Source organism: Manihot esculenta, chromosome 7 (genome assembly GCF_001659605.2).
Source record: "Manihot esculenta cultivar AM560-2 chromosome 7, M.esculenta_v8, whole genome shotgun sequence".
In the NCBI taxonomy this organism is placed as follows: domain Eukaryota; kingdom Viridiplantae; phylum Streptophyta; class Magnoliopsida; order Malpighiales; family Euphorbiaceae; genus Manihot; species Manihot esculenta.
Genome location: NC_035167.2, coordinates 24,351,172 through 24,423,260, shown reverse-complemented (window position 1 = coordinate 24,423,260; position 72,089 = coordinate 24,351,172). Strand labels below are relative to the sequence as shown.

Genomic DNA, 72,089 nt, shown 5'->3' with positions numbered 1-72,089 from the left:
GGGCCTTAGGCATCAAAACAATTGTTAATTGCATGAAGAGATAGAGAGATCCAATCCTAACTACTCAAACGCATGACATGTCGTTAGATCAAACAATTTCCTTAGTTTTTACACCAAGTGTTCTTATATTTGAATAATCCAAGCAATTACAGACTTAAATCATCCAAACTAACATATTATTACTTTGCAATCAAGAATCAACGTAGATCTAAATAACAAAGCAATATTGAAATCAAGCATGAAATTGCATAAATATTGAACAACCAAAAGTTAAACAATGTTTGATCAAGTCTCCCAATCCATAAAACAACTAAAGTATCTCCTAATCTTCAACTACAATAAAATATTTCAGCCTCTCATGCCTGAAACAAAATAAAAAAATAAAAGAAAAGAAGAAAGGTAGAAGAAGAGATGTGAATTTCGTAGGTGCCTCCCAAGGGGGGCTTAAAGGTTGTGTGGAGGCTCCTTAAGTGTCTTTTTATAGTTGAAAGTTCTGCCCTAGGTCCTTACATGCTGCCCTTGCTTCCTAATCAGTGAAGAGGCTGCCCAAGACGCTGCCTATATGCAACTTGCTGCCCAAGTTGTTGCAAAATAGGAAAGAATCGCGTTGCAAGCTCACCGGATAGAAGAAGGTGCGCGGCTTGTGTTCAGAAGAGGAAAGAATCGTGCATTAATGCTTTCAGAAGAGGAAGGAGATGTGGCTGGAGCTTCAGAAGGAAAGAGACACGTTTCGAGGCTTTCAGAAGAGGAAGGACGCGTGCCTTGGCCTTCAGAAGGCAGGTGGCGTGCGCATGGACTGCAGAAGAGGAAGTGGAGCGCAGTCATTAATGTGCAGAAGTGGAAAGATATCTATCCAGTCTTTCCTTTTTAGGTGGAGCCTTCATTTGAATTTTGAATGTTGAACGCAGAAGAGGCAAGTGCGTCTTCATGAGATCTTGCTGCCTAAATAGGAAGATATGACTACTGCAGTGTGTGCACATCTTTGAATAAGGAAAGAAAGATCTGCGATTTGAATTTCAAATAATCTTCTGACTGAGCTTTCCTTATTTGCTTTTGCTTCTGCACTTTCCTTATCAGAAAACTTTCCTTATTTAGCACTTTCCATATTTGAAAACTTTCCTTTTTTGACACTTTCCATATTTGGCACTTTTTGGCAGTTTTGAGAGCATTTTCTCTTGATTGTCTCTTTACACCTAATATCTGCAAAACATGATTAAACCACAAAATTAGGTAGAAAAGGTTCAAATAAACATCAATAAGATCATGATAATATGGACTAAAATATGCTCTATCAATCCCCTCCGACCGTCCAATGTGAATTCCATTCGTGTTGAGACTATGTCCCGGGGCTTTCACTGAAAACCGCTAGAAGGTGAGGTTTTTGCTGCCGAGGACACTGAAGTGGAGCTGCTTGCTATCAATGGAAGTTACGTCCTCAACTATGCTATTGGTGACGAAGTCAAACCTTAGGTTCTGGTATAGTTTTGATACAGCAATTACGCAAAGAAAACATTATTAGTACTGCCATGAACGGGTCTATGAATGGCTGTTGTTTTGTAAAGTAGCATTCGATTTTGCTTACAATTGGAAGTGGTGTCTTGCATCTATCGCCACAGTGCGCTTGCTCCCAAGCAATTTCTCCTTGTCCGTCGAAGGCCCCGCCACCGGATACCGTTAATCGGTCCAGGTATCTCAATGTAACCCAGCTATTCTTGCGATGTTGGCTAGCTTTTGCTGGTGCCACCAACATTCCTTCCACTTGAAGATGCATGGCACCCTTACAAGGGCCTATCAAATCCACCACGCCTAAAAAGTACTTCCCTTTTGGTACCACTGGAACCCGCTACTGCATATCCCTCTTTCCACGCACTCAATAAAGCCTAAAAACGAAAACGGGAATGAAAAACCTGGCCGAAATAATCTAGGAAATACCGTCGCGATATCGAGAATCGAATTTACTTCCATACCTTAGTGATATCCGATCCTGCCTTGGCACCATATTTTGTGACATCAAAGGTATTGGGTCGAGCTTCGTTGGTAAATAACAACAGGTATACTGTGCATACATGTGCCTTGGAACCCATGTCTCTCTTTCAAAGGCGCTTCCTCTCTTTCGATATCTATAGCTTATATTGTTTTGTAAATGTTTGTGAATTTTCCCTCCTCCGAAAGGCCGTTTATATGTCAAGTGGCTCGTTTAATTTACTCAAGGTTTATTACAGGCTGTAGCATTTTCACGCATTTTGTTTTCTCTTTTTCCTTCTTTTTGTTGCTTTAATTGTTTTAGGCGAAAAAAGGCTACGTGCGCTAGCCTGCAACTAACAACTACAACTTGCGCACTTCTCTCCAAACATATTGTTTTATACTGGAACCCTATATAACTTGCGCAATAACCTTTTTCGTACTTCCGCAATTCTAGTCGTGTTGGACGCGAAAGGATCGGTGTTGCCGCACCCGCAATTCCTTTTCTCGCGCGTGCATACGCACTGTTTTCTGACAAGTACAAGAAAAAAAAAGAAAGAAGAAAATAGGAAAGAAAAAAAAAACTTACCGCATCTTTTCTCTCTTTTCTTGAGTGAAGGCGCACCGTAGTATTTTATGCGTACTTTATTTCAGCGTCGACAATATATTCAACTTCGGTTGTAATCATTTGCTTTTAAATTGAACGCAGCAAAAAGAAAAACAAAAGAAATTCACAATGAGCTTTGTAGCACATTTCGTCTCCTTTACAGCGCTATATTATTTTTTTTCCTCGATTCCTTAAAACACTTACATTAGGAAATAAATTACGCCAAAAAAGCGATGACAAAATTTTGGAGCAGACTGATATATATATTTTCTTCGAATTATATTGCGCTAATTAAAAAAGGAAAAAAAATTTTGAATTGCAATATTTTAATTATGATGGTAGGGCTGGGATTACAGGAAAATAAATTTCGTTTTGATTTCTTAATTTCGAATTATAGTTTTTTAATTAAGAAATGAATCATTCTGAACTTCGATAAAGTAAAATTCTGATACAATTGAATTATAGCATTTTAATTTGAATTTTGACAATTAAATTAATAAGTTCATTTAATAATTTGTCTTTTTTTATTTCATTTTGCAATTTTTAGGATTGAGGTCTTAAAAAATTATTTATGTATTGTTAATATCAGTTAAATTTGAAATATTTTAGTTAATGGTTTTAATCATATTTGATTTAGTTCATTTAAATTTGAAAAGTTGAAGAATGAATTGCAATGTGCAACCGAGAAATTTTCTCCATTTATATAAAGAATCAATAATTGAGTGCATTAGCATCCTCCCGGAATCAACTTTCCTATAATCCTAGGCTTAACATTTGTACAAACAGATTTTGCAGATCCCTTAGATCCGGTGTACTTGAGGTTAACGTTAGAAAGCACAATGTCCTTGCATGGTACGCTGCTGCTGCATGTAATTTGAACGGCCGTGGGCGTTCTTGACGATCCTCGAATATTCTTGAAGCTGACGTCACCGATTTGAACTTTTGATGGCTTCTGAAAAAAGGCACAATATTTTAGTATAAATGTATTCTTCTAGCCAACATCACACAACTATATGATCTCCATGAATAAATAATAATAATAATAATAAAGATTCCCCTTTTTGGTTGAAAAAAAATGAAAAATAAAAAGTTACCTTCCGATTGCATAGGTTCCATGGGCAGTACATTTGATCTATAATGATGGGATTGCTGACGTTCTGCATGACGATTGTAATACCCGGCTAGACTCCGATATCGGAATCCCTACCGTCCGGTGGGACCTCGGATGTCGGAAACCTCTAGAAGGGTAAAACTATGATTTTATGAAATGTTTTCATGTATTTCATGTTTTTAAGTAAGAAATTAAATGAGTTTTTGCATGAAAAATCTTTGGAGGAAAACCCAGGTTCGGCCGCCGAACATGCATGCTTTCGGAGGGACTTTAGGCGCCCGAAAATTTTGAGTGAGGGAAATGCAGGTTCGGCCGCCGAACTCCAAGTTCGGCCGCCGAACTCCAAGTTCGGCCGCCGAACTCCAAGTTCGGCCGCCGAACCTTGCATGCATGCGGAGGCACTTTCGGCCCCCGAACGTGGCCTGGCCAGCCACCTATAAAAGGGGCACTTAGCCGAAATGGGAGAGTTTTCTCCCATTTTCAGCCACAGCAAGCTTCCGACCTCCCTCTCCCAAATCTTGTGTTTTTCCTTCAATCCCCACCATTTTCTTTGAGTTTTAAGGTTCCACAAAAGTTTTTGAGTGTTGTTAAGCAAGTTTGGAGCTTGGAAGTCTTGGAGCTAAATCCCTCCATTTTCCGAGCTAGGGTCGTTCTTCCTCTCGATCTTCAAGAGGTAAGCTTCGATCTATGCTTCTCTTATGTTTTATGAAAGTTTTATGCAAGTTGATGGGGTAGAATGCATGTTTAGGCTTGTTGTTAGGTTTATGGGTTTATGTTGTGATTTGAACAATGTATGTTGGAAATGTGTTGTTTGAAGTGTTGTAGTTGGGGTATATTATAGTTTGAGACCCCTAGGTGTGATGTATGATGTGTATGCATGTGTAGAAACAAGTTTATGCATGTTTTGAGGCGTTTTGGAGGCTGTGGACACAAGGGAGCCAAGTTTCTGCCCTTCGGCAGAAACTCAGGTTCGGCCGCCGAAGTGACTTTCGGCCGCCGAACCCCCTTGTGGAGGCAGTTTCGGCTGCCGAAGCCTGCCCCCGAAACTCAAGTTTCGTCTCTGTCTGGGAGGTTCGGCTGCCGAAAGTGCCGCCGAACCTGCATGACTTTCGGCTGCAGAGGGACTTTCGGCCGCCGAACCTGCCGCCGAAAGTGCCCCGTTCAGCCATTTCTTGCATGTTTTCATGTGATGTTTTCAGGATGTTTTAGGGGGTTTTTGGGGAGTATTTTAGAGTCATATTCATGTATGTTTGGTCCCTCATTTGAGTCCACCTGTGTAGATTCGGACCCGAGGAACCGAGACCCCCAGCAGTGAGCCAGCTGCTTCAGAGTCTCTTCAGAGCTAGCCAGAGTGAGTGGAATAAACTTTAAGTTTTAAAGCAAATTAATGAAATGTTTTAGCATGATTCACGCATCATGAATGCCATGAGATATATTAGGTTGTTTGCATTAGAATTCACGAATATGTTGCATTGCATACTTTGTTGTTGATGTGGATGAATGTTGAATGATCCATTAGCCCTTGTATGTCATGATAGCCTATGTGAGTCCAGGTGTGCCTGCTACGGCTCTACGCCCCTGGCACTATGACAGATTATGGAAGTCCGGGTGTGCCTGCTACGGCTCTACGCCCCCGGCATGTATAAGTAAGAAAGATAGGGGCTAAATGGTGACAAGTTCATCCTTGTTGTGAAATGTTTGTGTTATGGCGCATACATGAAAGCATGATTTAAATTGATGTTTTATTATTCTGCTCACTGGGCTCTAGTAGCTCACCCCACTCCCTTTATCCCCAGAGTTGCAGGTACAGGATAGATCAGGAAGTCGGCTAGAGTGAAGTTAAGTCATGTATGTTGTAATAGATAGTAGTGGACATGAACATGATGTAATGAGTATTTATGACCATGTAATGTAATGAATAATTGGATGATGTATTGAGGATTATAGTAGTGCTTGACCTAGAGGTGTGTGAATCCCCATTATGTATAGAATGTTTAATGAGTAATGATGTTAATGACCATAATTATCCAAGCTGATATGTATGATGATGATACCCCATTGGAGTATTTGATGAGGACTCCAGTGTGGGGTTTATGTTTGATTATGTGCATGCACAGGTTTTGCTTGGATAAGAGAAAAGAAAATTTTTTACAGATCATGTATATGTTGTTATGTATGGGATTCCACAGGTTTACAGGAGGTATGTAGGCTTGCTACGGGTCCCGGCGGTCTTAAGCCGATCTGGATCCTAGCGCCGGTGACGGGTCGGATTCCCGGGTCGTTACAGAGTGGTATCAGAGCCCTAGGTTCATATGGTCGGACCTAGAGTGTCGGGCTCATAGATGTTCTAGAAGGTCAAGCACACTAGGAAAATCATGTCCACTAGGATAGGATGTAGAGTCCTGTCTATATGATGATATGATATGCCATGATGATATGCATGTGCATAAATGCTATGATATGATGCTATGTATGTGATGAGGGTTCATGTGTTTCCACATGAACCATATGATGCTAATGATTGTTTATGCTATGTGCTGTTTTTCAGAAGATAGAATGAGAGGAACTCGTCGATCTGCACGATTGACTGGAGTGCCACCTCAGGACGAAGGCGCTGATGCCCGTCCTCCAGCATTGCCTAGGGCAATGTCCAGTAGGTCCAACAGAGACAGAGTAGCTAGAGACCCTAGAAGGTCTTTGGATCTGGGAAGAAGCAGATCGGTAAGGGGAACCGTGCAGGGAGGAATGTCTGAGGATATGGAAGTAGATCAGAGGAGGGATGGCAGTCTCGGTGTGAGCATGCCGGAAGAGGGCATGGGAGAATCAGAAGGAGGCACTCAGGCCTCGAGTTATGTCCAGCCACATCACTACCCACCCTATTCACACCATCCAGGGTATTCGATGGGAGGTACATCGGATTACCCCAGTTTTAGCCCTTATCCTCCACATATGCCATACCCACCTTACTACCCACCATACTCTCAGTACCCCACGTACCCACCTCCACCTCCCTATACCAGTACAGCAAACCCTACCCCAGGGGATGTTGCACCTCCACCACCACCAGTACCTACTGTCCCGGAAACACAAGTACCCAAACCTACCTCATCTGGAGGGAGCAAGGTCAAGATGACCGATTACATGAAGTTGGGTGCTCCTCAGTACAGAGCAGGCGATGACCCATTTGAGTATCTGAGCAGGGTCAAGACTATTACAGATGAGATAGGGGCTGATGACAGTAGAGCCATTCAGATGGCTGGGTTCACACTGGAGTGCAAGAAGGCACGTGGTTGGTTTAAGAACTATGTGGACCCGAGAGCTGACAGTATGTCCTGGGAGGAGTTCGCAAATGAGTTTGCAGGATGGGCTTTCCCAGAGAGCTCTAGAGAGCAAAAGATGATAGAATTCGAACAGTTGAGGCAGACTGAACAGATGAGTGTGGAGGAGTACACAGACAGGTTCCTGGAGTTGTTGCCATATGCTGGGCAGAATTTGGACACAGATCAAAAGAAGTCAAGGAGATATATTATGAGGCTGCACTCCAGGTATTCCTCTTTGATACAGTCAGCAGAGAGGGAGAGTTTCCATGCCATAGTGGATATGGCTAGGAGAATGGAGGCTAGTGCTATCGTTGAGGGGAAGGTAAAACAGTCAGTGGCACAGTCTTCTGGTTCCAAGACCCCAGGTGGGGAAAGGTTAGACTCTTCTTCTCTGAGTGCAGCAGTTGCAGGCAGTAAGAAGTGGGACAGAGGCCACAGAAAATCTAAGAAGAATAAGTTCTGAAACAAGATCAAGTCAGGTCTGGGTTTAGGCAGTGGCTCAAGCTCTGGCGCAGAGGTTACAGCATGTATGAGATGTGGGAGACCACACAAGGGAGTATGTCTGGCAGGGACAAACACATGTTTCAGGTGCGGACAGGCGGGTCATTTGGCTCGAGATTGTCCTAGAGCAGTCTTTGCAGCACCGTCTCAGCAGAAAGCCTCCGGCAGTGTAGTGCAGCCAGTAGCTCCAGCCGCAACACAGGCCAGTGGCAGAGGCAGAGGGACAGGGTCAGCCTCTTCATCAGCAGGATACAGAGGTGAAGGTCCATCAGCTCCGGCACGGATCTTCACTATGACTCAGCAGGAGGCCAACACATCCAACACCGTGGTGGCAGGTAATCTCATCATTGGTTGTTCTGATGTGTATGCCTTAATGGACCCGGGTGCATCTCATTCTTTTATTGCTCCGAGAGTCGTGGAGAGGGTAGGATTGATGGTCTCTGGGTTAGAGTGTCCCCTATGGGTCAGTGGACCCAAGTGTGACCCGTCAGTGGCAGAGGCAGTCTGCCAATGTAGTCCAGTTTTCATAGAGGGAAGATGCCTTTCCGCCGACCTCGTGGTTCTAGATTTGACAGATTTTGACGTCATTCTAGGGATGGATTGGTTATCGACCCATGGTGCTACCTTGGACTGTAGAGACAAGGTAGTCAGATTCAGAGATCAGGATGGGTCAGAGGTCGTCTTCAGAGGAGACAAGAGGGGTACACCTAGAGGTTTGATCTCAGCTCTTCAGGCTCGTAGGTTGCTTAGGAAGGGATGTCAGGGGTTTCTAGCTCATGTGAGGGAGTTAGATAGTCATGTCAGAGAGCCCGCCTCAGTGCCTGTGGTGAGTGAGTTCTTAGATGTTTTTCCAGACGAGCTGCCAGGGTTACCACCTGCTAGGGAGATAGAGTTCGAGATTGAGTTAATGCCTGGTACCAGACCGATCTCTATCCCTCCCTACAGGATGGCACCAGCTGAATTGAAAGAACTGAAGGAACAGTTGCAAGAGCTGGTAGATAAGGGTTTCATCCGATCGAGTACTTCACCTTGGGGTGCTCCGGTTTTGTTTGTGAGGAAGAAGGATGGATCCCTCAGACTTTGTATCGACTACAGACAGTTGAACAAGGTCACTACCAAGAACAAGTACCCTTTGCCGAGGATCGACGATCTATTCGACCAGCTAGCAGGAGCAGGTTGTTTCTCCAAAATAGATCTGAGATCAGGGTACCATCAGTTGAGGATAAGGAATGAAGATGTACCGAAGACAGCTTTCAGGACCAGGTATGGGCACTATGAGTTCCTTGTGATGCCGTTTGGGTTGACCAACGCCCCTGCAGCATTTATGGACCTCATGAACAGAGTATTCAGTCAGTATCTGGATCACTTCGTTATTGTCTTCATAGATGATATCTTAGTGTATTCCAGAAATGCAGAGGAGCATGCCCATCACCTGAGGACAGTTTTGCAGACCTTGAGAGAGCATGGCTTGTATGCCAAGTTCTCCAAGTGTGAGTTTTGGCTTAGGAGCATTTCATTCTTGGGGCACATTGTGTCAGATCAGGGTATTGAAGTAGACCCCAAGAAGGTAGAGGCTGTAGCTAACTGGCCTAGACCCACCACAGTGACCGAGATCAAGAGTTTTCTGGGTTTAGCAGGTTACTACAGGAGGTTCGTTCAGGACTTCTCAAAGATTGCTGCTCCTATGACCAAATTGACAAAGAAAAATCAGAAGTTCATATGGACCGATCAGTGTGAGGAAAGCTTTGAGGAGCTTAAGAGGAGGTTGACTTCAGCACCGGTGTTAGCTCTGCCAAAAAGTGATGATGACTTCTCAGTATATTGTGATGCGTCCCGTGTGGGACTGGGTTGTGTGCTAATGCAAAATGAGAGGGTGATCGCTTATGCTTCTAGGCAGCTGAAGAAGCATGAGCTGAATTACCCCACACATGACCTAGAGATGGCAGCAGTGATCTTTGCACTCAAGATGTGGAGGCATTACCTTTATGGGGTAAAGTGTGAGATCTTCACAGATCATAAGAGCCTGCAGTACATCCTGAGTCAGAGAGAACTGAACATGAGGCAGAGGAGATGGGTAGAGCTGTTGAGTGACTATGATTGCAAGATTCAGTACCATCCGGGTAAGGGGAATGTTGTGGCAGACGCCCTAAGCCGAAAATCACTCGGCAGTCTATCCCACATTTCAGCAGAGAGGAGGCCGGTGGTGAAGGAGTTCCACAGACTTATGAGTGAGGGATTACAGTTGGAGCTGTCTGGCACAGGTGCTTAGTGGCTCAGATGAGAGTGACACCCGTGTTTCTGGAGCAGGTAGCTCAGAAACAGCATGAGGACCCACAGTTGGTCAAGATAGCCAGAACGGTTCAGTCAGGCCAGAGTAATGAGTATAGGTTTGATGATAAGGGGATCCTCCGCTACGGGAACAGATTATGTGTGCCAGATGACATTGGTCTGAAGGGAGATATTATGGGGGAAGCCCATAATACCAGGTATAGTGTTCACCCTGGAGCCACCAAGATGTATCAGGATCTGAAGAGAGTGTATTGGTGGCCAGCTATGAAGAAGGACGTGGCATTGTTCGTGTCAGCCTGCGATGTGTGTCAGAGGGTGAAACTAGAGCATCAGAAGCCGGCTGGAATGTTGAATCCACTACCGATTCCAGAGTGGAAATGGGAGAATATAGCTATGGACTTCGTAGTAGGGTTACCGGCGACGTCCAATAGATTGGACTCCATATGGGTGATTGTGGACAGACTCACCAAATCTGCTCACTTCATCCCTGTCAGGAGTGGTTACTCTGTGGACAAGTTGGCACAGGTGTACGTAGATGAGATTGTCAGACTGCATGGGGTCCCGGTATCTATAGTGTCAGATAGAGGGCCCCAGTTCACCTCCAGGTTTTGGCGGAGTCTGCAGAACGCTATGGGTACCAGATTAGACTTCAGTACTGCCTTCCACCCACAGACAGACGGACAGTCAGAGAGGACCATCCAGACAATAGAGGATATGCTCAGAATGTGTGTGCTAGATTTTGGCGGTTCTTGGAGGCAACATCTACCTTTGGTGGAGTTTGCCTACAATAACAGCTATCATGCTAGCATAGGGATGGCTCCATATGAAGCTTTGTATGGGAGGAAGTGCAGATCACCTATCTGCTGGGAGGAAGTAGGAGAGAGGACTCTTGCAGGTCCGGAGTTAGTAGAGCTTACCAGCAGGGTGGTACCCATAATCAGAGAGAGGATCAAGACTGCTGCAAGTCGGCAGAAGAGTTATGCAGATATCCGCAGAAGACAGCTAGAGTTTCAGGAGGGGGATTTGGTTTTGCTCAAGGTGTCTCCTATGAAAGGAGTGGTTCGGTTCGGGAAGAAGGGTAAGTTAGCTCCACGGTACATCGGTCCTTTCGAGGTGCTTCAGAGGGTCGGTAACGTGTCGTACAAGCTAGACTTGCCTGCTTCGATGGAGAGAATCCATCCGGTTTTCCATGTTTCTCTGTTACGGAAGTTCGTGTCGGATCCTGGAAAGGTTCTTAGTGAGCCTGATATGGAGATCCATAAGGATCTCACCTATGTAGAACAGCCAGTGCGGATCCTAGACACTCAGATCAGAAAGCTGAGGAACAAGGAAATCCCGATGGTGAAAGTCCTTTGGAACCACCACAATATTGAAGAATGCACCTGGGAGACACGGGAGTCCATGCTCCAGCAATACCCCCATCTGTTTTGAGGTGAGTGTTAATTGTTCTATGTGTTGCATGTATGATATATTGTATGCTATGTTGTATGTTATGATTGATGCCATGCTTTGTATGTTAGTTGAGGAACATTCGGGGACGAATGTTCTTAAGGGGGGGAGAATGTAATACCCGGCTAGACTCCGATATCGGAATCCCTACCGTCCGGTGGGACCTCGGATGTCGGAAACCTCTAGAAGGGTAAAACTATGATTTTATGAAATGTTTTCATGTATTTCATGTTTTTAAGTAAGAAATTAAATGAGTTTTTGCATGAAAAATCTTTGGAGGAAAACCCAGGTTCGGCCGCCGAACTTCGAAGTTCGGCCGCCGAACATGCATGCTTTCGGAGGGACTTTAGGCGCCCGAAAATTTTGAGTGAGGGAAATGCAGGTTCGGCCGCCGAACTCCAAGTTCGGCCGCCGAACCTTGCATGCATGCGGAGGCACTTTCGGCCCCCGAACGTGGCCTGGCCAGCCACCTATAAAAGGGGCACTTAGCCGAAATGGGAGAGTTTTCTCCCATTTTCAGCCACAGCAAGCTTCCGACCTCCCTCTCCCAAATCTTGTGTTTTTCCTTCAATCCCCACCATTTTCTTTGAGTTTTAAGGTTCCACAAAAGTTTTTTAGTGTTGTTAAGCAAGTTTGGAGCTTGGAAGTCTTGGAGCTAAATCCCTCCATTTTCCGAGCTAGGGTCGTTCTTCCTCTCAATCTTCAAGAGGTAAGCTTCGATCTATGCTTCTCTTATGTTTTATGAAAGTTTTATGCAAGTTGATGGGGTAGAATGCATGTTTAGGCTTGTTGTTAGGTTTATGGGTTTATGTTGTGATTTGAACAATGTATGTTGGAAATGTGTTGTTTGAAGTGTTGTAGTTGGGGTATATTATAGTTTGAGACCCCTAGGTGTGATGTATGATGTGTATGCATGTGTAGAAACAAGTTTATGCATGTTTTGAGGCGTTTTGGAGGCTGTGGACACAAGGGAGCCAAGTTTCTGCCCTTCGGCAGAAACTCAGGTTCGGCCGCCGAAGTGACTTTCGGCCGCCGAACCCCCTTGTGGAGGCAGTTTCGGCTGCCGAAGCCTGCCCCCGAAACTTAAGTTTCGTCTCTGTCTGGGAGGTTCGGCTGCCGAAAGTGCCGCCGAACCTGCATGACTTTCGGCTGCAGAGGGACTTTCGGCCGCCGAACCTGCCGCCGAAAGTGCCCCGTTCAGCCATTTCTTGCATGTTTTCATGTGATGTTTTCAGGATGTTTTAGGGGGTTTTTGGGGAGTATTTTAGAGTCATATTCATGTATGTTTGGTCCCTCATTTGAGTCCACCTGTGTAGGTTCGGACCCGAGGAACCGAGACCCCCAGCAGTGAGCCAGCTGCTTCAGAGTCTCTTCAGAGCTAGCCAGAGTGAGTGGAATAAACTTTAAGTTTTAAAGCAAATTAATGAAATGTTTTAGCATGATTCACGCATCATGAATGCCATGAGATATATTAGGTTGTTTGCATTAGAATTCACGAATATGTTGCATTGCATACTTTGTTGTTGATGTGGATGAATGTTGAATGATCCATTAGCCCTTGTATGTCATGATAGCCTATGTGAGTCCAGGTGTGCCTGCTACGGCTCTACGCCCCTGGCACTATGACAGATTATGGAAGTCCGGGTGTGCCTGCTACGGCTCTACGCCCCCGGCATGTATAAGTAAGAAAGATAGGGGCTAAATGGTGACAAGTTCATCCTTGTTGTGAAATGTTTGTGTTATGGCGCATACATGAAAGCATGATTTAAATTGATGTTTTATTATTCTGCTCACTGGGCTCTAGTAGCTCACCCCACTCCCTTTATCCCCAGAGTTGCAGGTACAGGATAGATCAGGAAGTCGGCTAGAGTGAAGTTAAGTCATGTATGTTGTAATAGATAGTAGTGGACATGAACATGATGTAATGAGTATTTATGACCATGTAATGTAATGAATAATTGGATGATGTATTGAGGATTATAGTAGTGCTTGACCTAGAGGTGTGTGAATCCCCATTATGTATAGAATGTTTAATGAGTAATGATGTTAATGACCATAATTATCCAAGCTGATATGTATGATGATGATACCCCATTGGAGTATTTGATGAGGACTCCAGTGTGGGGTTTATGTTTGATTATGTGCATGCACAGGTTTTGCTTGGATAAGAGAAAAGAAAATTTTTTACAGATCATGTATATGTTGTTATGTATGGGATTCCACAGGTTTACAGGAGGTATGTAGGCTTGCTACGGGTCCCGGCGGCCTTAAGCCGATCTGGATCCTAGCGCCGGTGACGGGTCGGATTCCCGGGTCGTTACAACGATGTCCTCGAAATGGATATTCGACGCAATGCCACCATACAATGCGGGCCAAGTCTTAATTCTCACGCCATTGTCAGTGTCGTATATTGTGCAATTCTTTACATAAATTTCGGACACAGGTTCTTCCTTCTCGTACTTTCCTAAGCTTCCAACACTAATGCCATGCCCGTGTCCGCACCTTACGTTTGTGATTCGTACTTGCTTGCTCCCCTGGCCAATGGAGATGCAATCATCACTGGTGACAATGTTTGAATTAATTATGTTGATCCCCTCCGACCGTCCAATGTGAATTCCATCAGTGTTGAGACTATGTCCCGGGGCTTTAGCTGAAAACCGCTGGAAGGTGAGGTTTTTGCTGCGGAGGACATTGACGTGGAACTGCTTGCTATCGATGGAAGTGACGTCCTCAACTATGCTGTTGGTGATGAAGTCAAACCTTAGGTTCTGGTACAGTTTTGATACAGCAATTACGCAAAGAAAACATTATTAGTATTGCGGCCATGAACGGGTCTATGAATGGCTGTTGTTTTGTAAAGTAGCATTCGATTTTGCTTACAATTGGAAGTGGTGTCTTGCATCTGTCGCCACAGTGCGCTCGCTCCCAAGCAATTTCTCCTTGTCCATCGAAGGCCCCGCCACCGGATACCGTTAATCGGTCCAAGTATCTCAATGTAACACATCTATTCTTACGATGTTGGCTAGCTTTTGCTGGCGCCACCAACGTTCCTTCCACTTGAAGATGCATGGCACGCTTGCAAGGGCCTATCAAATCCACCATGCCTAAAAAGTACTTCCCTTTTGTTACCACGACTTTGCCGGAACCCGCTGTTGTACATCCCTCTTTCCACGCACTCAAAAAAGCCTAAAAACGAAAACGGGAATGAAAAACATGGCCGCAACAATCTAGAAAATACCGTTGCGATATCGAGAATCAAATTTACTTCCATATCTTAGTGATATCTGATCCTGCCTTGGCACCATATTTTGTGACATCAAAGGTATTGGGCCGAGTTTCGCTGGTAAAAGCAAACAGTAACAACAGGTATATTGTGCATACATGTGCCTTGGAACCCATGTCTCTCTTTCAAAGGCGCTTTCTCTCTTTCGATATCTATAGCTTATATTGTTTCGTAAATGTTTGTGAATTTCCCCTCCTCCGAAAGGCCTTTTATATGTCAAGTGGCTCGTTTAATTTACTCAAGGTTTATTACAGGCTGTAGCATTTTCATGCATTCCGTTTTCTGTTTTTCCTTCTTTTTGTTTCTTTAATTGTTTTAGGCGAAAAAAGGCTGCGTGCGCTAGCCTGCAACTAACAACTACAACTTGCGCACTTCTCTCCAAACATATTGTTTTATACTGGAACCCTATATAACTTGTGCAACAACCTTTTTCGTACTTCCGCAATTCTAGCCGTGTTGGATGCGAAAGGATCGGTGTTGCCGCACCTGCAATTCCTTTTCTCGCGCGTGCATACGCACTGTTTTCTGACAAGTACAAGAAAAAAAAAGAAAGAAGAAAAGAGGAAAGAAAAAAAAAACTTACCGCATCTTTTCTCTCTTTTCTTAAGTGAAGGCGTACCATAATATTTTATGCGTACTTTATTTCAGCGTCGACAATATATTCAGCTTCGGTTGTAATCATTTGCTTTTAAATGGAACGCAGCAAAAAGAAAAAAAAAAGAAATTCACAATGAGCTTTGTAGCACATTTCGTCTCCTTACAGCCCTATATTATTTTTTTTCCTCGATTCCTTAAAACAGTTACATTAGGAAATAAATTACGCCAAAAAAGCGAAGACAAAATTTTGGAGCAGACTGATATATATATTTTCTTCAAATTATATTGTGCTAATTAAAAAAGGAAAAAAATTTTGAATTGCAATATTTTAATTATGATGGTAGGGCTGGGATTACAGGGAAATAAATTTTGTTTTGATTTCTTAATTTCGATTTATAGTTTTTTAATTATGAAATGAATCATTCTTAACTTCGATAAAGTAAAATTTTGATACAATTGAATTATAGCATTTTAATTTGAATTTTGACAATTAAATTAATAAGTTCATTTAATAATTTGTCTTTTTTTATTTCATTTTGTAATTTTTACGATTGAGATCTTAAAAAATTATTTACGTATTGTTAATATCAGTTAAATTTGAAGTATTTTAGTTATTGGTTTTAATCATATTTGATTTAGTTCATTTAAATTTGAAAAGTTGAAGAATGAATTGCAATGTGCAACCGAGAAATTTTCTCCATTTATATAACTAATCAACAAATGAGTGCATTAGCATCCTGCTGGAATCAACTTTCCTATAATCCTAGACTTAACATTTGTACAAATAGATTTTGCAGATCCTTTAGATTCGGTGTACTTGAGGTTAACGTTAGAAAGCACAATGTCCTTGCATGGTACGCTGCTGCTGCACTTAATTTGAACGGCCGTGGGCGTTCTTGACGATCCTCGAATATTCTTGAAGCTGACGTTGCTGATTTGAACTTTTGATGGCTTCTGAAAAAAGGTACAATATTTTAGTATAAATGTATTATTCTAGCCAACATCACACAACTATATGATCTCCATAAATAAATAATAATAATAAAAAAGATTCCCCTTTTTGGTTGAAAAAAAATGAAAATTAAAAAGTTACCTTCCTATTGCATAGGTTCCATGGGCAGTACATTTGATCTATAATGATGGGATTGCTGACGTTCTGTATGACGATGTCCTCAAAATGGATATTCGACGCAATGCCACCATACAATGCAGGCCAAGTCTTAATTCTCACGCCATTGTCAGTGTCGTATATTGTGCAATTCTTTACATAAATTCCGGACACAGGTTCTTCCTTCTCGTACTTTCCTAAGCTTTCAACACTAATGCCATGCCCGTGTCCACACCTTACGTTTGTGATTCGTACTTGCCTGCTCCCTTGGCCAATGGAGATGCAATCATCACCGGTGACAATGTTTGAATTAATTATGTTGATCCCCTCCGACCGTCCAATGTGAATTCCATCGGTGTTGAGACTATGTCCCGGGGCTTTCACTGAAAACCGTTGGAAGTTGAGGTTTTTGCTGCCGAGGACATTGACGTGGAACTGCTTTTCTTTTTGATATCTTTGTACAGCCAATACTAGCTTCCAATCCACTCTTTTCAGAGCCCCATTCGATTCATCTTCAGATTAGGACTTACCTTTGTGCCGCACTTTGGTTGCTTCTGTCTAGGCTCTTGGGGTGTCTACAGAAGCTTTCTCTCTTCTTTCAGGGTCCATCTTAGATGCCTCTTCCCAGACTTTATACTATCCAAGAGTTGTATGCAACCTTTGGATATACTGGAGTATCTACTCGTTGTTCAAATTATAAAGGTTTGCTTTGTTGACCATTGCGGGTGTGTTTTCCCGGTTGTCTTGGATAGAGAAAATGATAACTCCCTCGTTGATAGTAACATTAGCAACGGCTGTAGGGCTACCAACCATTTTGAGAGTGAGAGAAAAGGAATAGAAAATCGATCGCAATCCAAATGAATGAAAGGGATTCATTTAATTTTTCAGCAACGGAACCAAATGATATTGTTGAGATTAGATTGATGACGTGGCCGGACTGGAACTATGTTGTGATTGGTTAGAACCTAGAAGAGAGAAAATGTGAAATGGTAGGTACCCACAGCAGCTACTCCGACCCTCAAGTCAGTATTGTGACGCGTAGAGAGAATGCAACAAATTGTTTAGAACTATAGTGTTAGAGAATAACGTTGTAACGACCCGAAAATCGGACCGCTACCGGCGCTAGGATCCAGATCGACTTAAGGTCGCCGGGACCCGTAGCAAGCCTAACATACATCCTGTACATCTGGTATAATCCCATACATGATCAACATAAGTATAAACTTTAAAACATAAAACTGTAAACTTTTTCTTTCTTTCAAACACCAAGCTTAACCTGTGCATGCACAACTCATAATCACAGACCCCAACACTAGAGTTCTCATCAACTACTCTCGTGAGGCAACATACATCAAGCTTGGCTTTTCCTGTCTCATAATAAAACATACATAAGGACCATGTACAAAGGGATTAACCACACTTCTAGGGCAAAGCACAACTCTAACTATTACATTACATAACAACATTTTACATTTCATTACATGCCTTTACAAAACATCATGTCCACTACTAATCTATTACATGAACATAACCATTGACATAACCTTCTGGTCTCCTGACTAACTCTGACCCTGCAAACCTGGGGTTAGGGGAGAGGAGTGAGCTAAAAAGCCCAGTGAGCAGAACTAAAGAGAAAAACAGTTTATTATATCATATGCTTTCATGACATGCATCACATCACAAACAATACACATCAAGGATGAATTCGTCACCATTAGCCCTCTACATCTAAATCTCATCTCATAACAATTCCAATAATGCTCTATGCCAGGGGCGATACGGCCGCCCTGGTCTTTCATACTCTATGCCAGGGGCGATACGGCCACACCTAGTCTTTTCATGCTCTATGCCAGGGGCGATACGGCCACACCTGATCTTTTCATGCTCTATCATGCCATACATGTCATATCGTGTCATATTATGTCATATCACATCATACTGAGGGCTAATGGATCATCCAATATTCATCCACATCATCGTACATCGAAATATGCAATGCATCATATTCGTGATCTCTAATACAACAACCTATTATAGAACATGATATTCATGATGCGTGAAAATGCTTTGAACATTCACTTTCTTTAATATTAAAAAGAGTTATGTTCTACTCACCTTGACTAGCTCTGAACTGCCTCTGAAGCAGCTGACACTGCTAAGCACCTTGGTTCCTCGGGTCCGATCCTACATAGGTGGACTCCAGTGAGGTGCCAAACATACTCTAAAAAATACATAAACAACTCCCCAAAAACCCCTAAAACATCAACAAAAACATCATAGAAAACACCCCTGAGAGGGCTGGATAGGGCACTTTCGGCGGCACTTTCGGCGGCCGAAGGTCCCTTCCAGAGACGAAAGTCATGCAGGTTTGGGGGCACGTTCGGCGGCCGAACATTACCTTCGGCGGCCGAACATTACCTTCGACGGCCGAAAGTCTGCTCCAGCTCCGAAACACAACTTTCGGGGGCAAGGTTTGGCGGCCAATCCATGCATCTATAGGCAGGTTCGGCGGCCGAACCTGAGTTCTTCCAGAACTCAGCCCTTGTGCATACAAGCCTCCCAACCTCTCAAAACAAGCCTCCAACCTCTTAAAACATGCCTAAACTTCTCAAAACTAAGCATAAACCTTTAGTCATGCATAAAGGAGCTTAACAACTAGATTAAACTCCAAAGACAACATCAAAAGCATACATAGGTAGTTTATGACCCACATAGGCCAAAACCACCAAAACATCCCACAATCTCACTTGCTCTCTCCCAAACATGCATACACTCTCCCACATGCATAAACTAGCTCAAACACATCACATAAGCATACATTGGGCATAAAACCCACATAAACCCTATCATGCATATCTACCCATACTCAACTATCAAAACATCTTCAAACTTGCTTAAAACTTCTTTAAAACATAGAGGAAAGCATAGATCTACACTTACCCCTTGAAGATCGAGGGTTGGTGTGACCCAAAGCTTGAGATATGGAGAACCCAAGTCCTTGAAGTCTCCAAGCTCTCTAACCTTGATCCAAGCTTTAAAACTCTTCAAAACAACCATGTAGCTTATAAAACGTGAAGGATTTGAAGAAAAAGCATGAAAATGACTAGAGGAGGACATGAACACACCTGGGCTCGAGAATGGGGAGAAAACTCGCCCATTTTTGGTCTGAGGGGCTTTTATAGGTGGCCAGCTAAACCTCCTTCGGCGGCCTAACGTGCATGCAAAACACCCCCATGTTCGGCGGCCGAACTTGAGGTTCGGCGGCCGAACCTGGTTTGTTCAAATATAGCTTTCGGAGGCCAAAAGCGCTCCCAAAACCAACTCATGTTCGGCGGCCGAACTTCACTTTCGGCGGCCGAACCTGGCAAAAACTCCTTAGCCTAATTTTTTAAAAACTCCATTCCTTTTTCCATTTAAAACCATAAAATCATCTGAAAACGTTTTAGAAAACACATTTTAACCCCCTAGAAGACTCTGGCATCTTCAGAAATTCCAGATTCCAACGGAGATTCCGCCGGAAGGTAGGGATCCCGATGCCGGAATCTAGCCGGGTATTACATTCTTCCCCCCTTTAAGAACATTCATCCTCGAATGTTCAAACAAACATGCCTTCTCGAAACATAGCATCAAGCATACCTAAACAAGCAAGCAACAAGCAAGCAAAACCTAAAATCTCTCTCCAAAGAGAGACACGGATACTAGCTGGAGTACGAACTCCCGGGTCTCCTATGCACACTTTTTCCATTAAATGGTGATTCCAAGGCTTTCACCATCGGGATTCCGTGTTCCTCAACTTCCTGACTTATGTGTCTATGATCCGCACTAACTGCTCAACATAGGTGGGATTCCCTGCGATCTCCACCTCTGGTTCTTAAGAACCTCACTCGGATCTGACACGAATTCTCATAACCTGGGAACATGGAAACCGAATGGATTTCCTCCATTGGAGTAGGTAAATCTAACTCGTAGGATACATTCCCGATCCTTTTACAGGATCTCGAAGGGTCCGATGTATCTAAGAGCTAATTTACCCTTCTGCCCATAACGAATCACCCCCCTCTTTAGGAGACACCCCCAGCAAACCTCAACTTTCTCGAAAACCTCAACGTGCTTCCACTGCTCCACTCTAATAAACTCTTCTCTCTCTGAAACTTTACAAACATCTAGCGGACAACTTCATAACTCTCCTGCTGACTCTCAGCAGTTTTGATTCCTCTTTTTCTGACTAAGCAGCTCTTACTCCTTTTCTCTGCCTCTGATTTTCCTCCCTTGACTCAAGATGTATTGCAAGCTCTTTCGATCTGTAAGGACCTGTCCTCATACCTTATGCAGGTACCGCCTCCACATCTTGAGTGCAAAGATTACCATCTCCATCTCTAGATCGTGTGTAGGATGATTCAACTCATGTTTCTTCAGCTACCAAGAAGCATAAGCAATCATCCTATCACTTTACAATAACACACAATCTAGTCCCACACGGGACACATCACAGGACACTGTGACATCTTCATTATTGGCGGACAGAGCCACCACTGGTGCTGACATCAACATTTGCTTCGGCTCTTCAAAGCCCTCTTCACACTGAGTAGACCATACAACCCTCTGATTCTTCTTGATCCATCTGGCCATAGGAGCGGCAACTCTAAAGAAGTTCTATATGAACCTCCAGTAGGTACCCTGCCCAACCCGAAGGGCTCTTGATCTATATCACTACAATGGGCCTGGGCTAGTCAGCTACAACTTCAACTTTCTCGGGTCTACCTCACTTTTTCTTTTTCTTTTTTTTTTTTCGACATACCATGACCCAAGAAAGACATGCTCCTTGACCGGAACTCACATTGGGAGAACTGGGCATCCAAGCCATGTTCTCTCAGGATCTGCAATCCTGATTTCAGATAATGGGCATTCTCTTCTGCATTTCTGGGACTCACCAAGGTACCGTCAATGAAGACAATAACGGAGTGATCCAGAAATCGACTAAAACTCTGCTTATGAGGTCCGTGAATGCTGTAGGGGCGTTCATTAACCCGAACGACATTCCTAGAAACTCATAGTGCCCATATCTGGTTCTAAACACTGTTCTTTGTACATCTTCTTTCTTGATCTTAACTGATGGTACCTGGACTTCAGATCTATCTTGGAAGGGCAACCAGCTCCTGCTAGCTGATTTCAGCTAGATCGTCGATCCAAGGAAACAAACACTCATTCTGGGTAGTGACTTTGTTCAACGACTTGCAGTCGATACAAAGTCCTAGGGATCCATCCTTCATTCTCATAACAACTCTGGAACACCCCAAGGCGAAGTGCTCAGTCAGATGAAAACCCTTAACCACCTACTCTTGCAACATGCTCTTCCTACTACTTTAATTCTGCAGGTGCCATTCTGTAGGGAGGGGTAGAGACGGGCCTGGTCTCTATCATCACTTCCATTTCAAATTCTATCTCCTTAACAGATGGTACACCTAGCAGCTCGTCTGGGAAAACATCTAAGAACTCACTATTGGTACTGAGGCGGGCTCCCTGACATGACTACTAAACTCTCCTGCACGAGCTAGAAACCCCTGACAACCTCTCCTGGCCAACCTATGAGCCTGCAGGGCTGATATCGAACCTATAGGTATCCCTACTTTGTCCCCCTCTAAGGACTACCTCTGATCCATCCTAACCTTCGAACCTGACTACCTTGTCTCTGCAGACTCAGGTAGCACCACTAGTAGAAGAACCAATCCAACCCTAGAATGACGTCAAATAGTCAAATCTAGGACCATTAGGCCAGCTGGAAGGCATCTACTCACCCATACTCTGAACTATACCGGTAGACTGACTCTGCCACTGATGGATCACACTTGGGTCCACTGACCCAAAGGGGATACCCTAAACTGATGGACAGTCAGAGAGGACCATCCAGACTATAGAGGATATGCTCAGAATGTGTGTGCTAGATTTTGGCGGTTCTTGGAGGCAACATCTACCCTTGGTGGAGTTCGCCTACAATAACAGCTATCATGCTAGCATCGGGATGGCTCCATATGAAGCTTTGTATGGGAGGAAGTGCAGATCACCCGTCTGTTGGGAAGAAGTAGGAGAGAAGGCCCTGGCAGGGCCTGAGCTAGTAGAGATCACCAGCAGGGTGGTACCCTTAATCAGAGAAAGAATCAAGACTGCTGCAAGCAGACAGAAGAGTTATGCAGACATCCGCAGAAGACAGGTAGAGTTTCAGGAGGGGGATCCGGTATTTCTCAAGGTGTCTCCAATGAAAGGAGGGGTTCGGTTCGGGAAGAAAGGTAAGCTAGCTCCACGATACATCGGACCCTTCGAAATATTGCAAAAGGTCGGGAATGTATCGTACAAGCTGGATTTACCTGCTTCAATGCAAAGAATCCATCCGGTTTTCCATGTTTCCATGTTGAGAAAGTTTGTGTCAGATCCGGGCAAGGTTCTTAGCGAGCCTAATGTAGAGATCCAAGAGGATCTCACCTATGTAGAACAGCCAGTACGGATTCTTGACACTCAGATCAGAAAGCTAAGAAACAAGGAAATCCCGATGGTGAAAGTCCTTTGGAACCACCACAATATAGAAGAATGCACCTGGGAGACACGGGAGTCCATGCTCCAGCAATATCCCCATCTCTTTTAGAGGTTAGTATCCTTGTGTGCTATGTGTTATGTATGTATGTTATGTTGTTTTGCTAGGCATGTACTAGTTGAGGAACATTCGGGGACGAATGTTCTTAGGGGGGGAGAATGTAATACCCGGCTAGACTCCGGTATCGGAATTCCTACCGTCCGGTGGAATCTCGGATGTCGGAAACCTCTAGAAGGGTAAAAGTATGTTTTTATGATATGTTTTCATGTTTTTAATAATATTAAGTATGTTTTTACATGAGTTTTGTATGAAAAGTCCTTGGAGGAAAACCCAGGTTCGGCCGCCGAAAGTCAAGTTCGGCCGCCGAACATGCATGCGTTTTGGGGGCACGTTAGGCCCCCGAAAGCATGAGTGAGGGAAGTCCAGGTTCGGCCGCCGAAACTCAAGTTCGGCCGCCGAAACTCAAGTTCGGCCGCCGAACATGGCATGCATACGGAGGCACATTCGGCCCCCGAACGTGGCCTGGCCAGCCACCTATAAAAGGGGCACTTAGCCGAAATGGGGGAACTTTCTCCCATTTTCGGCCACAGCTAGCTTCCGACCTTCCTCTCCCCAGATCTTGTGTTCTTTCTTCAAATCTCCTCCATTTTTCTTGAGTTTTAACCTCACATTGCAAGTTTTGAGCATTTTAAACAAGTTTGGAGCTTTGGAAACTCAGGAGCTCATTTGCTTGGATCTCCGAGTTTTGGTCGTCTCTTTCTCGATCTTCAAGAGGTAAGAGCCGATCTTAAGCTCAATGTATGTTTTAAACAAGTTTTATGAAGTTTTATGGGGTAGAAATGCATGTTTAAGTTAGTTGAGCTATGTTAGGTTTTATGTGATTTATGGACAATGTATGTTGTTGAAGTGTTGTAGTTGGGGTATATGCTAGTTTGGGACCCCTAGGTGTAATGTATGATATGTATGCATGTTTTAGAACAAGTTTATGCATGATTTGAGGCTTGGGGAGGCAAGAGGCTCGTTTGAGCCGAGTTTCTGTCCATTTGGGAGAAAACCAGGTTCGGCAGCCGAAGGAACTTTCGGCCGCCGAACCCCCCTTGTGGAGGCAGCATTCGGCTGCCGAAGCTTGCCCCCGAAAGAGGACTTTCGGATCTGTCTAGGACTTTCGGCCGCCGAACCTGCCGCCGAAAGTGCCCTGTCCAGCCTTTCTTTGCATGTTTTGCATGGATGTTTTGAGATGTTTTAGGGGGTTTTGGGGGGATGTTTTTAGAGTTATGTTCTAGTATGTTTGGTCCCTCATTTGAGTCCACCTGTGTAGGTTCGGACCCGAGGAACCGAGGACCCCAGCAGTGAGTCTGCTGCCCCAGTGTCTGGTCAGAGCTACCCAGAGGTGAGTGGAATAACTCTTATGCTTTTAAATAAATAAATCAGTTTTAGCATGATTCACGCATCATGAATGCCATAATAGGGTGCTTGCATTAGAATTCACGAATATGTTGCATTGCATATTATGTTGATGATGCGGATGAATGTTGAATGATCCTTTAGTCCTCCTAGGTTATGATATGATGATGATACGGTACGGAAGACCAGTGAGGCCCATTCTACGCCCCTGGCACTATGTAAGAGAAAGACCAGTGAGGCCCATTCTACGCCCCTGGCACTATGGAATGTTATGTTATGTTATGTATGTAAGAGAAAGACCAGTGAGGCCCATTCTACGCCCCTGGCACTATTGGAATGTGTAGAGGACTATTGGTGACAAATTCATCCTTGATGTGATTAGTTGTGATGTGATGCATTTCATGTTATCATATATTTTAAATGTTTTACTATTCTGCTCACTGGGCTTTGTAGCTCACCCCTCTCCCCTAACCCCAGATGTGCAGGTACAGGGTAGACCAGGAGGTTAGCCAAAGTTTGAAGTACATGTTTATGTAATAGTTAGAATGTGGACATGACAGATTGTATAATGATGTATAGATATGTAATGTAAGAGATTATAGTATGTTATGTAATGAGGTATATTGAGGTTATAGTTGTGCTTGACCCTATGAGTATTGTAATCCCTTGTTGATACATGATTTTAATGTCTATTGATGCTTATGTTTTACCAACTCAACTTATGATGTATCGCCCATTGGGGCAATGATGAGATCCCACTGAGGGATTAATGTTTAAGTTATGTTATGTTTAGTGCATGCATAGGTTGAGTATGGTGTATGATGTAAAGGAAAGTTTTAATTTTTATGTATGATTGTTGATCATGTATGGGATTAAACAGGTTCACAGGTTTCATGTTAGGCTTGCTACGGGTCCCGGCGGCCTTAGGTCGACCCGGATCCTAGCGCCGGTAGCGGTCCGATTTTCGGGTCGTTACAGAATGGTATCAGAGCCCTAGGTTCATATGGTCGGACCTAGAGTGTCGGGCTCATAGAGGTTATAGAAGGTCAAGCACAATAGGAAAGATCATGTCCACTAGGATAGGATGTGGAGTCCTGTCTTGTATGATGATGTGAATGCATTAATGATATGCTATGATATGTGATGTAGTGATGAGGGTTCATGTGTGCCCACATGAACCATATGATGCTAATGTTTATGTGATGTGTGCTGTTTTCCAGAAAACAGGATGAGAGGAACTCGTCGATCTGCACGATTGACTGGAGTGCCACCTGAGGATGAGGGCATGAGTGCCCGTCCTCCTACATTGCCTAGGGCAATGTCTAGCAGGTCCAATAGGGACAGAGCAGTAAGGGACCCTAGAAGGTCTTTGGATCTGGGAAGAAGCAGATCAGTCGGAGGAACAGTTCAGGGAGGAGCATCAGAGGATATGGGGGATGATATGGATGTAGAGCAGAGGAGGGATGGCAGTTTGGGAGTTAGTATGTCAGAAGAAGGGATGGGAGAGTCCCAAGGAGGCACTCAGGCCTCGGGATTTGTTCAGCCACCCTACTACCCACACTTCTCACAAAATCCCGGGTATTCGATGGGAGGTACATCGGATTACCCTAGCTTCACCCCTTATCCCACATAGATGCCATACCCACCCTACTACCCACCATATTCACAGTACCCAATGTATCCACCTCCACCTTACTATCCAAATCCAGCAAACCCTACCCCAGGGGATGCTACACCTCCTCCTCCAGCAAAACCAGCAGCCCCAGTTACCCAACCTCCTAGACCTAGTTCAGCCAGTGGGAGCAAGGTCAAGATGACCGACTATATGAAGTTGGGTGCTCCCCAATATGAAAAAGGGGATGACCCGTTTGTGTATCTGGAGAGGGTCAAGGTGATTACAGATGAGATTGGGGCTGATGATAGTAGAGCCATTCAGATGGCTGGGTTCACACTTAAGTGCAAGAAGGCACGAGAATGGTTTAAGAATTATGTGAACCCGAAAGTGGATAGCATGTCTTGGGAAGAGTTCGCAAACGAGTTTGCGGGATGGGCTTTCCCCGATAGCTCGAGGGAGCTAAAAATGACTGAGTTTGAGCAGTTGAGGCAAACTGATGAGATGAGTGTAGAGGAGTTCACAGACAGATTTCTGGAGCTGTTGCCTTTTTCCGGGCAAAGCCTTGACACGGATCAGAAAAAGTCAAGGAGGTATATCATGAAACTCCACTCCAGATATTCCTCCTTGATCCAGTCAGCAGATAGGGAGAGCTTCCATGCCATAGTGGATATGGCCCGGAAAATGGAGGCCAGTGCCATCGTTCAGGGAACAGTTAAGCAGTCAGTGGCACAGCCTTCTGGTTCTAAGACCCCAGGCTCTTCTTCTTTTAGTGCAGCAGCTTCAGGCAACAAGAGGTGGAGCAGTACCACCAAGAAGTCGAAGAAGAACAAGTTTTGGAACAAGGTTAAGTCCAGTCTGGGACTAGGGAGTGGCTCAAGCTCTGGTGCGGATAATGCAGTTTGTGCAAGGTGTGGTAAGCCACACAGGGGAGTATGTCGGTTTGGGACGACGGCCTGTTACAGATGTGGTCAGGAGAGGCATATGTCTCGAGATTGTCCAAGAGCAGCCCCGATGGCACAGTCCCAGCAGACAGCTTCAGGCAGTGTAGCTCCACCAGCAGCTCCAGCCATGACGCAGGCCAGTGGCAGAGGCAGAGGGAGAGGGGCAGCCTCTTCTTCAGCGGGTTTCAGGGGTGAAGGTCCATCAGCTCCAGCACGGATCTTCACGATGACTCAACAGGAGGCAGATGCATCTAACACCGTGGTGGCAGGTAATTTAGTCATTGGTTGTTCAGATGTGTACGCCTTGATGGACCCTGGTGCATCTCATTCTTTTGTTACACCGAGAGCCGTCCAGAGGTTAGGGTTGATGATCTCTGAGTTAGAGTGTCCTCTCTGGGTCAGTGGACCCAAGTGTGATCCATCAGTGGCAGAGTCAGTCTGCCAGTGTAGTCCTGTGTTTGTTGAGGGAAGATGCATGTCTGCCGACCTTGTGGTTCTAGACTTGACAGATTTTGACGTCATTCTAGGGATGGACTGGTTATCTACCCATGGTGCTACCTTGGACTGCAGAGACAAGGTAGTCAGGTTCAGAGGTCAGGATGGGTCTGAGGTTGTCTTCAGAGGAGACAAGAGGGGTACACCTAGAGGTCTGATATCAGCTCTTCAGGCTCGTAGGTTGCTTAGGAAGGGATGTCAGGGGTATTTGGCTCATGTGAGAGAGCTTAACAGTCAGGTTAGAGAGCCCGCCTCGGTGCCAGTGGTTAGAGAGTTTCTAGACGTCTTCCCAGACGAGCTGCCAGGTTTACCACCTGCTAGGGAGATAGAGTTCGAGATAGAATTGATGCCTGGAACCCGACCGATCTCTATCCCTCCCTACAGGATGGCGCCAGCAGAATTGAAAGAGTTGAAGGAACAGTTGCAAGAGTTGGTAGAAAAGGGCTTCATCCGACCGAGTACCTCACCTTGGGGTGCTCTAGTTTTGTTCGTAAGAAAGAAGGATGGATCCCTTAGACTTTGTATCGACTACAGGCAGTTGAACAAAGTCACTACCAAGAACAAGTACCCTTTGCCAAGGATCGACGATCTATTCGACCAACTAGCAGGAGCGGGTTGTTTCTCCAAAATAGATCTGAGATCTGGGTACCATCAGTTGAGGATCAGAGATGAGGATGTGCCAAAGACGGCTTTCAGGACCAGATATGGGCATTTTGAGTTCCTTGTAATGCCGTTCGGGTTAACCAACGCCCCTGCAGCATTCATGGATCTCATGAACAGAGTGTTTAGCCAGTACCTAGATCGCTTCGTTATTGTCTTCATAGACGATATCTTAGTGTATTCCAGGAATGCAGAGGAGCATGCCCATCATCTGCGATTGGTCTTGCAGACCTTGAGGGAACATGGCTTGTATGCCAAGTTCTCTAAATGTGAGTTCTGGCTGAGGAGCATTTCGTTCTTGGGGCATGTAGTGTCAGAGAATGGGATAGAGGTGGACCCCAAGAAGAAAGAAACTGTGGCTAACTGGCCTAGAACCATTTCAGTGACAGAAATCAGGAGTTTCTTGGGTTTGGCAGGTTACTACAGGAGGTTCATTTAGGACTTCTCGAAAATAGCAGCTCCTCTGACCAGACTAACCAGGAAGAATCAGAAGTTTCTGTGGACCGACCAGTGCGAAGAGAGTTTCGAAGAGCTTAAGAAGAGGTTGACTTCAGCACCAGTTTTAGCTCTACCATCTAGTGATGAGGACTTTACAGTCTTTTGTGATGCGTCCCGTGTGGGACTGGGTTGTGTGCTAATGCAGAATGAGAGGGTGATTGCTTATGCTTCTAGGCAGCTGAAGAAGCATGAGTTGAATTACCCCACACATGACCTTGAGATGGCAGCAGTCATCTTTGCACTCAAGATGTGGAGGCACTACCTCTATGGGGTAAAATGTGAGATCTTTACAGATCATAAAAGCCTGCAGTACATCTTGAGTCAAAGAGATTTGAACTTGAGACAGAGAAGATGGGTAGAGTTGCTGAGTGACTATGATTGCAAGATTCAGTACCATCCGGGTAAGGCGAATGTCGTGGCAGACGCCCTAAGCCGGAAGTCACTAGGCAGTCTATCCCACATCACGGCAGAGAGGAGACCAGTGGTGAAGGAGTTTTACAAGCTCATTGATGAAGGCCTACAGTTGGAGTTGTCTAGTACCGGTGCTTTGATTGCACAAATGAGAGTGGCACCCGTGTTTCTGGAGCAGGTAGCTCAGAAACAGCATGAGGACCCAGAGTTAGTAAAGATTGCCAGGACTGTTCAGTCAGGCAAAGATAGTGAGTTCAGATTTGACAGCAAGGGAATCCTCCGCTATGGGAATCGTTTATGTGTACCAGATGACATAGGGCTAAAGGGAGACATTATGAGAGAGGCTCATAATGCAAGATACAGCATTCACCCCGGGGCCACCAAGATGTATCAAGATTTGAAAAAGGTGTATTGGTGGCCAGCGATGAAGAAAGAAGTGGCACAGTTTGTGTCCGCCTGCGAAGTATGTCAGAGGGTGAAGCTGGAACATCAGAAGCCGGCTGGAATGCTTAACCCGCTACCTATTCTAGAGTGGAAATGGGAGAATATAGCTATGGACTTCGTAGTGGGGTTACCGGCGACGTCCAACAGATTGGACTCCATATGGGTGATTGTGGACAGACTCACCAAATCTGCTCACTTCATCCCTGTCAGGAGTGGCTACTCTGTGGACAAGTTGGCGCAGGTATATGTGAATGAGATCGTCAGGCTGCATGGGGTTCCGGTTTCGATAGTGTCAGATAGAGGGCCCCAGTTCACCTCCAGGTTTTGGCGGAGTCTGCAGAGTGCTATGGGTACCAGGTTAGATTTCAGTACTGCCTTCCATCCCCAAACTGATGGACAGTCAGAGAGGACCATCCAGACTATAGAGGATATGCTCAGAATGTGTGTGCTAGATTTTGGCGGTTCTTGGAGGCAACATCTACCCTTGGTGGAGTTCGCCTACAATAACAGCTATCATGCTAGCATCGGGATGGCTCCATATGAAGCTTTGTATGGGAGGAAGTGCAGATCACCCGTCTGTTGGGAAGAAGTAGGAGAGAAGGCCCTGGCAGGGCCTGAGCTAGTAGAGATCACCAGCAGGGTGGTACCCTTAATCAGAGAAAGAATCAAGACTGCTGCAAGCAGACAGAAGAGTTATGCAGACATCCGCAGAAGACAGGTAGAGTTTCAGGAGGGGGATCCGGTATTTCTCAAGGTGTCTCCAATGAAAGGAGGGGTTCGGTTCGGGAAGAAAGGTAAGCTAGCTCCACGATACATCGGACCCTTCGAAATATTGCAAAAGGTCGGGAATGTATCGTACAAGCTGGATTTACCTGCTTCAATGCAAAGAATCCATCCGGTTTTCCATGTTTCCATGTTGAGAAAGTTTGTGTCAGATCCGGGCAAGGTTCTTAGCGAGCCTAATGTAGAGATCCAAGAGGATCTCACCTATGTAGAACAGCCAGTACGGATTCTTGACACTCAGATCAGAAAGCTAAGAAACAAGGAAATCCCGATGGTGAAAGTCCTTTGGAACCACCACAATATAGAAGAATGCACCTGGGAGACACGGGAGTCCATGCTCCAGCAATATCCCCATCTCTTTTAGAGGTTAGTATCCTTGTGTGCTATGTGTTATGTATGTATGTTATGTTGTTTTGCTAGGCATGTACTAGTTGAGCATGTTCTTAAGGGGGGGAGAATGTAATACCCGGCTAGACTCCGGTATCGGAATTCCTACCGTCCGGTGGAATCTCGGATGTCGGAAACCTCTAGAAGGGTAAAAGTATGTTTTTATGATATGTTTTCATGTTTTTAATAATATTAAGTATGTTTTTACATGAGTTTTGTATGAAAAGTCCTTGGAGGAAAACCCAGGTTCGGCCGCCGAAAGTCAAGTTCGGCCGCCGAACATGCATGCGTTTTGGGGGCACGTTAGGCCCCCGAAAGCATGAGTGAGGGAAGTCCAGGTTCGGCCGCCGAAACTCAAGTTCGGCCGCCGAAACTCAAGTTCGGCCGCCGAAACTCAAGTTCGGCCGCCGAACATGGCATGCATACGGAGGCACATTCGGCCCCCGAACGTGGCCTGGCCAGCCACCTATAAAAGGGGCACTTAGCCGAAATGGGGGAACTTTCTCCCATTTTCGGCCACAGCTAGCTTCCGACCTTCCTCTCCCCAGATCTTGTGTTCTTTCTTCAAATCTCCTCCATTTTTCTTGAGTTTTAACCTCACATTGCAAGTTTTGAGCATTTTAAACAAGTTTGGAGCTTTGGAAACTCAGGAGCTCATTTGCTTGGATCTCCGAGTTTTGGTCGTCTCTTTCTCGATCTTCAAGAGGTAAGAGCCGATCTTAAGCTCAATGTATGTTTTAAACAAGTTTTATGAAGTTTTATGGGGTAGAAATGCATGTTTAAGTTAGTTGAGCTATGTTAGGTTTTATGTGATTTATGGACAATGTATGTTGTTGAAGTGTTGTAGTTGGGGTATATGCTAGTTTGGGACCCCTAGGTGTAATGTATGATATGTATGCATGTTTTAGAACAAGTTTATGCATGATTTGAGGCTTGGGGAGGCAAGAGGCTCGTTTGAGCCGAGTTTCTGTCCATTTGGGAGAAAACCAGGTTCGGCAGCCGAAGGAACTTTCGGCCGCTGAACCCCCCTTGTGGAGGCAGCATTCGGCTGCCGAAGCTTGCCCCCGAAAGAGGACTTTCGGATCTGTCTGGGACTTTCGGCCGCCGAACCTGCCGCCGAAAGTGCCCTGTCCAGCCTTTCTTTGCATGTTTTGCATGGATGTTTTGAGATGTTTTAGGGGGTTTTTGGGGGATGTTTTTAGAGTTATGTTCTAGTATGTTTGGTCCCTCATTTGAGTCCACCTGTGTAGGTTCGGACCCGAGGAACCGAGGACCCCAGCAGTGAGTCTGCTGCCCCAGTGTCTGGTCAGAGCTACCCAGAGGTGAGTGGAATAACTCTTATGCTTTTAAATAAATAAATCAGTTTTAGCATGATTCACGCATCATGAATGCCATAATAGGGTGCTTGCATTAGAATTCACGAATATGTTGCATTGCATATTATGTTGATGATGCGGATGAATGTTGAATGATCCTTTAGTCCTCCTAGGTTATGATATGATGATGATACGGTACGAAAGACCAGTGAGGCCCATTCTACGCCCCTGGCACTATGTAAGAGAAAGACCAGTGAAGCCCATTCTACGCCCCTAGCACTATGGAATGTTATGTTATGTTATGTATGTAAGAGAAAGACCAGTGAGGCCCATTCTACGCCCCTGGCACTATTGGAATGTGTAGAGGACTATTGGTGACAAATTCATCCTTGATGTGATTAGCTGTGATGTGATGCATTTCATGTTATCATATATTTTAAATGTTTTACTATTCTGCTCACTGGGCTTTGTAGCTCACCCCTCTCCCCTAACCCCAGATGTGCAGGTACAGGGTAGACCAGGAGGTTAGCCAAAGTTTGAAGTACATGTTTATGTAATAGTTAGAATGTGGACATGACAGATTGTATAATGATGTATAGATATGTAATGTAAGAGATTATAGTATGTTATGTAATGAGGTATATTGAGGTTATAGTTGTGCTTGACCCTATGAGTATTGTAATCCCTTGTTGATACATGATTTTAATGTCTATTGATGCTTATGTTTTACCAACTCAACTTATGATGTATCGCCCATTGGGGCAATGATGAGATCCCACTGAGGGATTAATGTTTAAGTTATGTTATGTTTAGTGCATGCACAGGTTGAGTATGGTGTATGATGTAAAGGAAAGTTTTAATTTTTATGTATGATTGTTGATCATGTATGGGATTAAACAGGTTCACAGGTTTCATGTTAGGCTTGCTACGGGTCCCGGCGGCCTTAAGTCGACCCGGATCCTAGCGCCGGTAGCAGTCCAATTTTCGGGTCGTTACAGACCTTCTGAGACCTCTGTCTCCTTTCTTACTTTTCGTGACATCCTCGCCCAGAGAGGAGAGATTAGCATCACTCATCCCCGGGATTTGGAGACCCGAAGACTGTGCCACAGACTGCTTAACTGTCCCTTGGATGATGGCACTAGCCTCCATTCCCCGTGCCATATCCACTATAGCATGGAAACTCTCCCTTTTTGCTGATTGAACCAACGAGGAATACCTGGAGTGAAGCTTCATAACATATCTCCTAGACTTCTTCAGGTCTGTGTCAAGACCTTGTCCTGCAAACGGCAACAGCTCCAGGAACCTGTCTGTAAACTCATCTACACTCATCTCTTCCGTCTGCCTTAACTGCTCAAACTCAATCATCTTCAGTTCTCTGGAACTGCCTGGAAAAGCCCATCCAGCAAACTCATTTGCAAACTGTTCCCAGGATAAGCTTTCCAACCTTGGGTCCGCATAGTTTTTGAACCATTCCCTTGCCTTCTTGCATTTCAATGTGAACCCTGCCATCTGAATGGCTCTACTGTCACTTGCTCCCAACTCATCAGTTATCATCTTCACCGTTCTGAGGTATTCAAAAGGGTCATTACCTGTTTCAAACTTGGGGGCATCCAACTTCAGATAGTCCGTCATCTTTACCTTACCCCCAACTGATGAGCTAGGTTTGGGTATTTGGGCATCAGGGACAAATGGCTCTGCTGGTAGAGGAGGAGGTGCAGCATTCCCTGGGTTAGGGTTTGCTGGACCTGGATAAAAGGGTGAGGGTGGAAATATGGGGTACTGTGGGTATGGTGGGTAAAAGGGAGGGTAGGGCATAAAGGTGGGGTATGGGTTATAGCTAGAGAAATCCGACATGCTTCCCATCGGATACCCTGGCCCCTGAGGATAGGGTGTATATTGTGGTGGAACAAAACCCGAGGCCTGAGTGCCTCCTTGGGATTCTCCCACATCCTCTTCTGACTTACTCATGCCCAAACTACTATCTCTTCCCTGGTTATCCTCCTCTGTTCCCAACGCATCCGCTGACATACCACCATAAACTGATCTCCTCCGACTTGCATCAAAAGACCTTCTAGGGTCCCTTGATGTATCTTCTCTGCTTGTTCTACAAGATCTTGCTCTCTGCAGAGCAGGGGGATGGGCATCCATGCCCTCATTCTCTAGCGGAGTTCTAGTCAATCTTACGAATCGACGAGTTCCTCTCATCTCGACTTCTAAAAGCATAACGTACCACATAAACATTAGCATCATACGGTTCATAAGGAAACACACGAACCTACCTCACATACATTACATACATAGCATAACATTAATGCACATGCATATCATCATGGCATTTCACATCATCATACAAGATAGGACTCCACATCCTATCCTAGTGGACATGATCTCTCTTATTATGCTTGCCCTTCTATAACCTCTATGAGCCCGACACACTATAGGTCCGATCATGTGAACCTAGGGCTCTGATACCATTCTGTAACGACCCGAAAATTGGACCGCTACCGGCGCTAGGATCCAGATCGACTTAAGGTCGCCGGGACCCGTAGCAAGCCTAACATACATCCTGTACATCTGGTATAATCCCATACATGATCAACATAAGTATAAACTTTAAAACATAAAACTGTAAACTTTTTCTTTCTTTCAAACACCAAGCTTAACCTGTGCATGCACAACTCATAATCACAGACCCCAACACTAGAGTTCTCATCAACTACTCTCGTGAGGCAACATACATTAAGCTTGGCTTTTCCTGTCTCATAATAAAACATACATAAGGACCATGTACAAAGGGATTAACCACACTTCTAGGGCAAAGCACAACTCTAACTATTACATTACATAACAACATTTTACATTTCATTACATGCCTTTACAAAACATCATGTCCACTACTAATCTATTACATGAACATAACCATTGACATAACCTTCTGGTCTCCTGACTAACTCTGACCCTGCAAACCTGGGGTTAGGGGAGAGGAGTGAGCTAAAAAGCCCAATGAGCAGAACTAAAGAGAAAAACAGTTTATTATATCATATGCTTTCATGACATGCATCACATCACAAACAATACACATCAAGGATGAATTCGTCACCATTAGCCCTCTACATCTAAATCTCATCTCATAACAATTCCAATAATGCTCTATGCTAGGGGCGATACGGCCACGCCTGGACTTCACATAACTCTATGCCAGGGGCGATACGGCCACCCTGGTCTTTCATACTCTATGCCAGGGGCGATACGGCCACATCTGGTCTTTTCATGCTCTATGCCAGGGGCGATACGGCCACACCTGGTCTTTTCATGCTCTATCATGCCATACATGTCATATCATGTCATATTATGTCATATCACATCATACTGAGGGCTAATGGATCATCCAATATTCATCCACATCATCGTACATCGAAATATGCAATGCATCATATTCGTGATCTCTAATGCAATAACCTATTATATAACATGGTATTCATGATGCGTGAAAATGCTTTGAACATTCACTTTCTTTAATATTAAAAAGAGTTATGTTCTACTCACCTTGACTAGCTCTGAACCGACTCTGAAGCAGCTGACACTGCTAAGCACCTTGGTTCCTCGGGTCCGATCCTACATAGGTGGACTCTAGTGAGGTGCCAAACATACTCTAAACAATACATAAACAACTCCCCAAAAACCCCTAAAACATCACCAAAAACATCATAGAAAACACCCCTGAGAGGGCTGGACAGGGCACTTTCGGCGGCACTTTCGGCGGCCGAAGGTCCTTTTCAGAGACGAAAGTCATGCAGGTTTGGGGGCACGTTCGGCGGCCGAACCTTCTCTCCAGAGATGAAAGTCAGGCACTTTCGGCGGCTGAACATTACCTTCGGCGGCCGAAAGTCTGCTCCAGCTCCGAAACACAACTTTCGGGGGCAAGGTTTGGCGGCCAATCCATGCATCTATAGGCAGGTTCGGCGGCCGAAACCACCTTCGGCGGCCGAACCTGAGTTCTTCCAGAACTCAGCCCTTGTGCATACAAGCCTCCCAACCTCTCAAAACAAGCCTCCAACCTCTTAAAACATGCCTAAACTTCTCAAAACTAAGCATAAACCTTTAGTCATGCATAAAGGAGCTTAACAACTAGATTAAACTCCAAAAACAACATCAAAAGCATACATAGGTAGTTTATGACCCACATAGGCCAAAACCGCCAAAACCACCAAAACATCCCACAATCTCACTTGCTCTCTCCCAAACATGCATACACTCTCCCACATGCATAAACTAGCTCAAACACATCACATAAGCATACATTGGGCATAAAACCCACATAAACCCTATCATGCATATCTACCCATACTCAACTATCAAAACATCTTCAAACTTGCTTAAAACTTCTTTAAAACATAGAGGAAAGCATAGATCTACACTTACCCCTTGAAGATCGAGGGTTGGTGCGACCCAAAGCTTGAGATATGGAGAACCCAAGCCCTTGAAGTCTCCAAGCTCTCTAACCTTGATCCAAGCTTTAAAACTCTTCAAAACAACCATGTAGCTTATAAAATGTGAAGGATTTGAAGAAAAAGCATGAAAACGACTAGAGGAGGACATGAACACACCTGGGCTCGAGAATGGGGAGAAAACTCGCCCATTTTCGGTCTGAGGGGCTTTTATAGGTGGCCAGCTAAACCTCCTTCGGCGGCCTAACGTGCATGCAAAACACCCCCATGTTCGGCGACCGAACCTGGTTTGTTCAAATATAGCTTTCAGAGGCCAAAAGCGCTCCCAAAACCAACTCATGTTCGGCGGCCGAACTTCACTTTCGACGGCCGAACCTGGCAAAAACCTCCTTAGCCTAGTCTTTTAAAAACTCCATTCCTTTTTCCATTTAAAACCATAAAATCATCTGAAAACGTTTTAGAAAACACATTTTAACCCCCTAGAAGACTCTGGCATCTTCAGAAATTCCAGATTCCAACGGAGATTCCGCCGGAAGGTAGGGATCCCGATGCCGGAATCTAGCCGGGTATTACAAACGTACTTTTGCCTCTGGAATCATTTTATTTTTATACTGTAAGAAGATTGAGATAAATATAGTATTTTCTGAAAATTCAACGATGACGTAGCCGGCTGCTCAACAATAGATATCACCAACTAATAGATCGATGATTCCAAGGTTATAGGCAAAGCGAGAAAGTATTTAGTAATAGTAACCCTATGCTAAGACTCGGCCTATTAAGGGAGGGCGAGTCTTGATAATAGTCTGGGTGTTAAAGTGTCCGGGTCTTCCTTTCTGTAGCAGGACCGCATCTCCCACTTGTTAAATCCCTGCCACGTGGACCTTGTCATATGGTGACAACTCATAGCTTACTTTGTGCGTATATTATATAAAATCACTACTACTTTCAAACCTGATCATAAAAATAAAAACAAATTGTTAGAGGTCTCCGGCAACGGCGCCAAAATTTGAGAGTGTCGAATCCGTCAATTGAAACTAATTTCGTTTTTCTAATTTAATGGTTCTTGTAGATAGGGTAAATGAGTGTCGAAATTTGTTTAATTTAAATGCTAAGTGAAGAAGAAGAATTATTTAAAATGAATGAGAGGAGAAGAAAGTTTCTATTGGAGAAGTTGATTTTAAGAAGGACTACAGAAACATAAAATAATGCGATTGGATGATAAAATAAATAATCAAATTAAAAGTTCAGCTGAAAGTCATCAAAGTTAAGAGGTTTTCAGTTGATCATTGATTAAAAAGATGATTCATTTAATTTTCCATTAATTGGTTATAGTGTTCAAATAAGCGAATCCCACCAATTCTTCTTTAAGATTAAACAATTTGTGAAGTGCTAAATTAATTCCTAATTCATTAATAATCCCATCAAGCGTGTAGATTTAATTAATTCATTGCTTTAGGAAGAAAAAAATCCAAACTTGATCAATAATTATAAGCGAATTATTTAAAGCAAATCAATCAGTTTCTTAACATAGACAGATATGCTAATTGCTACTTGTATTAATAATATATTGTCTATTTATTAAATTTAATAGGCTCCTTCAATCCCTAAAAAGACAATAATGGAGATGGTGTTATTCGTAAATAGAAAAAGATTGAAAACAGAAATTAAGATAAACATAAATTAAGAACAAATCTCGCAACATAAATTAAATCTCAACTTGATTAACCTTCAACTATAAAAAGAGTAGTTTAGCCACTAAGAGTTATAACAAAATTTCATAAAACAAAATAAAAGAAGAAGGGGAAAGAGGAGTTCGGTTGGAGAGGAACCGAAAGGAAGAGAATGGGGAGAAAAGGAGAGGTGAGTAGAGAGGATTGTGGGGAGATTCTTTTCCTACTTCTAAAATAGTCTTTATATAGGCTTTTTCTAAACAATAATTATTCAAAATTAAAAAAAAAAAGTAAAATAAATCTACTACTTCTACTATGGTTGTTATTCTAATCTTCATCTAATTGTATTTGCAGCTATTTGAAACAATTTTGAACTTTGCTCAGCTATCTGAAACAATTTTGAACCTATTCAAAATAAAAATTCAAACAAAAAAAAATCAATTATTGATATTAAATCATAGCAAAATCATAAAATTTAATATAGAAAAAGTGGAGTTTTGTGACCCTATCATCTATCTCCTTCCTCAATCACGGCAACAACAAGTACTCTTAGGCATGCAACAAGGCGGGGGAGAAGCTTTGAAAAACATAGCATGTTCACCATCACCAACAATGAGATTAATTTCTTTTTCTCCACATTGTTTATTCTCTTTCATTATTCCATTTAATCTCACCATCACCAACCCTCACTATACTGTTTCATCATGACATATATTATTTGAATCATGCAAGTGTAACAGCCCGGCCCCGTACGACCGGCCCTGTTACCGCTCACAGCCCGTGACCTTCCTCTGGGCCCAGCCACTGTGAGCAGCTCTTAACATCCCTTCACCCTCACGGGTTCCAAGCAGGATTTGTCCCTCGGGGGAGCCATTACGGCCCACCCTAGCCCGAGTGGATTTGGCCCAATTCCTTCCTCTGGGAATTAGGTCGCCTCCCCCACTGCTCGAACCCTTGACCTCCCACTTTAAGGGAATAGTCTGGTGAGAGTGAGTACCAATTGTTCCATTAAAGTGCCCTGTTCAGCCATTTCTTGCATGTTTTTATGTGATGATTGCATGATGTTTTAGGGGGTTTTTGGGGAGTATATTAGAGTTATGTTTATGTATGTTTGGTCCTTCATTGGAGTCCACCTGTGTAGGTTCGGACCCGAGGAACCGAGGACCCCAGCAGTGAGATAGCTGCTACAGAGTTTGTCAGAGCTAGCCAGAGGTGAGTGGAATAAACCTTAAGTTTTCAAATAAATGAAATATGAATTTTGAGCATGATCCATGCATCATGAATGCCATGAGATATAGTAGGTTGTTGCATTAGTATTCACGAATATGTTGCATTGCATTTATGATGATGATGTGGATTGGTTATTGGATGATCCTTTAGTCCTCATATGATATGATGATGTTATGGCATGATATGGTATGGAAGTCCAGGTTGTACCCATTCTACGTCCCTGGCACGATGTAAGAGGAAGTCCAGGTTGTACCCATTCTACGTCCCTGACACAGTTGGACTGTATGATATGTTATGTTAAGAGAAAGACCGGTTGTACCCATTCTACGTCCCGGCACAGTTGGACTATGTAGAGGACTATAGGTGACAATACCATCCGAGATGTGATTTGTTGTGATGTGTTGCATTTCATGAAAGCATAAAATTTTAATATATGATTTCACTATTCTGCTCACTGGGCTTTGTAGCTCACCCCTCTCCCCTAACCCCAGATGTGCAGGTACAGGGTAGACTAGGAGGTTAGCCAGAGTTTTGAAGTATGTTCATGTAATAGTTAGATTGTGGACATGATAATTGTACTATGATGTAATGTAAGAGATTTCAGTATGTTATGTAATGAGGTATATTGAGGTTATAGATGTGCTTGACCCTGTGAGCATTGTTATCCCTTTGGATACATGATCTATAGAAATGTTTTATAATGTTCATGAAAGCCAACTCATCTCATGTTGTATCGCCCGTTGGGGCATTGATGAGATCCCACAGAGGGATCAGGATTATGATCAGGCTATGTACATGTATGTTCAGGTTGAGTTGGATGAATGAAAGAAAAGTTTTAATTTTTATGTATGATTGTTGATCATGTATGGGATTATACAGGTTTACAGGTTATATGTTTGGCTTGCTACGGGTCCCGGCGGCTTTAAGTCGACCCGGATCCTAGCGCCGGTAACGGTCCGATTTTCGGGTCGTTACAGCAAGTCTCCCTCTCACCTTCATCATGACATGAGTTTTTCTTCTTGGATTGATGTGGGTTCTTCTATCTCATTATATATTCTTTTCATTGAATTATATTTTATATTTTGTTGTATTTTTTTCTCTTCTTGGATTTTATATGTCTTCTTATTTTGAGATCTATTTTGGATTTTGATTCTAAGATTTTGTGGTTTTGCATTCATTGCATTTGTTTGGTTGAAATTTTGTTAAAGCTTATCAAAATTTTAATTTGTTGATGGGTTGTTGCTTGTTTACAATATTGCATCATGATTGTGTGTGGTTTGGAAACAAGTTTATGTATATATCCCAATCTGGACAGATGAAGATTTTGTTAAAATTTCTCTAGCTATTTTTTATCAATTTCTCTAGAACTCCTCTCTTTCTTTCATCATTTTGGGTTGCAAATGATAGATTTGTTAAAATTTTGTTAATAGATTGTTTTAATAGTTATGAGAGTAATTTTGAATTTTTAAAAATTTCTCTACCTTTAACAGAGTTTTTAATAGGAAAACAGATAAAAAAATTGATAGAAAAACTATATAGTTAATAATATAAAAGTTAGAATATTTTAACAGAGTTTCTCAAAATACAAAATCAGCTGACTAGTAATATCAATAATTAAGTATGAAATTATAAATTTTCCTAATAAATATATAGCCGTTGAATTTAAATTTTATATTGAAAGTAAATATATTTTTATATTTATTATTTATAATATTAAATATATTATATTAAATAAATATTTATTACATATAAATTTTTAATATATAAAATATCATATATAGATATTAGATATTACAGTATTTCATTTAATATATATACTTAACATTATAAATTATCTGCATATTTTTCATATATGAAAACTCTTTTTCATATCAATAATATTAAATGAAATGATATATTATAGGTTTTAGTCTATAAAGTTTTATTTTTCTCTCTATATATATATAGCATTAAACCAACCACAAGATTTCCAAATTGATTTTTAAAATAGTGGCAGTACAGAGGTATCGCTGAATTTCATGTATATCAGTATTTTAAAAGTAACTATAAGCCAGCCCAAAATGAAAAGTGTATAGCTCCTTTAATGTATTTTTTATAAAATTTTTTATTTCTTGAATATATCAGTAGTATTTCGATTTTCAATATATAACATAATTAAATATTTCAGTCATAATAAAAAAGTACAAAATAAAATGGTAGCATCCTTCAGAAACTCTACCAAGAAAGAAGTGGTATAAAATTGGATAATAAATAGAGTCTAGTTCCCAACCGTCTCAGAATAAATAATGGAATTACTAAAATAAGATATTGTTAAAATAAAAAAAATTATTTTAAAGACTATTTTATTTAGTCAAATAAAATTTTAGTAGATATATTGTAATTTATTGTTAAATTTTCAAAACTGAATTTAATACTCTGCTTATAATCGTAATAAATTGAGAATGTTTGATTTTATTATCTAAAATTTAAATTTTAGATATAAATATAAATTATTATAAATGTTTGAATTTTTTAAGAATAAATTACAGTTTGATCTTTAGATTTTAATATAATTAATGAATCAATTTCTATATTTTTAAAATTAAACACTTACATTCATCTCTAATTCAAATTAGAGATTTTTACATTTATAATTATATTAGTCAATAAATTAATAAAAAAATAAATATTTTAAATATCTAAAATATCTTATGAACACTTAAATTTTTGTCAATATGAATGAAGCATTTTATTTTGAATAAATTCTAATTTAGTCCTTAAATTTAATATAATTAATAAATTAATTGTTATATTTTTAAAATTAAAATTTTAAATTTCTTTATATTTAATCTATCCAAAACTATAATTATTTTATCTATTATATAGATTAGGTTAAAGTTAATGGGTAGTTAAATTTTTAAAAATATAAATTTTCATTTAAAATACTTTATAAAAGTCTATAACTTATTTGAGACTACTTAATATTTCTTAAAAGTAGTTAAAATTATAAGTTTTTTAGAAATCGAATGAAAAATCTATTTTTAAAAGTTTTAGAGTTATAAAGTTTTGGAATATTTTAATGAATAAAAATTAAAAAATAAAAGTATTAAAAATTAGTTGAATGTGATAATTTGAATAAAAGTGATTAAGAATTTAAATAATTTTTTAAATAAAAATAAAAGATAAACCGTTTAAATTTTAATAAATTAAAAAAATAAATAAAATTTTAACTAAATATTAATTTAAAAAGAGATAATATAAATATTTACATGGTTTTAACTGCTAAAAATAAATAAAACAACTTAGAGTTTAGAATAATTGATCATATTAGAATTTAAATATTATATTTTAAAAATATAATAATTAATTTATTATTATATTAAAATTCAATAATTAAAATATAATTTATTTTTAAAAAAGCAATATATGTGAAGAAAGGGAAAGAATCACCTCTAATTTAGATAAACTAAATATCAAAAATTTAATTTTTTATTTAAAAAAAAGAACCTATTTATTAATTAGGCTTTAACTCAATCATTAAAATATATAATTTACATTTTTTTTTTTAATACCAACCGTTTTGGGTAGAGTGTTTGGTTGGATTTGCAATAACTCTATTGTAATTTGTGAGTTTCTAGATTCAGCCGTTTCTGTTAATTACCCAATTATCTCTCAGTTTACCGTTATAAGTACTATTGATTTGCTGGACAATTTGGTCTTTTGGATAATAGAGAGAAAAAGGATTGAATTTACAGCTAAGCATTTGTCTTGTATTTTGGCTTGCTGTTGCTGCCATTGTTGACCACCAACCCAACCTTTGCTTACTTTTATTATTATTATTGTTATTATTTTATTATTATATTATTTTTTTTCTTTGGGATTGTTTGATTTTTCTAAAGTTCCGTTGTTCTTGTTCCCTCTGTTAATGCAAGAATCCCTTCCGTTTGATGAAAATTGGGTTGATGGGTTATTGTTTTCCACTCCATTCTTCTTCTTCAATGCTTTAAAACCAGCTTTTTTTCTCGATTTTCTTTGTGGGTTTTAGTTAAGAATTCTGAAATAGGAATATTGAATTCGATCTTGTAGGAGATGAAGGGAAAGGGTGGGGCTCTTGGAACTTACTTTGTCTTGAACACGGGAGCCAAAATTCCTGCCATTGGCCTGGGAACATGGCAGAGTGGTGGGGACCTCTGTGTTCAGGCTGTCAAAACTGCATTATCTGTTGGTTATCGACATATAGACTGTGCCCATCTCTATGGAAATGAGGTTGAAGTTGGGGAATCGCTTGCTCAGGCTTTCAATGCATCGCTCAAGAGGGAAGATGTTTTCTTAACCTCTAAGCTCTACTGTACCATGAACTCCCTCAATAAGATCGACAATTATGTCAGGGTTTCTCTTAAGAATCTTGGAGTCTCTTACTTGGATCTTTATTTGATGCATTGGCCTGATATTTCAGCCTTTGGTGATGCCACTGATCCTCCTTCCAAGTCTGGGACTGAGTATAGACAGTTCTTGAATCGATTGAAGAAAGCTTGGAAGGCCATGGAAGGTCTTGTCGAGTTAGGTCTCGTAAGAGCTATTGGAGTCAGTAATTTCAATATTCAACAGATCAAGGAGTTGCTTAAATTTGCAAAAATCGTCCCTGCCGTCAATCAGGTTAGGCGATCACAATTTGCTTCTTATGTCATTTTCTTTTTATTATTATTTTTTTTAAAAATAATTTATTTTTATGATCAAATCTGCACAACCACTTGTGATACATTGCTTGTGATATGATCATGTGGCTTTCCGGTTAGCCAATTCTCTTCTTTCTTGGATGATCGTTGGTATATGTTGCCAATGCTTTTTAATGAGTTCTTTATGATAAGGGCCACTGGGATGAATATTAAATACACAGGTCAACTAAGAGTTAGCAAATTACTGAGCAGGAAGATGGAGAACTAGATGCACAGCATAGCATCATCAATCTATATTTCTTTTTTTCTGGCTCGCCCAACATCTCCTCCTCTGACTTTGCACATAAATGCAGCCTGAAAGAAGTTATTTTTCTTCTCTTCTCCTTTTTCAAACCAAAAATATGGCATTTCTTGAGACATTGGAGCTGGTGATTTAAGAGACTGTGGTAACTTTTTGAAGATGTGTGTATGAAATTTTGTTCATCTTGCTTTATTCTGACTAGCTGCTAGCGAGTAATTCATTTTCTAAATTTGGACGGCTGATTGAGTTTCTTATTCTTTTTATACTTTAAACAGGATATTTGTTTGCATTTCTGATTGTACATCTCTCATTTCTCCTTCACTTTATGATCATTTAAATTTGCTTATACCAGTTCCTTATTTTATGTGAGCGTGTATATGTAAATATAGAAAAGGAAAAGAAGAGTGAAACCCCCCTGTAAGGCAACATTGCCTAAAGTTTTCCCTTCACTTTGTCATCCTTCAGACAAGAGCCCAAAATTTCATCCACTTTGCAGTGATTAAGGAAAGATTGGCATTCTCTTCCCCTATTCGTTTGCACCAAAAGTATCCTTTCTTTCATGTAATCTTCTTCTTTTAAAACTGATCATAATTAAAATGGATATAATAGAACTGTAGAAGCACACCATATAATGAATGCCAATCTAGGGCTGTCTTTGAAACCTTTTTCATGAATAGTCTCGCTAATTTGTGAGCACTTCTGTTATCTTGAGTTTTTCTTCATAGGAATTCATCCAGTTAATGAGTTCATTGACCCCCATCTTAAGGTCAGATTGGTAAGCTGTAGAGTAGTTTCCTAAAGAGGATCAATGGAAACCATCTTTCTCTCAAGCATATGTCTAATGAGGACAATTAGAGGCCTCCTTGGTGAAAGAAAGATAGGTTACCCAACAAATTGCCTTCTTATTTTGAAGCCAAAATATATAGGCAAGACAACAACAACAACAATAGCAAAGTTTTATGCCCAAACTAGTTGGGATCGACCATATGGATAGCATCATTAACCTTTTCTGAAGCCAATTTTATATTAGTATCCATATTTTGTAAATTTTTTTATGCTAATTCCCTCCATGTCATTTTAGGTAACCCCTTTTACCCTCTCACTCCTATTATAGCTTATTGCACTTTAGTACTAAAGCATTCAATTATCTATGTTGGAGATGATCAGACCTTCTGAAACGTCCCTCTCTCATTTTGTTCCCAATTTGTGCTATATGCATTCTTTGGTGGATATGGCCATTCCTAATTTTATCTATTGTCATGTTACTAGATATTCATTTTAATATCTGGATTTTCTACTGTATTTCTCTTGTGGGTATGTTGTATTCTAGGTGTCCAACATTCACTCCCATACAACATAGTTGGCTTTAGCACAATTTTATAGAACTGACCAATTTTGTGGAAGAGGAAATTAATCCTAGTCTATCACCAGTTCGCCACCAATTATTCATTAGAGATAATCTTTATGCCATCACTAAGATACCTCTACCTCATATCTTAAGTGCAAAGGAAAATGGTCCAGCTCACTAGTAATACTCTTTTATGTACAAGAGGAAGAAATTCAAGAACAGAGAAGTATAAGCATTGGAGGCAAAAGTGGTTATGAGTAGTTAATGTTGTTACAGCTGTTAGGAACAAGAAAATAGTTATTTTGGAGGGAATTCTTGTATAAGAGAGAACTAAGATGCTGTACAAAGCATTCAGATTCTAAAGAATAATAATACTCTCTCTTCCTCCTATCTCTCTCTATCTCTTATGCTATCCCTCTTCTCTTATCAATTTCTCTCTCTTCTCTATTTCTCTCTATTCTCTCCATTCTTGATCTTTCCACATCCTTTCGGGTCTTTCGAGAATCCCCCTAGAGGCATCTTGCATGATCATCCGATTCCGCCAGTTTGATGGTGTCAGGACCCACTACAACTGATCAAGCCATTCTTGTGATGCCCAGCCCAGAATCAGTTTATGTGACATGATGTGACTATGGTTTTAAAAAATGGCCATTACGTTACTGTTATGTTACTACTTTTGGGGGGAGCTATTACTCGTTACCCCATTACACAATGGCTCCCTTGAGTTGATGATGTAACGGCCGTTATCGACCTCGAGGTAACAGTAACGGCTGCTACCAAGAATTGAAATTCTTTTATATCCTTTCTCTCTTGCCCCTATTCTCATTTTTATCGGTTTCCACACTCTCCAGCAACTTCAAACACAATATTTTTTAAATTTTATCTTTCCTTTCTCTTTCAAATTCCAATGTTTCCTCATATTTCTCATACAAGCTTAGATCAATCATAAATCACTGCATTTTCAAGCTTATTTCTTCTAAAATATTAGTTAGAATTTCTGCATTTTGATTTTTAGTTGCTTTTTTCCCTTTTTTTAATTTTTTTTATGAATTAAAGTGTTAATTTTGAATTAAAATTGTACTTTAAGCTATTATTTTACTTGATCTATAAAGATTGTGTTGGTTTTTCTTATTTTAAACTATATGATGCTTAATTTAAGTTAAATAGTCTATATTTAATGTATTTATATTTGTTGTGTATTTGTATACATTGTTCTAAATTAAATCTAATCAATATCATTTCATTTTATGAACTTTGCAAATTAATTTAAAAAATTTGCATAGCACCAGACCGTTACTATTACATTACAGTCGTTGCAGGCCTGCTTCCATTACTCGCGACCACGACTGAGATTTAAAACCATGGATACGACTCTCCCTTTATAGCTCTAATACCAATTGTTAGGTATAAACCCTGATTGAGAAAGAACAAAGTAATAGCATATGAAATCGAGAGAAAGAAGAGAATTTAGGAAAAGAGAGAATAGAGGAATAGAAGAGAATAGCCACTAGAAGATAACAGAGAAGAGATGAGGTATAGCAGAAGGGATAGAGAGGGAGAGAGAGATAGGAGGAAGAGAGAGTATTATTGATATTTAGAATCTGAATGCTCTGTACAGTATCTCAGTTCTCCCTTATGCAAGAATTCCCTCCAAAGTAACTGTTTTCTTATTCCTAAGTTCTAACAGCTGTAACAACTTTAACTAGTCATAACCACTTTTCCCTTCAATGCTTATACTTATCTGTTCCTGAATTTCTTCATCTTATGCATAGTATAAAATCTTTATTAGACCACACTGAGTCTTTCACACTAATGCCTCCTTTAAATGGAGCTGTCATTGCCTTACCCCAATTGATAGACTGAACTTTTAAGTATCATCTCCTATTCAAAGAAAATCTCATTGGATGTTCTAATCTATTTCTATGGATTTGGGAATAAACATAAGAAAGGGGAAGTATTGTTTGTAGTACCTTAAGATTTAAAAGAAGCACCCAATATAATCCAACTGTCCAGAATAGGTTAGAGGAAGCTTCCCAACTTTACAACACAAAATGGAAGTTAAATCATCAAAATAACTGCAGCCCATTGTAATCATTTCACTTAGCCAAATCAGATCCCCAATTCCCTAGTATTTCAAAGGATAATGATATAATTCTAAACTATGTCATCTTTTATCACAAAGCAAGACATTGTCATGGGCATAGGGAATGTGGGAAATGATTTGTTCACTCTGATGCTATGCCAATTTAGAGTCCATTCCGTGGGAAACCCATCCACCTATACTATAACATGAATAAATAAATGATGGACTACAATGTTTATTTGGCTTTTCTTGTCAAGTTTGCAAGTCACCCTGCAAAAGTCACTCTAATTTCACAATTCATCATTCATCATCCAAAAACAGTTTATCTTGGATTTGTTTTCCATCAGCTAAGTAATTTTGAGATTTGTAATGCCCTCAATCTTTTAGTCACTAAAGCAACAAAGGAACCATTAAAGCTCTTCTGAAAGGATAACTGGAAATTTCTTGAGAGAAGTAATATGTATTCCTAAGTACTGTAAAGCTAAAGAAAGCTGCCTAATCCAAAGCAGTGACTATGATCACGGTGCCCAAATCTATTTATTGTTTTCTAGTTGTAGCTTTTTTCTTGACATCACAGAATTATTTTATTGTATTTGTTTAACAGTTTTTCTTTTGTTAATTTCTTTTTGCTCTTCATCTGAGAGTGCTATCCTTCTAATGAATCTTTTGCATGAATTTGAGGTTCTTAATTGATTGATTATCATTAGTTTTTTTCAGGTTGAGTTGCATCCCTTTTGGAGGCAAGATGAATTAGTAAAATTCTGTCAATTGAAGGGTATCCATGTATCTGCTCACACTCCTTTAGGAGTTCCTACATCAAGTCCTGGAACATCTGATAGTGGATCAGGGGAGGATGAACCTGGTACTCCTCGCATATCATTTAAGAGATCAAGATCTGTACATGGACCCATGCTGAAACTGTCAGTTGTTTCAGAGATAGCAGATAAGCTCAAAAAGACTCCTGAACAGGTAATTTTGACTCTGCTGCATCTCCTTCAAAAGATCTGACAGTATTAAGTGTGATTATATATATATATATGTAATTGGTGGTTATGATTGAATGCTTTTCCTTTTGAAATCATTCCTTGCCTCCTTTTATTTTGGGAATAACTATACCGTTGATATTAACTTTTCATTTTGCTATTCTAGTGATTGAATGTTTAGTTTTGAAATAAAGTGTCTGAAACAGATATATTTATTTTAATTGTTACCTATGGTTGGATCTACTCACTAAAATACTAACATGAGCAATTTTGTCCTAATAAACAAAATACTAAATGAGAAATTTTATCCTAATAAAAAATAGTGTCCTTACCCTTTTACACTATTCATCTCTCACTTCCTCTTTTTGTCTATTTACATTCTCTTTTTCTAATTATCCTCTTCTCAATTCTATCTACCTCAAAGATCATAACTTGAGAGGTATGTCCAGTATAAAAAATTGGTATTTGATTATTTTGTTTGCATTTTCTTAATAACCAAACAAGTTTATTCTTTTCTCGTGCATCTTGCCAGCAAAACAAGCCTTCCTTCTTTTTTGCTTACTCTTATTGACCATGCAATTCTATTTTTATTTCCTTTTACATTTTCTTAGCAACTAAAGATGAGCGACACATTGGATATTGCATTGCCTGGTCCATGTGAAATAAATAATGAGAAGTCTTGTGATTTATTTTGGGAGATATAGGTTTCAATTTTTGAAACAATTTTGGATTATAGAGGCAAAGTAATGGGAAAGTGGAGACAAAGTAATGGAGAGAGAAATGAAGTGAAAGAGAAGAATGAAATGGAAAAATAGGGATATTACTAGAGTAAAATGGTTGATTTTACTATTTCAGTTAGTAAATTTGACCAAATGCATCTTCTAGATCTATATTTCCCTGTTGGGCACTTGATTGTCTAAAAAGTTCAAACTCGGGTTACAATTGAAAAAGTTAGAATATCAATAATGTAATTACAATCTTGTGATGGGAGTCCATTTCCCTAATAACTTCTAAGTTTACAAGAGAATAAAGTATTTTCAAAATCGCCTATCGTATTTTATAATCAACAAGATTTGCACCCTAGGTCAACAAGTTTTCAATGCACCATTAGGGAAACTTATAAACAATAAAGAATATAAATTTATGGCTTTTAATACTTAGCTTTTGTTCTTGGTAACTGATTTGTGTTATTCTCAAATGCTAATAGACTATGCAAATAATAGAATGTAGAAAACAAAATGTATAAGAGATTAATCACCATGCTTACAAGTGGTGAAAATATTCATTTTCTATGCTACTATGGTAGTAATGCAAATAAATTTTAGATATTTATAATTTTTTTGAAACCAAGAAACAATGTCTAATTGGTCCTAAAGCAAAGAAATATACTTTGGTAGTTGGTATGGTACGGAAAGTGGCGCATGTAACATTCTGAAATGGATTTTTTATGATTATTACAACTTGCTAACTTGCCTTATCTAGGATGTTTCGACATTATACAACAAAATCTGCTAGTTTATGTAATTAATATGATATGGTGTTATGCTTCTACTGACGTTTCCTCTTGCTATTACTTTTGGAGTATAATGATGTGAATCTTGTTACATGTTTTCTTAATGGTGTACAAAAATAGCAAAATATGATTCAAGAAACATTTAAAGTAAAAGCTAAGCATGTAAGTCTATGTGTTAAGCAATATAGTGTATTTGTAACAACCATTCTAATGCATGAGAGTCTGTTGTACATGCACTTCTTAAAGCAAGCTATATGTGCGGCTCCTTCTGCATTCTATATATCGGTAGTGTTTGAGAATAAATTTAGTCGAACTACATGCTTATACCTTTATACTATTTATATTTAACACATTGAATACCTAAACTGAAATAATAAAAGATATTATTTAACACCTATACTCGTAAAAGATAATAACAATTAAAAGAAAATTAGCTGAATCATAACAATTAAAAGCAAGTTAGCTATTTCATTTATTACATGTTCAAAAATAATAAGAAATTGGGCTACTTATTACTAACTATGTTTAAAATTTTGCCGATAGTACTCAAAATTTTATTAAAATGATAAGTGATTCTCATCTTATTAAAGATAATTTTGTTATTTTATGAAGTGTTAGAGCATAATCATCAAAATTTAGACTCCAATCAACAATAAGTAAGAGCAATTTTTTACTTCCTTATTTTGACAAGTTCATTGATGACATATATAGCAGTAGGGCTTAGAAAGGAAATGTGTTAAATACTTTTGAGGTCTACAAAGCAGCAAGGGAGCAAATGGTGAGAGTATTGCAAGTTTGATTCTAGTTGAAATAAGCATATGCATGGTTTGGTTAGTTCAATTATGAATCAAATTGAACTAAAAAAAACCAAAATATCAAAGTGTAAATTTATAGACCAAAAAAAAAAACAAAGGTATCTAACCAAACTAAAAACTTTTGATTTGGTTTGGTTTGGTTTATCAGATTCCAAACGCATAATAGAAATTTTAAACTTCAAAATCCAGATTAATGCAATCCAGTATTAAGGCTGCTAGGAAACCTAGAGATTACTGCAATCCAAAACACGCAGCGAAAAAAGAATCTCTATTGCCCTTACAGGATTCGAGTGCTTCGTTTATTTCGAAAGGAAGGATAAGAGACTAACCTGTTAGACTCGACGAGAAGATACAGTTCCAGACTGATGGTGCTGTTTTTGAAACGAATACCCTCAATGGTATCCACACGAACGTCTTTTATCCTTCTAGAGTGCTAGCTCTCTCAACGGATGGATAAGCCATGTACTCTCCAATCTGCAACTCAGAAAAACGATTTCTCCAAAATCTTACTCCCACAATTCGCATAAGAAGTTTTATTCGTTTTTCAGTCTTTTGTTTTCCCACACTTCTTTTTGTGAAAGAGTTGTGTTCATAACAAACTATCACAATCTTGCAGATACTCAAATATCGTATGTGATAAGTCCATTTTGAATAGGAAAACCGAAAAATCTTTTATCTGTAACCGTTACAGATAGACTGCAGATCTTTTAAATATTATTATCTTATAATAATAAATAATTAATATTAATAATAATAAATAATTAATAATAATAAATAATTAATATTAATAATAATATCTTTATTATTATTAATTATACTAATGGGCTTTTAGCCCATTAATATGACATAGCACATCAACAACATTCTTTTATGTGTGACCCAATAGGTCACATTAATCGGCAATAGGCCCAGTCCCACAAGGCCCATAAGTCATAAGCGGCCTCTAGCAAGACATTATGACTACCCAATTAATATGAGGATCGATAGTCCGATAAAGCTTAATAAATAGAATATGTATTAATCCCTTTGTCACACGATATCTAGTTTGAATATAAGTCATGGTCAATGTCAAACTTATAATGTTCAAATTTGTGATTTCTCGATCTCTAAGTAGACTAATAAAACCAAATGATATTGATCATACTATCAAATCATTTGAGCACGGCCATGCATTTCTCAGTCTCACTTATCGAAGGGCTTAGAAGATATCTTTCTCAAAGAGACAAATTCTATCTTGATTGTTCAATATCCTCTACATAGTTTCTATTATACTCAATTATAACCTTTATGATTATCCAATTAAAGATAATGTTTGGTTATGTCAAAACATAACAGTCCTTATGTTGGAAACTATGACAATCTCAAGTCATAACTACTTTGAGATTCACTTATGAAAATAACACATGTAGTAATTTCAATGCGGGTCCATCCAATATTTTGTTCTCTAACAAGTATCTATGATTATTGAATTATATTAACATATACATAATCATCTCATGATTATCAATCAATAATTATACTAGTCATATTTTATTATTATCACCATAATAATAAGTAACCAGGGATGTTAATCATTATTATGTAACATGCAAACAAATAATAATGATAATAAAATCTCTTTTATTAATAATCAAAATGACATACAAAAAGGTCCAAGATAATGGTCTAGAGCAAATACACTAACAAAGGCGTCGGAAAAGACACCAGGCAAGGCAAGGCACCACTACCCCGCCTCGCCTGGCCCAAACGAGACACCTTCATTGAGCCGCTTGCCTCAATGAAGGAAGGCACCAAGCGCCTTGAGACGCGCCTCTTCTCTGCAACTTTCATTTTCTTTCTTTCTTTTTTCATAAATGCTTTTGGGATATTTTTTTACTTATTTTTTCTTTTTATTTTTTCTATGTTAGTAGCGGTTGTTAGAAATATAATAAAGGATAATAACTCTTCCTCTCTCTTTTGTCTTTTTCTCCTCTTCTCCTCTTCCTCACTATACCTACACCAGCTACACCATGCAATAATTTTTCTTTTCTCTTTTTTTTTTTTCCACTTCTACTCATCTTTCATAAATACATTATTTTCTATTCTTTCTCCAAATACGTGACTAACTTTTTTTTCTCTTTTTCTTTGTGCAAGTTTAGATAATTACTTTATTAATTTATGTTATTTTGTTGTTTATAATTGAATACTTTTTGAAATTATAGATTGCTTTTTTATTTATTTTAAATGAGTAGTATTCTATTGTTTTTAATTTAGAATTTCAAAAGTTATTTGTTTTTATATTTATTTTAGATGGTTTTTATATATGTATTTTGTATATTTGTATTATTGATTTGATTGTTGATTAAATGGAGAATACATTATTGATTTATTTCTCTTATATTATAAATACCCTTTGAATATGTGTTCATGAATGTATTTATGTGTGTATATATATATATATATATATATACTTTTAAAAATATAAAAACCTTTTTGCTTCGGCTTTCAAAAAGGCGTCACCTCACCTCTCACCTCTCACCTCTCACCTAAAGCAATAGGGGATCCGTCACGCTTCTCATCTTAATAACATTGATGCAAAGACCAAAATATCTAGATCAACAACATGCAATGCACAGAAATGCAAAAGGAAATAACAAAAATTGCAAAATGAAGGCCACGAAATACTCAATGTCCATAAATTTCTATCAAAACTCAACTTATCAATTTTCAAGCATGCAAAAATCAATTCCAGATGTGAGCGTGTAGTGGTGGTAGTTTCAGCATTCCCAACAACTTCATCATCTTCAATGCCAACCATCAACATAATACTCAAATACAAATGATCTTCATATGTGACTTTAATCAAACTAGACCAGTCGCTCAAATACAAAGGACTAACAAAAAAATAGAAGAAGAATTGATGAATAAAATTGAAGAACAACGGCATTGAGGGAATCAAAGAAGAAGAAGAGGTGATGAGTTAGATCAAAGAAGACAGTCAGAGAAGGAAGCAACAGGTGTGCAATTGAGGGGGCAACGACGACAATTAATGAAATCTTAGAGAAGTTGATGGTGGAGTAGCAAGCATCTGGTTTTGGATATTGGGAATTGAGATGCGAGATGAGATTCTCATAATGACCGAGAGATCAAGCGGAATTTTTCTTCAAAATGTACAGTACAGAGTGTATTGGGTTACTTGGTCCTAGTAACTTTGTAAATAGGGGGTTTTGCTTTAAAATGTTGTGTATACTAATGCAAAACAGCTTAGGAGTATTATTATATGGTTTACAAATATTGGTTTGGTTAATTCAATTCTGTAGCTTAAATAACCGAACCAAAATGAAAAACCAAAAATTTTTAAAATCTTTAGTAAAACCCAAACCGATTAATCGAAAAAACCAAACTGAAAAATCAAATAAATTGGCTCGATTCGGTTTTTCCAGTTTTACCAATACTCTGCTCAGCCCTAATTGGATTAGAGGAAGAGGTCTTCATGCTTGAGAGGATTTTGAGAAGGATATCTGTGGTAGATTTGGAGAACCAGGACTGGAGAATGTGGTGGAGAAGTTTATGAAAATGATCTAAGAGGGAAGAGTAGATGAATATCAAAACAGGTTCAAAGAGTTGTGGATTAAGCTGGAGAGGTTAATACCACAATTTTGTGAATCTTTCTTCTTGGCTTAATTGGGTTGTGGTTAGGATAACAAGATGTGCTATTTTGTTTCACGCATTGTAGATTGCTCCCTTGGAAGTAGTAGAAGATTTCATTACTACCCTAAACCAGCCTGTATTTCCTTCAGCACCTTTAGAACAAATACGAACTCTAACCCCTCTGCAATGCCATACAAAATTTCATAGTTGCATTAGAATTTTCCCTATTCTCCAAAGCCACCAAATACTAATGTCACTGCAACTTTTAATATTAACTCCTTTCTTCTATAGCACCCACCATAGTGTTTTCCTTGATACTTCATTATATACCTTTTCTAGGTTAATAAATACCATGTGGAGACCTTCCTTCCTCTCCTTATTATATTTCCATGAACTTTCTTAATACCATAATATGTTTTGTTGTAGATTTACCAAGCATACAACAAACTTGTTCTCTGATACTTTAGTATTGCTCCTAAGTTTATGCTCATTGCTCTTTTCTATGGCTTCATCATACAGCTTGTTAGTTTAATATCTCGATAGTTTGTACAAGTTCGGATTTCTCTTTTTTTCTTAAAGATAGGAACCAAAGTGCTCTTCCTCTGTTCGTTTGTCATCTTTCTATTTTTCCATATGCCAAAGGAATATTAAAGTTGGTAAAGTTGTGTTTGCAACTAGCATTTACCAACTTATCAAAGTAGCATCAAGATTTCTTTTTAATTTGTCCATCTCTCGATAAGACTAGTTGATTATCATCTTTAATGCACTTGACCTAATTTAGATTTCTTTCTCCTTTTCTCTTTTAGTCCTACAAGCTTGTACATCTCTTCCATTTTCGTGTCCCCAACTTTTAGTGCAAATTGGATAAATATTTACCACAAGTTTTGCTAATCCTTTATTAGCTTCTTTCCTTGTCACTTTTATTTCTCAAAGGTTTTTTTCCTATGTTTTGTTGCAGATAACTTCTTATATCGTTCTCTTTTTATATTTATATTTAAATTCTTTTCAATGTCACAATTATAATCAAATGATTAAATTGAACCCGGAAAAAGTTAATGGTAAGTTATAATATAATTTCTTATTATTAAAAAAAAAACTTAATTTAAGTTTTATATTGAAAAAGTAAATATGTTTGATATTATTTTACATATAAAAAATATTTATTATAATAAAATATCAAAATAAACATATTTTATATTTATTATATATAAGAATATTTCATAAATATTTATACCCACACTATTCCAAATCATGTGCATATTATTCTTTTATGCTCAACACTATTTAATATGCAATAATATTAAGTAAAATAGAAAAATCATATGCTTTAATCTAAAAAGATTTATTTTATTAACATTTTAATAATTGAACAGTAAGTAAAAATTATTTTCATTAAACGACAAAAATTAAACTACTTTCTAAAAGCTTCACATGATGTTTATATTTATCCAATTGACATAAAAATTAAATTATTTGAAAAGAGTAAGAAAAATATTAAAAACCATTCCAACACTCACCTTTTTTATATTTTGTTTTTCTTTTGAAAACTCTTTCTCTTTGTTAAATCGTTGAATTATTCCACTATCATGCTGAGATGAATGAATTTGACATAAGCCAATGAGTTTCAAGAGCAAAAAATGGTGTTTTAAATACTATTACAAGTAGTTTAAAACTAATATTTCACTAATTGAATTTTAATTAATTTTCAGTATTCTTTAACTAAGTCCTTATATATATATATATATATACATATAAAATAAGGGGGCAATAGCGAGATTTGCAAAAAAAAAAAAAAAGAAATTGTTGAAATGAAAATATTAATTTTAGAGATTATTTTATTGATCAACTAAAATTTAAAGGATTTTATTATTGTTTGTCATTTACTTTTCCAAATTCAGTTTAGTTGTTTAGGCTGTAATTATGGAAAAATTAATAATGTTAGATTTTATTATAAAAGATTGATAATTTTGGCTATAAACGTGAATTAAAATACTAGAGTAGCAAGAGCAGGTCCCTATTATTATGCAAGATTTTGAGAATTTCATTATAGATTGTGAATTGCAGGGTATTTTATTATCTGGCGTGCAATTTACTACCTATTTTATTTGCTTACAACTAGGTGGTGCCCCATCACTGAAAGTACTTTTTGAAGGTACTATTGACCATTTCACTTATCTTTGGAGTCTAATACAAGTAAAATGTGATTATAATGCTTTAGAATGTGGCTCTCTCATCATCCATTTTGTATTCGAGGAATCCGGGAAGTATTATTTCCTATGAAATATATTTGTTATGTGCTTTTTTTTTTTTTGGGGGGGGGGATGTGAATCTCAATTTTCAACTCTTCATTGCACTACTACTTGAATGTTTGGAATAGGTTTGTTGGTACCTTTTGAGGAAGTCAGGAATATCTAGAGATGTTCAGGGATTTCTAAATGAAAAATTTAGAACCTTTTCAGGAAAAAGGAAAGAGGCCTATTGAGAGCGGTTGTCGAAGCCGTAAAAAATAAACCTATTATCAATCAACAAAATAACTTATAGATAGTGGTAATAGGGTCGAACCACAGGGATTTGACACTAAGGATTCTCCTAATAATGACTTGAGCAAATTAATAATAAAAGTAAAATAAAGGAGGGTTGGTTTAGATAATAGTAGACTAAAATTAAAACTGAGTAAAAGAAAGCAATAATTAAAAAGATGAGTAAATCAATGGTAAAAGGACTCTAGTTGAAGCATGGATGCATTTCAGTCTTAGAATTGATCATTGATTCTTTGATACTCCTATTTATTTCAATAAATTAGTTTAGGATGGGGAAGACGCTTCTCACAATCAAATTCCTCCTTAGTTTTAGTTCGATTAGGAAATGTTCGCTAATCAAACACTAGTTAACAAGTTGCCAAGGAACGTCCTTGGGGTTTTTTACTTTTTAACTCTTAACTGCATTAAGACTAAGAGAAACCTAATTCTAACCTTGCCAACCGCGTGGTCAAGTTTAGATCATGCAACCAATTGTACTTGTATTCAAATAATCTAAGCAATTACGGACCCAAATTATTCAAACTAATAATATATTACTCATGCAATTAAAAGCAACAAGCCTTAATTGATTCTAATAGCAAGACAATAATAGCATGAAGAACAAATTGCATAAATATTGAAAAATAGAAGTTTAACAATGGAGTTTTAAATCTCCCAATTCATCATAAACTAAAATTTCTCCAACTTCAACTAGATAAAAAGATGTTTAGCCACTCATGGTGAACAAAAACACAAAAAGAGAAAGATGAAAAGGGGAGGGAAGTTGCTGTCGAAAATCTGAATGTATTGTGAAGATCCCTTGCTGGTTTGTGCTATCCCCTTTTATAGGTGAGGAGTCCTAATCCTTCTTGGAATTGGAATCCTATTTTGACTTAGTCTCTTGATGGTCTTTTAATCCCTCCTTTGCCTTTGTATTTTATTATAAGTAAAACTCCTTTAGGGAAGGATTTTCTTTGGTGTGGCTCTTGGAGTTGTCATAGGATTGATCTTATGGTATTTGAAGTGGGATAGGACTCTAATACTTTTGGAGTTTTGACTTTCATTCTTTTCCCGAGCTGCTGGATTTTGCCGGCGTCAATTTGATTTGGGAAGTTGATTTAGGCAAATCACTTGCCCAAATCATTTCTGTGAGTTGCTTCCAGGTTTTTGCTTCAGCTTTCTGCAAGTGAGTCAAATCACTTCGGCCAAATCGATTTTTCAGCTTTTTTTTGCAAATTTTCTCTAAGTTTCCATTTTCTTCCTTTTTTGCAAAAATATCATAAAAATATAATTTAAACTAGAAAAATGCGTATTTAAACAGTAATAAAGATAATAAAAATGTGACTAAATTATATTTGATTACCTATGGATTATGGTATTATGCTTTATTGACAGCAATGAGGACTAGTGTTGTAGGAAATAATCAAAATGATTGGAGGTTGTAACTTTTGCCTCTTGTTTTGGGTTTTACTTAAACGTTGCAATTTTTTCCTTCTTTTCCAATAAAATCTTCTTTATCAACATTGGATGGGAAGAAAACACTTACAGAAGTTGAATATGAATTTGTCACCTCTTGATTGTCAGCTTATTTAGGTTGGCAGACAATATGAAGAAGTTTGGATAATTCATTTGTGGGTTGTCATTATATTATGATTTTTCTCTTGGAATGTTGGTGCATAAGGGTTTGATTTTGAGGTGTTTTCTGTTTTTAGGTTATATTGTCCATTTTATGTTGGAATTGGCTTTTTCTGGCCTATTGATGATTAAAATACTCTGTTTCCTCAGCAATCTTTATCTATTATTAGTGTTCTTTGTTGATAGTGATTCTATGGTTGCTTTCAGTCAGCATGTTTCTGTGCTCGTCTTTTACTCTCTTTTTCTCCTAGCTGTACACATGGATCTTATTCTGTATGATCAACCTTTTTCATTAGCAGAGTTCTCTTACAACTTGGACTGAATGTCTTTTCACTTCACAAGTTTCTTCATGTTCAATTGCTGGATTCTGAATTCATTATATTAAGAAGTCGCATCATAATATTTTCCCATAGGATTAATTTAGGATTCAAATATAGACTTCTTGTATGATATTTCGCAACATTTGTTTTGCAGAAAATACTGTCTGAATACATTTTTCTCATTTTCTCGCTTATGGGAACACTCGGAAAAATTTATCTAATAGACAAATTTTTCCAGGTCGAAGGGAAAATTAAGCAATTGTTAAAGAAAATGATTTCGTCTTTTAATACCACTTGACTTTTATACATAATCTTATTAATACCTTTTGTCTTTTAAAATTTCAATCGAACAAGGGAAAAAGTTATTTGATTGGAAAACATTCTTTATAAAACAGTTTTCACTTATAAATTATTTTTTTGAAACAAATGGAGCCTTGAACATTAGTCAGATGGGAATGTAAGCCATAGACTGAGACGATAACAGATGGCTTTGCTGCAATATAGGACAGTACATATGAACAAAAAGATTAAACATTTAGCATTGAGATATGATTTAGTGCTTAATTTCTTGAATAGCGAAAATATTTGTTGGTGCAGGTTATTCTTCGGTGGGGATTACAGAGAGGAACAAGTGTCCTACCTTGTAGCCTGAAGCCGGATCGGATAAGAAAAAATATAGATATATTCAGTTGGAGTCTATCAGATGGAGAGTGGAATCGGTTGAACCAGATAGAACCACAGGTATGTTTATTTGGAAATGGAAATGGACTTGTGAATAATCTCACAGACAGTGGTGGGTTCATGTTTGGTAGTGGTCCTCTTCAAGTAGTGCGTGAGATAGAGGATGATGTGGAACCCAATGCTTGATATATAATACTAACTTTCTTTACAATAGTGTGCTGCTCCAATTTCATGTTAAAAAGATGCCATGTTTGTTATAATTGCCCATTGTTTTGTGGGTTATAGATTTTGTGGATGCTGAATAGGAAAGTCAAATCACACATTATTATTATTATTATTGATTGCAGGGGAAATCTTTTTGTTTGTCACCGTATGTGTTTTGTATATATATTTCTGCATTGCAGTGGTTTGCTTGAATGCAGAGTCCAGATTAAGTGTAATGTATCATCTTTCAAGCACTGTTCTTCTCATAAAACCATAATTGGATTGTGGAAAACCAAGCATGTCTACGTTGACCCTTCCATGTACATATTTTAACTTAATTCCAAATTAACCGGTTGGAAAATATTTTATATATATATATATATATATATTTAGAACATTTAAAAAATAATAATTAATAAAAAAAAACATTTTTCTAATAAAAAAGAAAATTAAATATTTTCTAAACTTGGTAATCTTATTAACACTATTACATTTAAATTTATTAATATATTTTATTTTTGAACCATAATCAAAAAAAATTTTTAAATTTTTTGAAAAATATTTTTCATAAAAAATATTTTAAAAAAATATTTTTTTACATAAAAGTTATTTTCGTAAATAAATGGATTTAGTTTTTTTAAAATAATTTATTATTATTATTATTATTTCTATTAAACTAACTTTAAAAGAAAGAAAAATTTTGCAAGAGGAGAGCAAATATGGTATGCTCTTATGAGTTTTACCTTAATCCCAACCCATTATACCTTCTATCCTTCCACAAGCTTTTGTTTCCATTTCATTTGAACTTTTCCTGAGAAACTCTTGACTGGTTAAACATATTGTTAGGGTATGTCATATGATGTTTTGAGATTCAGAAAATAGGATCATAATGAGTGTGTAAAACTTGTAAAACTTAGCTAGGGAAGGAGGCATCATTTTCTTTTATTTTTTTTTTCTTTTATTTTTTTTTCTTTTTATCTGCTAGTGACGTCTAACTGCTTTTTAGCTATAGTATCACTTGTTTTTGTAGAAAGAAAAATTTCGCAAGAGGAGAGCAAATACGGTATAGTCTTATGAGTTTTACCTTTATCCCAACCCATTATACCTTCTATCCTTCCACAAGCCTAGAGAATAATAAGACGAAACAAGCTTTTGTTTCCATTTCATTTGAACTTTTCTTTATAAACTCTGACTGGTTAAACATATTGTTAGGGTACGTGATGTTTTGAGATTCAGAAAATAGGGTCACAATGGGTATGTAAAACTTGTCTAGGAAAGAAAATAGAGTTAAAATGGGTGTGTAAAACTTAGGGAAGGAGGCGTCATTTTCCTTTTATTCTTTTTCTTTTTGTCTGCTAGTGACGTCTAACCGCTTTTCAACTATAATACCACCTGTTTTTGTCACTTAAATATGTGTGCCTCTCTCCACGCCTGGCCATTTAATTCCTTCTGGCGTATATGCGGGCAGGGTTGCGAAGTAACTAGATCTACTCCTCTATCTCTCGCCATGTCACCGAGCTAGACTTTTCTTGTACGGAGCCATTCGTGTGGCCTGTCTGGCCTGCTTCACGTTACCAGATTGAGATACGCAGCATGGAGTTGGTTCGTTTGAATAATATCTGATGAGTTTTGAACTAACGTTCTTTTTTAGGATTTGTCTTTACTCTATAGAAAACTCGGCGGTCATTGAAGTTTATAATCACATAATCACAATATAAAAATAAAAAAAGTCCCTTGTAGATTTTACAAAATATTTAGCAACTGGGAACTTTCTGAATTGCTTTAGAATTTGGATTAAAAGAAAAAAAATCAAATTTAAGTAACAAATAACATATTATTTTATTGGAGTTGACTAATGTTTTTTTAATGTAACAGCATTAAAAAAGTTTTAATTGATAAAATTACAAGGATTTGATTGTACATCACTGTATAAACATTGTTCTGGCTCATTAGCTGCAGTGGAGTCTGCACTTGTTCCTCACATGCTAATTTAGTATTTTTTTTAAAAAAAAAAAAAATTGGTTGGAACCTTTTGCTGCCACTACATGCTATTTCTTTCTTTGAGTGGGGAAACAACTCATTGATTTTACTCATAAATAATGGAAATTTTTTTTTATTTCTTGCATATTAATATTATATGGTTGGAATTCTATCAAAAGCATTTGACCCTGGAATCAGGGTTGTCAAGCCTGAGGTTCAGTTGCCAAGCTTAATCATGAAGTTTAGGGGGCTAAATTGAAATTGAAATTTTAAATTTTTTAATTTATATTATTATAAATGATTAGAAGAAATATGAATATAGCAATTTTATCATTTGTAGTTGAAAATTTGGGAGAAATTACCTCAAATTAATGTGAAAAAAGTTGAGACAAAGGAAAATAAGTTCTATATTCTTTGTGGAAATGTTTTTGGTGAAAAATATTTTTTAATAAAATAATTTATTTTTTATTATTTAATTTTAATTTAAAATATAAAATATATTACTAAATTTATAATAGAGTTTTAATAAGATTTTTAAAATGTAGAAAATAAATTTTATTTTTGAAAGAAAAAATTATTTAAAAAAAAAAATTTTTTTTATTAATTTTTCTGAATACTTTAAAGATTAAAAATTTAAAAATAATTTTTTAAAAAAAGTATATATTTTTTTAAAACAAACGGACGTTGCTCAGAAATATAATAAATATAATGCTGCTGTTGGGGTATTTATAGTTGTCTTACTTTTTGGCCATGGAGACCATAGAAAAGTCATATGTTTTAATCTCCATGAAAATAATTTATATTAAAAAAAAACTTGATTGTAATATTAGTAATTAAAATATATTAATAAATTTATATATTATTGTGTTAATAAAATTTTTTAAATTTTAAAAAATTAATTCCTTAAATTATTAATGCTAGTAAGGCCAAAATAAACTGTTAATACCTTGAACAAATACTTATGAATTAAATAAAATCAAATTTCTATCTACTTTACAAAATTATATTTCATTCATGCAAGTATCATATGTCAATGCAGTTCTAAAACTTTAAATCAACTTTACTACTTTAATCAAATGATAAAATTATAGTAATGTGTTATTGCTTTATTAACTTAAACAATAAAAGGAAAAAGACTTTTTTGGTTCTCCTTATTTTTTTCTTCCTTATTTTTTTCTTCTTTTTTCTTACACTATTTTTTTTTAAGTACTAAAATATCACAGATTGTGTTATTAAATTTATTCCAAAATGTAAGAAATTAGATAACATGATTTTTTTTTTCTTGGATATAAATAATTTAATTGATACTTGAGTTTTAAAAATGACTCTAGTACCATTGAGATATGTACTATTTAGATAAATATCTATATATATTAATCAGTAAATTACTTTCATCCATCAAATATTAATTCAGATAGAATAACATAAATGTAAATCGAAAGATCATTGATAGAGGAGATATAAAAATATGCAAAGTAGACACAAATGACAACATTGCAGATCCACTGACCAAGCCTCTTTCACAGGTCAAGCATGATCAGCACACTAGGTCTATGGGTATTAGATACTTGTATGATTAGGCCTAGTGCAAGTGGGAGATTGTTAGTGTATTTGCCCTATACCATTATCTTGGACCCTTTTGTATGTCCTTTTGGTTATTAATAAAAGAGGTTTTATTATTATTATTTGTTTGCATGCTACATAATAATGATTATCATCCCTGGTTACTTATTATTATGTTGATAATAATAAAATATAGCTAGTATGATTATTGATTGATAATCATAAGATGATTATATATATGTTGATATAATTCAATAATCATAGATACTTGTTAGAGAACAAAGTATTGGATGGACTCGCATTGAGATCACTACATGGGTTATTGTCTTAAGTGAATCTCAAAGTAGTTATGTCTTAATCCTTTGACTTGAGTTTGTCATAGTTTCCAACATAAGGGCTGTTATATTTTGACATAACCAAACATTGTCTTTAATCGGACAATCATAAAGGTTATGATTGAGCATAATAGAAATTATGTAGAGGATATTGAACAATCAAGATAGGATTTGTCCCTTTCTTTGAGAGAGTTATCTTCTGGGCCCCTCGATAAGTGAGACTAAGAAATGCATGGCCGTGCTCAAATGAATTGATAGTGTGATCAATATCATTTGAATTTATCAGTCTACTTAGAAATCGAGAAATCATAAGTTTGAACATTATAAGTTTGACATTGACCATGACTTATGTTCAAACTAGATATCGTGTGACAAAGGGATTAATACATGTTCCATTTATTAGGCTTTATCGTACTATTGATCCTCATATTAGTTGGGTAGTCATAATGTCTTGCTAGAGACCACTTATAACTTATGGGCCTTGTGGGACTGGGCCTATTGTCAATTAATGTGAGCCTATTGGGTCACACACAAAAGAACGTTGTTGATGTGCTATGACATATTAATGGGCTAAAAGCTCAAAGCCCATTAATATAATTAATAATAATAAAGTGTTATTATTATTATTGTTGGGAAATCTAGAGATTATTGCAACTCAAAGACGCAGCGGAAAAATAAAATTTCTCTGATTTCCTTTCTTAGAATTCGAGTGCTTTGTTTATTTCATAAGAAGGATATGAGACTAACCTGTTAATCTCGTCCAAAAGATACAATGTTGGACTGATGGTGCTGCTTTTTCAAACAAACACCCTCTATGGTATCCACACGAACATCTTCTATCCTTCTAGAGTGCTAGCTCTCTAAAAGATAGATAGATTATGTGCTCCACAATCTGCAGTTTTTTAGACTGAGTTTTCTAAAAAATGTACCTTCCACAATTCGTAGAAGAGGTATTTATATGTTTCAGTTTTTTATTTTTCCCACAACTCCTTTTCCTAAAAGGAGTTGTGTTTTTCCCACAACTTCTTTTCCTAAAAGGAATTGTGTTCATAACCAATCATCACAATCTCGCAGATACTCAAATATCTTATGTGATAGAGTCATTTATCTGTAAAAGTTACAGATAGACTGCAGATCTTTTAAATATTATTATCTCATAATAATAAATGATTAATAATAATAACACTTTATTATTATTGATTATATTAATGATTAATATTAATAATAATAACACTTTATTATTATTAATTATATTAATGATTAATAATAATAATATTTTATTATTATTAATTATATTAATGGGCTTTGAGCTTTTAGCCCATTAATATGACATATCACATCAACAACGTTCTTTTGTGTGTAACCCAATAGGCTCACATTAATTGGTAATAGGCCTAGTCCCACAAGGCCCATAAGTCATAAGTGGCCTCTAGCAAGACATTATGACTACCCAACTAATATGAGGATCAATAGTTCAATAAAGCCTAATAAATAGAACATGTATTAATCCATTTGTCACACGATATCTAGTTTGAACATAAGTCATGGTCAATGTCAAAATTATAATGTTCAAACTTATGATTTCTCGATCTCTAAGTAGACTGATAAATTCAAATGATATTGATCACACTATCAATTAATTTGAGCACGGCCATGCATTTCTCAGTCTCACTTATCGAGGGGCCCATAAGATATCTCTCTCAGAGAGAGGGACAAATCCTATCTTGATTGTTCATTATCCTCTACATAATTTCTATTATGCTCAATCATAATCTTTATGATTGTCCGATTAAAGACAATGTTTGGTTATGTCAAAACATAATAGTCATCATGTTGGAAACTATGACAATCTCAAGTCAAAGGATTAAGACATAACTAATTTGAGATTTACTTATGACAATAACCCATGTAGTGATCTCAGTGTGGGTCCATCCAATACTTTGTTCTCTAACAAGTATCTATGATTATTGAATTATATCAACATATACATAATCATGTCATGATTATCAATCAATAATCATACTAGCTATATTTTATTATTATCAACATAATAATAAGTAACCAGGGATGATAATCATTATTATGTAACATGCAAATAAATAATAATGATAAAAACATCTTTTATTAATAACCAAAACGACATACAAAAAGGTCCAAGATAATGGCCTAGGGCATATACAGTAACAATTATGAGATAATAATATTTAAAAGATATGCAGTCTATTTGTAACTGTTACAGATAAAGGACTCTATCACATAAGATATTTGAGTATCTGTGAGATTGTGATAGTGGGTTATGAATACAACTCCTTTTCGAAAAATAAAAGACTGAAACATATAAATACTCCTATGAATTATGGAATTATGATGTTATATTTTGAGAAAACTCAGTCTAAAAAGCTGCAAATTGTGGAGCACATAATCTATCTATCTTTGAGAGAGCTAGCACTCTAGAAGGATAGAAGACGTTTGTGTGGATACCATAGAGGGTGTTCGTTTGAAAAAGCAGCACCATCAGTCCAATATTGTATCTTCTCGACGAGATTAACAGGTTAGTCTCATATCCTTCTTGTGAATTAAACGAAGCACTCAGATTCTGGAAAAAGGAAATCCGAGAATTTTACTTTTTTCTGCCGCACAATTTGGGTTGCAAAAATCTCGGAATTTCCCAGCAATTGAAACTTAAGTTGTTTTATGGAATTTGAGATATGAACATAAGTTGTTTGTCTTTGGTTTATTCAATATTCATACAATTTCATGCTTGATTCCATTATTGCTTTGTTGTTTTGATCAAATTGGTTACTTGATTCTTGATTACAAGATAATATATTGTTAGTTTGGATAATTTTAAGTCCGTAATTGCTTGGATTGTTCAAACATAAGAACACTTGGTGTAAAAACTAAGAAAATTGTATGATCTAGCAACATCTCATGCATTTGAGTAGCTAAGATTGGCTCTCTCTATCTCTTAATGCAATTGACAGTTGTTTTGATGCCTAAGGCCCAAGGACGTTCCTTGGCAACTTGTTAATTAGTAATTAACTAGAGGACGTTCCCTAATTGGTTTATGATTAAGGAGAGACATGGTGATGAGAAGCGTTTTCCATCTCCATAACTAATCTATTCAATCAATCAAAAGAACATAAGTTTCAATGATCAATCCCAACAACTGAAGTGGATCCAACTCTTCAACTAGAGCTTTTTTCATTATTGAATTCCCTTTATTTTTATTATTCGCTTTACTTTTACTGCTTTTAGAATTAGATCAATTAAATCAATCTCACCCCCCATTTTACTCTTAGTTTATTCGCTTTCAGTTTACTTCTCTTTCAGTTATTTGCTTTCAGTTAATTCTTTTGGTCTTGTTAAGAAAGATATGTAAGTTCTCAATTCTCTATGGATTCGATCCTTTACCACTATCTGCAGTAGTAATATTGTTGATAACCGGAAAGGTTATTTTTGACCGGCTTCAACAACCGCGAGTCATAGATAGATGTTGGATGACCCACTAGCCCTCGAGTGTATTACAATATGCTATGATGGATATGGAAAGACCAGGGCTACCCATTCTATGCCCCTGGCACTATGTAAGGGAAAGACCAGCGCTACCCATTCTATGCTCCTAGCATTATGAATATGTTATGATATATTTAAAAGGAAGTCCTGAGGAGCACCCGTCATGGGCCGAGCACTATTGGAATTTGTAGAGGGCTACTGGTGACAAATCCATCTTGATGTGAATTGTTTGTATTGTGATGCATTCATACGATCATATATTTATTGAATTGTTTTTATGTTCTGCTCACTAGGCTCTTGTAGCTTATCCCTTTCCTCTAATCCCAGGTATGTAAGAACAGAGTTAGCTCAGGAAAGTCGCTGGTATAGCCTATTGTAATAGTATAGTTGTGGACATGTATTCTTTTATGGATTAGAATTGTGTTTTACCCTAGTATTTGTCCTTATAATCCCTATTTTCATGATCCTTTATGTAAAAGTTTTATGTAACATTCCAAAACCTGCAGATAGAAATAGAGCAACCATTAGCTTTCAATTGTACCATTCCGAAGTTAGAATAACTAGCTTCAGGGAAGGTGCTAGCTTAACCTCGAGCTAATTAGGGGAGGTGTTAGCTTATCCATAGCCATTTGACACACAATTGGTTTATAGATAGAGCACTAAAAGTTGTGTTTAGAGGTCCAACTTGCATTTCATATAGAGTTATACATGCACAGATAGAGTTAAAATAAGAATGACCACTAATAGTATTTTAATATCTTGAAGCTATAATAACTGAATCATTGAAAGCTCAAATAAGAAAACAGATATATCTTAAAATAAAGCATCTAATGCGATAAGCAGGTCGGAATCAAGTTGCTATCGGGAGGTGCTTAAGGGTTTCCCGACGTGCTAGCTTGAGGTGCTTACTAAAACCGACGTGCTTGCTTAAATGAAATGAACTTCTAAATGTTAAAAATGTAAGTTTAGTAGGTCAATCTATGAATATTGAAAGTTTAAAAACTAAATTGAAACATGTGGAAAAGTTTAGTAGGTGAAAGTGTGAATATGGAAAGTTTAAAAGTAAAATTCCAAGTTTGCCCTCCACCTTTTTCTATATTTACACCTAACCCACCATATGACACCTAGCCATGCATGACTAAGCATGAAAGAAAAGAGTTGTCATTCATTTGGTCCATCATTGCCGTGGCTACACCAAAAGGAAAGAGAAAAAGCTTTTGCTTTCTTATCTTCCATTTCCACCATAGTTCATCAAAAAGATAAAATCTCCAGCCACACAAAATCTGTTCTTAAGTGTAATAACCAGCAAGGAAACCATAGAAAGGGAGGAAAGAAGGAGAGAAGTTAAGGTGCTTTAGTGGTAAGTGATGAAATTGAAAACTAGGTTAGGTAAACATATTCTTTCATGTTTCAATTAATTATATGTTGTTAAATGAATTAAAGCTCCTGTTTTTCTTATTCTTTGTAAAGAACAAACTCAAAGGGAGGAAGGTACAGCAAAGGGGAAAGGCAAGGAAAGAGAGTAACTAAGGTGTACCTAAAGCTTTTGAAAAGATTGTGCAAAAGGTTTGGTGATTGTATGAACTTCTGTTTTTCCTTTAATTTTCTCATGAATATGTAACATTAGGGATTGGTTTTGTTTGCTGGAAATGCTCTTTTGATTGTATGGATATGTAATATGAATGTTGAAATGATGATTGGAAGGCTTAAAGTATATAGATACTACATGGAAGCCAAAAACATAAAACTGGCAGAATAGGTTCCAACAGGACAGTCTGTGTTAGAAGCCTCATAACTTATTGTGTGATCATTGAAATTAAGCCTAACATATACCAAATGAAAGCTAAGACACAAATCTCAAACTTTCATGAAGTGACCAAATTCTGAATCTGTAGCTAAGTATGTGAAAATTTCTAGTGAACCTAAGCTGGTCACAGGGAATTGTGCATCCGGAGCAGTATGTATCTCCTAGACCATAACTAATGATTTACTCAATGAAATGAATTAAAACCAGTGCCAAAGGAACCCTGAAAAGTATACCTAAAACTTTGTACAAGAAAGTTAAGCTTGAATCTGTATGCAAATGTATGCATATGATAGGTTTTGTTAGATTAAAAACAGATACCAAAACTGTACTGGTTAGGACCTGATTGAGCAGCTTGCAAAGAAAAATTCATAACTTAAGTTAGAAAGGTCAGAATTAGATGTAATATATCTTGTTAGAAAGCTAAGACATAAATACACAAAGTTCATGAAGAAAGGTGAGTCTAATTATGTCCACAAGATACTTAAAAATGTGATACAATCTCAGGCAGAAACAAACCTAATTGTAAATATTGACCTAAAAGAGATTGACATGCTAGCTTTGAGGCCAAATTATGCACATGCTAGCTTGACATGCCTGCTTTATGCACGTGCTAGCTTAATAGACTAAAAATTTGCATACATGTTCTTGATGAAATAGTAATATGTTCATGACTGAATATTGTGTTCATGAATGAAGATGGTCTATTACACACATATGTATGCTCCTAAGGACTCCTTTTTATTGACATATTTGCTTGTTTCAACAGGGTATGCATCTAAATGAATAAGTTTGATACCAATAAATCTTTAACATGTAAATATGTATTCTTGGCCCTAGTAAACCTTAGTGGGAGTCATAGATAGCATAAGGGTATGGCATGCCATATACAGTTTAGCAGTACTGCGCCCTAATGGGCTACATGATATGATCTTATCGACACATTATGTGTCATACAGTTTCCCGGCTTTTTAGCCATACAGGCACAACATTCGGCCCCCGGGCCATACAGTTTGGCACTTTGTGCTATACAGATACAGTTTCCCTTATCTAGCTAAATGATCCTGTGAAGAGTTTATAGGGGCTAAGATTTAATTATATGACTTGTTAATGCTTTGCTAGCATGCATACAAGATGGTTACAAAAATATGAATAATCTTACTGCTATAAAATGTAGTGACCTGATTTGTCCACTGACACATAAAATATTTATGTGCTTTTATATAACATGATTTCATTATATATGTGATGATTATTCCTATTATATGTGAATGAGTATATATGTTGTTATTCACCCACTGGGCATAAGCTCAGCGCATTGGACTTTTCCATGCGCAGGTAATAGATAGAGGAAGCAACAGTTAGGAGGTCTGGTTCTGCATCAGCACAGAGACATCATCATAACCAGTCAGTCACAAGATTTGTACAGAGGTTGTTTATGGTTGGCATGTACATTAATAGTCTACCAAGAGTCTGTAAATGAGTATTGTAAATAGTATGAATATAAACAAATGTGTTTACTATTTTACGTTATTATGTTCTATTTGTGGTTTTAATAGTGTGAAATGAGTAAATATTGAAATTTTATGACTAGTTTTCACAGGGATAATTGCTAATAAACAGGGGAGACTTTTGCGGTTTCTCCATTTAAAATTATTCTGTGAATCAACATGCATTTAAACAAACTAAAGAACAATTTATAAGGTCAAAGCTATCTTAAGTCCACATATGTAATTGCATATAGTATAGTATGTGGCATCCTTTACTAAGTTATTTTATAGACGGGTAAGGGGTGTTACATTTTAAGTATGAGTTTATGTTTGAACTGAGCTTGAGGCATGTTATGTTGACCATACTTGAGCATTTGATGAGGGCTCTAGTATGGGTTTTATGTTTTTAGTTATGATGCATGCACAGGTTGAGTCTTGATTCATTAAATGATTAGGTTTTTGTTATATCGTGTGATCATGTATGGAATTTTATCAGGTATAACAGGATGTTTAGTAGACTTGCTACAGGCTCTGACGACTTTAAGTCGATCTGAACTCTAGTGCCGGTAGCGGTCCAGTTCTCGAGTCGTTACAATTCATTTGAGCACGCCATGCATTTCTCAATCTCACTTATCGAGGGGTCCAGAAGATATCTCTCTCAAAGAGAGAGACAAATTTTATCTTGATTATTCAATATCCTCTACATAATTTCTATTATACTCAATCATAACCTTTATGATTATTCGATTAAAGACAATGTTTAGTTATGTCAAAACATATCAATTCTTATGTTGGAAACTATGACAATCTCAAGTCAAAGGATTAAAACATAACTATTTTGAGATTCACTTATGACAATAACCCATATAGTAATTTCAATGTGGGTTCATCCAATACTTTATTCTCTAACAAGTATCTATGATTGTTAATTTATATCAACATACACATAATCATCTCATGATTATCATTAATAATCATACTAGTCATATTTTGTTATTATCATAATAATAAATAATCAGGGATGTTAATCATTATTATGTAACATGCAAACAAATAATACTAATAATAAAACCTCTTTTATTAATAAACAAAATGACATACAAAAAGGTCCAAGATAATAGTCTATGGCAAATACACTAACGTTATTCTTAAAGGAATCACTTCTCTAGTAAACATATTGAAAATCTAAATTTGTACACATATTAAAATGAATAAAGTAAATAATAACAGGAAAATAAATTAAATATTACATATAATTGTATTAGGTAATAATCTCTAGTTAGCTTATGGTTATACTTATTAGGGGTTGTTACAAGATTGCTTAAGGAATATATTGAGAAAGAAAAGTAAGAGTGACCCTATACACTATTTTCTCCGCTTAAGGAAATGGTAAGGGAGTCATAGTAGGAGAAAGAGCGCGTACCTTCAACTCAACTAGGGAGGAAAGAACAAGGATTGGAATAAAAGATGATAGCTCTAAGCATGAAGAACACTGGAAAAACGTTCAAATGGAAAAAATGAGCTATGAACGAATTTATACCCGAAGCCAAGTGCAATGAGCATTTAAGGCGCTCTCCTCGGAACCCCGAATGACGACAG

The 72,089-nt window shown here is 38.1% G+C and overlaps 1 protein-coding gene and 1 long non-coding RNA gene across 2 annotated transcripts; both read left to right on the top strand.

Annotated features, from left to right (window-relative positions):
* The first annotated feature begins 42,859 nt into the window (after nucleotides 1-42,859).
* LOC110619518 (NADPH-dependent aldo-keto reductase, chloroplastic) lies at nucleotides 42,860-59,966 on the top strand. Its single transcript, XM_021763020.2, has 3 exons — nucleotides 42,860-43,750; nucleotides 48,220-48,471; nucleotides 59,515-59,966. The coding sequence occupies exons 1-3, from the start codon at nucleotides 43,184-43,186 to the stop codon at nucleotides 59,782-59,784; spliced, it is 1,089 nt and encodes a 362-aa protein (XP_021618712.1). The 5' UTR covers nucleotides 42,860-43,183; the 3' UTR covers nucleotides 59,785-59,966.
* An 8,187-nt stretch (nucleotides 59,967-68,153) lies between these two features.
* LOC122724033 lies at nucleotides 68,154-70,512 on the top strand. Its single transcript, XR_006351210.1, has 3 exons — nucleotides 68,154-68,556; nucleotides 68,667-68,762; nucleotides 70,339-70,512. It is a non-coding gene; the product is annotated as an uncharacterized LOC122724033 (long non-coding RNA).
* The last annotated feature ends 1,577 nt before the right edge of the window (nucleotides 70,513-72,089 follow it).

What these genes read in the sequence shown, in the direction of transcription:
- LOC110619518 (XM_021763020.2), top strand. Translation starts at nt 43,184, where the DNA reads ATGAAGGGAAAGGGTGGGGCTCTTGGAACTTACTTTGTCTTGAACACG. An exon ending in TCGTCCCTGCCGTCAATCAG is followed by an intron (nt 43,751 to 48,219) that starts GTTAGGCGATCA and finishes AGTTTTTTTCAG; the next exon opens with GTTGAGTTGCATCCCTTTTG. An exon ending in TCAAAAAGACTCCTGAACAG is followed by an intron (nt 48,472 to 59,514) that starts GTAATTTTGACT and finishes TTGTTGGTGCAG; the next exon opens with GTTATTCTTCGGTGGGGATT.